This window comes from Elephas maximus, chromosome 22, assembly GCF_024166365.1.
Source record: "Elephas maximus indicus isolate mEleMax1 chromosome 22, mEleMax1 primary haplotype, whole genome shotgun sequence".
Lineage (NCBI taxonomy): Eukaryota > Metazoa > Chordata > Mammalia > Proboscidea > Elephantidae > Elephas > Elephas maximus.
The window spans coordinates 41,108,408-41,180,496 of NC_064840.1; the positions used below are offsets into that span (position 1 = coordinate 41,108,408).

Here is a 72,089-nt window from a genome sequence, read left to right on the forward strand (position 1 = left end):
ATGCACACAAGGCTGCAGGAGCTACCTTCTGCCCTCAGAGCCCCTGCAACACCCACCCCCTTGGTGGCAGCTTGGCTGGTGCTAGGGGGATGAGCCTGGCCAAGCTGGGGGTGCACTGAAGCAGGTAAGTGACTGGCTCCCATGGCAGGGGCCTTTCTGGGGAAATCCCAGGCCCACTGGGAAGGCCAGTGCCATAGCTAAGGTCTGAATGGCCTGAGTTTGAAAGGGTTCAAAGCCTCTGGGCATTCACGGATTTCTCTGGGCACTGGAAGGCAAAGGTGGGACATGGGATAGTGGTGTGGATGGGATGGTCAAAACTCCCTCATCCTGGGAGAAAGGAAAGGAAAAAAGAAGCTATTAATCTCTTTGGACTTAACTGACCGAGCCCAGTATTCACCCGATACTTCCGAACAGGGCCGGATGTGGTTCCCCCTCCTCTGCTTACTCATGCATTCCAGTAAGATGTATGAATTTTATATATACATTTATATATATATTATATAATAAATGTATATATAATAAATGTATATATAATTTCTTACCATACATAGAGTAATATCAAGCACTGTGTCCCATGCAGCAGACAATAAAAAAAAAAAAATGAAATTCACTGGATACATAAAAGAAAATGTTCCATGTTAGATAAATATTAATATTTCTAGAATTTTTGGACATTTGCTATGTTAGCATTATATTAAATTTTTACCTATGTTAGTATTATATTAAATGTATGCTAGATTGTAGCTGCGTGTGTACCAAAGATATTTTAAAGTTAAAGTTATAAATATTATAGTTTATAAAACTTAGGACATAACTATGTAAATGCTATACATTTAAAAAGTAACTAGATTAAATTCATTGCAATGGTCGACTTATTCAAGTTCCCTTGTTTTTGCACATTATCTGGGACTGGAGTTCCCATTGGTTGTTTACTAGGACATGTGCAAGAGCATACTCTTGTGTTTGTATCATGGCAGAGAGCATTGCTGACCCTCCTGGCTGGAGTTGCTGTATCAGCAGACGTGGATGTACAAGACAGTTCTATCAAAATGGATCGGAGAACGGTTATCAATTAATATAATCTGTCCTTGCCCAGTAACTGCACATGTTGGATCCAGTTGCGTATTGGGTGAGCGTAGCAAGAGTTAGACCTGAGAGCCCATCCCTATCTCTTGTTTCTTAGAAAGAAATAGTGTACTCCCAAAAGACCCACTGAGATAAGGAAATTTCAGTCACATGAGAGAGGACCGTAGGACACAGATGTCAACGAAGGTGTTGAAGTTGTAGGGGAACTCATAGCTTAAACAACCTTGTGCGTGGATGCCCTTGTGACCCTGCCTGAACTTTATTTCCATGCAGCACATTCTCATACACTGGAGCTGGTCTCAGGTTCATTTCGTGCCCTGCCAGTTCCCTCCTACTTCTGCACTCGCTTTTCTTTGTGTCCTGTCTGCTTGGCATCTATGGATCTTTCTTTGCACAACCAGTGCTCCTGGCTGTCCGAACCACATGCTTACCTTGATAATTGGGTAATTAGTCCCTGCTTCCACTGCTTTGTGGGCCATGTTCAGGTTGCGGGCCTGGTTCAGGTTATTCCTAGGCTGCCCGGGTTCTCTAATTCTTCCTGCTCTGGCATACTGGGGCTCCAGGATAACCCCGGGCAGAAGCAGTCCCCATTTGCCTTCTCCAACTCCCTGAACACACACACACAGACACCCCTCCACCATCACTACCACCACCTTCTACGCAGGCTGTATGGGTGTTCACGGTGGCTGCGATCCTGGTCAGACCTGGACAGCGTAGGATGGCAGCCCTCACACACCCGGGCCTCAGATGGGGAGAAAGAGTCTGGATTATAGTCCCTGGTAAGGCGTCCTTCCCAGCTGGGAGCTTCTGAGACTTCTCTAAGAGGTCTCCAGAGAGCTGGTGATACCCTTTCCAGAGCTCCCACTCTACCTAAATTCAGCCTTGCATTCAAATGTAGGAGAGTTTGTCTGGAAATGCATGTACCCAGGCATAGCCTACACGGCAAGACCTAGAAAGCCGCTGTGGCAAAGGAGAGATGGGCCTGATAAGATGATGACACGGAATGTTGCACAGTGGCCTACATCATCACGAGCAAGGATCATGAGCAATGGCAGAGGTAGCACAGCAGATTGTTGGCAGAGGCATAGCAATAGAAAATAGCCCCTATGGCGAGCACTGAAATTGTGCCCCCGTGCAGGGGCATAGCAAGGATAGTGAGCCCCCAGGGGCAATCTCTAAGTTGCACCCCCCACCCCCGTTTCTAGATGAATAGACATTGAGAACGGCAGCAGAAACACCTTCCGCCATCTTGTTCAGCTGCCTCAGTCAGTGCCTTTCATATTTGTGGTGCCTTGGAATGTCATTCTGTGCCTCATCTGGCACCCCTTTGGACTTGCACCCAGGGGCAATTGTCCCCCTCTGCCCTCCCTCACTATGCCTCTGTGTCTACCATGGTTGAGGAAGAAGTTGGGCTACACCAGGTTAATAGAAACTGTTTGGTGGTGCCCCCCCTTCAAGTGGCACCCAGGGCACGTGCCACACCTGCCATACCTTAGATATGCCTCTGATGGAGGCATAGAAAGAGGCAACATGTGGTAACATGCATACTGCCTGTATTTCTCTAAGGCCACAGTCACATGTTAATAACATGGGTTGTGATAAACCAACAGCTACAGGACTTGTGTAGCTGTTTGCACAAGAAACACAGTGTTACAGGAGAAAGAGCACAGAAATAAGAGTCTGGAGGCCTGAATTCTAATCCCAGATCTTTCACTGTCTGGCTGTGTGACTTTGCGTGGGTAATGAATTGACTTCTTGAACCTTGAGACCCTCCTCTGGAAAATGGGAATAGTAAACCTTGCCTTGTATCTTTCCTAGGATGTGATTGTGAGACAGGGCCTTAGACACAATCCAGCCAACTCTTCTATTTGATAGAAGGTGAAGCTAGGGCCCAGAAACAGAAGGGACCCAGGCAAAGTCACACAGTAGGTGGGTTATAGAACCAGCCAGGTTTCAAATCCAGGTCTTTCAACTGTAGGACAATGCTTATAGATTCTCACAGAAGGAAATCTTTTCCAGGGAGCATGAGATTCTGTGTCCTCTAGTGGGGCAACCATGCCTGCATAGCAGGCTTTATGCAATTAAATCCTGTTCCAAATATCTCAGGAAGGAAACAGAACCCCAGGACCCATCTAGTAATAGAATCACTGTGTCATCTGGAAATCTTTCCTAATGTCCCCCCTCCCCTCCCTCTTACCTGTTTAAACCCACTTGTGATGGTTCTTTATTCAGTGGAGCTCAGGCTTGGTCAAGTGGTTTTTGAATACCCATCAAACACAAAGCTCTGCACTTAGCAGAGATGGACAGCATTCCTCCAACACTTGGGGAAAAATCCATTTGGGTTGGATTTTCAGGTGGCAGAAGATGGTTTTGAGATAGAGACAAAGTGATGAGTATTGCTTTGTTTCTTTAATTTCTAGAGGTCTCTGATCTACTGGATGCTGAACACACCACATAATACCATCACAATTGTTGATGGCTCTTCTTCAATCAGAGTCCATTTTTTAAAAAGGGACTACAGGGGTCTTCTACTTCTTTGCTTTCACTTTCTTTTCTTTGCTTTCACTTTCTTTTCTTTGCTTTCACTTTCTTTTCTTTGCTTGCCTTGTAGGACTTTACAGATTCAACCTGGCCTGACTGGTCAGTGACTGAGGGAGGGAAAGGAATGGGAGCATTGAGATTTAAAGTCTTCTTCTGAAGTTTTAGGTCCAAAATATCAAACATTATCTGTATCTCATACTGCAACAGCTCCTTCAGGCATTCGATCTGGATGTGAATGGCCTTACTGATGAGGTTTTCTAACTCCTGGAAGAAATGGAACATTGCTGGTGAGCAGGCTTTGGGGAAGGCTGGGATCATCTCAGATAGAGTACTTCAACCTGGATCCTGTTCTCAACTCAGCCACGTTCTTCCTTCAGATCTACTCTCCACCTTCTCCACCCTACTCTCTGCCTTGGGAGGCTGACTTATAAGGGCTGAATTGACAACTACTTTGACCTCTGGCTTCTGGTTGAGTTCAGCCAATGGGACATATTGACAGCAGACCTGAGATTGAGAGAGAGGTTGGGGTATTTATTCCCTCACCCACTCTCTGGAGTAGACTGTGGGTTGGCCATGGTTCCTCTGCCAAAGCCATAGTTCCTGTCAGTGGCCCTTGGCTGTAGTTATCTCTTTCTTTTCAGGTTCTAGTAATTGCTTCCTCCCCCTCCCTCTTCAGGCCTAAAATGGCAATTATCCTGTTAACGTGTGTGATTTGTTCCTGATTGTTCTGGGACCATAAGCCAGCCCTATCTCCCCTATGGGCTCTACTTTCTGGTCAATTGCAAACTACATCTGGATATCACTGCCCCCAAACTACATCTGGATATCACTGCCCCCTCCTCTGTCTCCTTCTCACATCTCAAAGTTCTAGTAGCAGATTCATTGGACAGGACAGAAGAAATTGCTTCTGAGAGTGGGCATGTCCCCCAACCAGCCAGCCATGGAAAGAAACTCAGCCACCATCTACTATTAAACAGGAGACCCTTTCAAACCTCAATTAAGGTCATGGCATCATAGCATCATGGAAACATGGACTACGTAACTGTGTTTCTCAAAGTTCCCTGCCTAGGCATTCAAACAGCAGAGGTGAATTTATATACATCCTGGGGCGTCTGGGAACATAGCTTGGAGTATCCAATTGCCTGTAATACATTTCCTTGAGATTTCTTATTTTAACTTAAAACCTCATGAAAATTTTTATGTTTGCTCCAGATTATCTCTTTGGTTTTTATATAAAAAGAACCTTCTTTCCCAAATCCTTGGAGCCCTGGTGGCAAAAGGTCAGCAGTTCAAATCCACCAGCTACTCCTTAGAAACCCTATGGAGCAGTTCTACTCTATGGGGTCTCTATGAGTTGGAATTGACTCGACTGCAATGGGTTTTTCCCCCTAAATCCTTGGGGAAAATTGTATCCCAACAGGATACCAGTATCAGTTGCCATGCAGTTGGCTCTGACTCATGGCGATACCAGGTGTGTCAGCTTAGAACCATGCTCCATAGGATTTTCAACAGCTGATTTTTCAGAAGTAGATCACCAGACCTTTCTTCTGAGGTGCCTCTGGGTGACCTCAAACCTCCAACCTTTCGGTTAGCAGCTGAGCACATTAGCCTTTTGCACCATTCAGGGACTCCTCCAAGAGAAGTGGCCATGTTTATCCTATGGTGCTGGGCACACATGCCCTAGTTTGAGAAGCATTGACCCCAAGATGTCTTTTGGCTTCTGCTTTTAAACTATTTTATTTCAGAAGACAGAAAGCTATGAATTGTGAATTTGCTATGATTCCCTCCCCACCCTAACACACACACATATATACACACACTGCCTTTGGGATGATGGTAGGGGAAGGGAAGGGAAGCACGCTAAATAAAGGGAAGGGGAGAGCAACTATATTGCATAGGAAAGAGGAGAGTGGGGAGGTGAGGAAAGGAGTAGGAGAGCTGGGGTAGAAGATAGAGCAACAAAAGCCTGAGGGAGAGGAGAGTTAGGTACTTAAAGAGTTGTTGTTGTTAGGTGCCATCGAGTCGGTTCTGACTCATAGCAAGCCTATGTACCACACTACGAAATGCTGCCCGGTCCTGCGCCATGCTCACAATTGTTATGCTTGAGACCATTGTTGCAGCCACTGTGTCAATCCATCTCATTGAAGGTCTTCCTCTTTTTCGCTCACCCTCTATTTCGCTAAGCATGGTGCCCTTCTTCAGGGACTGATCCTTCCTGACAACATGTCCAAAGTATGTACTTAAAGAGTAAAGGGATTTAAAAAAGTCTGGATAAAAGAGTCGGTACCTATGTTCCTTTTGGGGAGAGAATTCTCTTTGGAAAATATATTGATAATAAGCTTTGGATATGGAAGGTGAAGTCTCTTGGCCTGGACTGGAAGGAGTTAGGGGAACACAAAAGGAGCTGAATGATCACACATGTGAGTTGGGGCCGAGAGAGCAGAGGGGGGAAATGATTGGAGAAAAGACTGAAAGGACAGAGTGGTAGGAAGGAAGGCTATGGCCTCAAGTAGAAAGATGGCCACTGGAAAGCCCCAGAAGCAAGAGGACAAACAACTTTTAAGAATGGGGTTGTCTAACATTTGATCAGTGTTGTCTGCTGGGCTAGTAAATAACAAAAAATTTTTTTGTAAGCCCAGCTTACGTGTATACATATATACCTCAAGACTGAAACTTTATGCTAATTTACTTTTTGAACTTTCTAATGCGCTCTGGTCAGAGCTGTCGTTATTACCCAAATACAATGATACTTCGAATCAGGTGGTTTCATCTGCACACAGTACAAGCAGGCACTGTTGTTTTTGTTGCTGCAGGTGCTTTTATAGCCTCTGATTTTGTCAAATTTTCTGGTGTTTTAGCTACAATATTGTGGTAATCAGTATTTGTGACTCTATATCAATAACTTTTTTGAGAATGAAATAGTGATTAAAGGAAAAGAAGGAGTGATGTATGGGAATTACATTTTACAAGTAACATTAGTACAAAAAACATTACTAGGGATTCTGTATGGTCTGGTACAGGAGGAGGTCCATGGGGGTAGGGAGTGGCACCATGAGCTACTGCACTGGTGACACCAATCCTAGTGATACCACTGCCCTGTAGAATGTCTCAAGGCACTAAGATTACATGCAACCTGATGAGCTATTTGTTCAGGAGATCTGACCTTAAGTAAATATCATCCATTCTGTTGTGTTAATTGCTCTTCAGAGATTTTCCAATGTTGAGAAAAAATCTAACACTTCCCAGGGCCAGTTACTCTTAGGCTGACAATTCAGAAACCAAAACCCTTTTGAAATACATAGCCCCTGCAACTCCTCCCCGCCACCCCACCACTCCCATCATCCCCAGCTCCCGTAACACGTACACACATACATACATACACATGCACGTACATGCCCTTGTGTTCAAAGATCATGCGACATTGATATCAGTGCTTATGTATAGATAAAAAAAGAATTTAGAATCTGCCAGGCCCTCAAGAAGTTGGCTGCTCCGGCATCCGGGTAGTCACCATTTACTGAAGAGCTGGTAGCTGGAGACTCTGGTTGTCTAAAGATCAGCCCAATTTCCTGGATCCACACACCAGTCTCCTTTAGGTCCTCCTGGGCCACCAGCTCTACCCTTTCGCCCACCTCTCCACATCACCCCCCTAAGCAGTGCCCCATGTCCTTGCATCCTCCATCATCTTCCCCTGGCCTGATGGATGCTTGCTCTGCAGGCAGATGAAGGGCACGGGGATCATTTCTGGTGGCTCAGGGCCTGGGTTCTTTTTTCCTGCTCCTGCTGCTTCCTCTCTTGGTGGAATCTTTCCCCAGTGATGATGCAATAGAAAGAACAAGGACTTTGGGGCCAACCAGATCACAGTCCAAAGGTAAACTCTACCACACGCTAGCTTTGTGACCTTGGCTGAGTTGATTCAATTCTCTGAGCCTTAGTTGTCTCATCCTTAAAATGGGAACATACTTTTTTACCTCACAGAGTTGTTTTGCATGTACAGCCTGTGGTAGAAGCTAGATACCTTCCACCCCCTCCCATATCAGCAGATGACAAGGTCCAGTCTGTACATCTAACTTTAGCCTAGGAAGTTCTCTTGGTTAAGAAATTCCTGTTAGCAATGTACGTTTGCACTTAGCAGGGTTTAGAACCCTCACCAGGTAGCAGAACCTTACCTCTCTCTTTAGCACCCGTCTCTGCTGCACGGATAAGTCCTGGAAAGTCGTCTGCAGCATGTGCTCCTGTTCCAAGTACAGTGCCTCCTTCAGGAGTAGCACATTGGTGCGCTTTTGCATCTCGGCCATCGTGAGCTCAGCCACCTGCTGCTCATGCTGCCAGGTGTCCTTGTCCATGCCCTTGGTCAATGGGAGGGGCTGGGGTGGTGTGCACACCTCCAGGGGGGTGAGAATCAGGTTGACTTCCTGGTCCTGGCACAGGACAAACTGGTAGAGTTTGTAATGGCAGATGAAGGTGTTGTGGAAGTAGTCGCAGAGGGCCAGTAGGTGGGTAGTGTTGAACTGCTCCTGGTAATCTCTGAGCTTGTTGCCTAGGATCATCACAGCCTCAGTGATGGAGCAACCTGGGAGCACAGAGGGGCCAGGCACAGAGTGTGAACAGGGCAAAGTTGCATCGATAGCTACTCAACAAAGACACTGAGCCTAGGCACTCTGACCCCAGAGCCCACGTTCCTACCTGCTATACTATTAAAGAACAACAACAAAACAGTTGCCATTGAGTCAGTTTTCGACTCATAGTGACCCCCATGTGTGTCAGAGTAAAACTGTGCTCCACAGGGTTTTCAATGGCTGGTGTTCTGGAAGTAGATCTCCAGTCTGTCTTCTAAGGTGCCTCTGGGTGGATTCCAACCACCAATCTTTGGTTAGTAGCTGAGCTTGTTAACTACTTGCACCACCCAGAATATTATACTATACTACCTTTTATTAGCTCTTGAAAGCTATGTAGTGTATTAAATTTCCCTTTTTACTTTGGCTTCCAGGAAGCTCAGAACTGATTTTATGCATTAATTTATGCATTTTTTTCTTATATGCATTTTATGCATTTTTTTCTCATATGATTATTCCACTTTTCACCCATGTCTTGTCTTTTTACTTCTGTTTTAAGAATCTACCTTACCCAAATTTACTATAGTTCTGCTTTATGTTATTTCCACTTCAAACTCTTTGGAAAATGAGATGAGGGTATAAAAAAGGAATTCTAGTGAGAGCAGAGCATGAGGTGATTGGAAAGATGCCCAGGCAACCTTTATACTGGTGACTTGTGTCACAGAATTAGAAAAATATATTTTATACCATGCAAAGGACCAGGGGTCTGAGGGTAGCATCATCCTCTTTGCTTCCATCCTTTCTTGTCCATTTTCCCTGGTTACTGCTCCTTCAGGGGTTTGGGGTAGTGGTATGGTGGGGTTGGGGAGGCAAAATCCACCCCCCCAACATGTGCCCTGGGGCCTGGCCTACAGGATGGGTCAGTAAAGGGTCATGGTGGGATTATGTGCATGTCATGGTGATCAGACATCAGAGCAGAGAGACTGCAGGACTGAGGAGCAGGGAAAGAACACTGCTCCTGAAGTCAGGAGAACAGGGTTCTAATACCCATGTCATCCCTGCAGTGCAGGTACACTTGGACAAGTCTCCCCTGCACCCTGGACTCAGTGTCTGCCTCTGCAGATGAAAGTAGGGCCAGGTGACCTCTGAGTCACATGCTTTTGGGGAGTTCCACAGTTCTATCTACTGAAGATGGAAACCAAGTGTTGACTGCAGGGAGCCTGGCTTTCCTCTGAAGGTGGGGGTCCAACCTGTCTGCAGACCACCTCTCCCTGTTTTCTTGGTTTGAGCCCATCCATGAAGCCCTGGTGAGCCTCCCCACCTCCCTGAGACAGGTGCTCCCTGCTTCTTCAGAAGGCGCCGTCTCAGTCTTGCCCACTGGGTTCTTTTTTAAAATCCACCCCTCTCATTTTCTGTGTTCACTTCTCCTCTCTTCCCTGTGGCTGTTTTAGCCATATGTGGGATAAAAAAAAAAAAAATCTCCCTAGAGCACCAAGAGAGTGGAGGTACCACTGTCTTGAAAAATATTAGTACAAGGGGCATGGTTCCACCACGAGCCTTTTTGGGATGTGTCAGGATTGGGCTCTGATCCAGGAAGCTGGGCCAGAAGTGTCACTTCAGTTCAGGCAGGCTTCAGCCTCCTTAGAGAGAGAAAAAGGGAGGCCTCTCGAACTTATAAAATTAAAGGCTGGTGGGCTGTATTCTTCCCCTTCCTTCAGAGCAAACCAGCAGCCTCATTGGAGGCCTGAGACAGCTCTGTCCCTTCCTAGTTGTGACACCTTGGGCCTTCATTTCCTCAAATGTAAAATGGAGGATGATTATTTTACTTCATGGGATTATTGGGAGGATCAAATAAGGTAACATGTCCACGTGCCTTGTATAGAGCCTGCTACAAGATAGTCATCAAGAAATGCTGCAGGAAGAGTTTGTTTCTACCCTTGTGAGAAAAAGTCTCTCCTGGCACTCTCTTCCCCCTTCCTGCACAACCCCTAAGTTCTTATTGGGGCACTTTGGGGAGGGTGGTGCCACCAACAGAGAGAGAGAATGCAGGAGGGGCAGGCAGGATTTGAGTTGAGATACTAGTGGGATATTTATTTCTAACATGATTCCTGCCCTCAGAGAGCTTTCAGTCTGGAAGAGGAGACAGTTGAATGAATGGTGGTCATTTTCATATTCTCAGCACCCAACACAGAGCTCCGTGTACAGTAAAAAAAAACAGTAGGTCCCCAGTAAAATGTCTAGAGAGCAAATGAACAAACTAATATATTAAGTGCAGTGATAGAGCTGTTTAATATTATTTCAACAAATATTTATTGAGGCCCTTTCATGTGCCAAGAGCTCTTCTAGGTTCCAGGAATTCAGTGGAGGGGTAGGGAGAAAATACACAGATATTATAACTCCACTAAGTGCTACATGGGGCTAGGAGGATATACAGTAGGAAGAATTGGCTTCTTCACGTATATAATTAGATACATTGTAATTTACAATAACTAAAGAAATAACATTAAGAGTTACTCAGCAAATGCAGTTATAAAGTTTAAATATTGATAACTTAAAAAATTTAAACTTAAAAATTTAGTCATTTTGATCCCTGGTAGCACAATGGCTGCTAACTGAAAGGCTGGCAATTCAAATCCACTACCTTAGTCATCTAGTGCTGCTATAACAGAAATACCTCAAGTGGATAGCTTTAACAAACAATTTTTTTCTCTCACAGTCTAGGAGGCTAGAAGTCTGAATTTGGGGTGCCAGCTTCAGGGGAAGCCTTTCTCTTTCTTGCCAGCTCTGGATAAAGATCTTTGTCATTAATCTTCCCCTGGTCTAGGAGCTTCTTAATGAGGGGATCTGGGATCCAAAGAACATACTCCTGTTCTGGCTCTTCTTGCTTGGTGGCATGAAGTCTCCCTTTTATTCTCACGTTTATATCTCAAGAGAGATTGACTCAAGATACAACCTAATCCTTAGATTGTCTCCTGCCTTATTAACATAACTGCCTCTAATCCTGCCTCATTAATATCATAGAGGTTAGGTTTTACAACAAATAGGACAATCACATCAGGTCACAAAATAGAGGACAACCACACAATACTGAGGATCATGGCCTAACCAAGTTGACAGATACTTTAAAAAACACAATTCAATCCATGACACCCACCCATCAGCTCTGGGGAAGAAAGACCTATTGATCTGCTCCCATAAAGATTATAGCCTGGGGAACCTTATGGAGCAGTTCTACTCTATCATTTGGGATTGTTATGAGTCAGAATCAACTCAGTGGTATCCAACAACAACATCACCGTGCAATGAGTATAAAGACTAAGTTTTATATGTATTCCTCTTGTGCATAAAGCAGAAATACATATGGTGCACAATCAGATATACAATATACCCATGGTATTAAAATTTGAGAAACTAATTGCTGTGAGTCAGTTCTGACTCATGGCGACCCCATGTGTGTCAGAGTAGAACTGTGCTTCATAGGGATTTCAATGGCTGATTTTTTCAGGAGTAGATTACCAGGCCTTTCTTCTGGGACAGCTGTGAGTGGACCTGAACCTCCAACCTTTCAGTTAGCAGATGAGCGTGTTAAGTATTTGCACCACTCAGGGACTCCTGAAATATGATGGAGGTGTGCAATTAGGAAAAAAGATCTAAAACAGCTACTCAGGGAGGCAATAATGAAAAAACGGTTGAGAAATGCTGCATTAGCACGTTACAGTGTGCAATAGCTTTTCCCATCCATTTTCTCATCTGATTCTCACAACACCACACCTGCTTCTGGAAGACCCAGCAGCACCAGGACTCTGCTACCCCTCCTCCTTCCACTTCTTGCCTACCTCCTTGCTGTGAAACGGGCAGCCCAGACCCACTGATTACAGGGCTCTTTTGCTGCTGAACCTGTGTTCCAACTCAGCTGTGGGACTTAGAAGCACCAGACCTGTGGTTCTCAGCCCTTGCTGTGTTCTAGAATCACCAGGAGTTTTCTAAATGTACATACCACACCCCGCACCCCCCATACACACACCCAACCATCTCAAAAAGGGAACTTCTGATTCCCAGTTTAGGGTCTATTTTGGGAATTGCTGGCTCATCACTTTGATCAGAGGCAGTAGAATGAACAAAAAGAGCTCAGGCACTGACACAAGGGCCACCGAATAACGAAATGACCAACTGGTAGAAGGACAGAGCAGGGAGCCCTCAAACACTCTGCTCTGTAGACACAACAACCTTGAGTTCATCACACTTGCTCTCAGGACGTTGGTGCCCTCCTCTGCAACATGGCTGCTAGGTGTCCTCCCGCACAGGTGTAAGCTTCATGCTGCTAGAATTTGTGGGCATTTTGTCCTAGCCCTGTTTTCTTTTGGAGAGGAATGATTAAAAATCATGCAGAAAATGTGGCCTCTGCTCATTTTATGAGGCTCATGATCATTATGTGATAACACAAACAGTTGAAAACTTCTACAATGCAATATGCAAACGAGGGTCCAGGCATGGGGGGAAGAATGCCCAGAAGGTCAGGGGATGAAGTGTGAAGCACAATGAGGTTGGGTAAGCACTCACACGGAGTAGGTGCCCCAACCCCAGATGCTGAAGGGGCCCTGAGGCAGGGAAGACTTTCTGCCTGAGAGGACGCTGGAGCCAAATGTCGACGAATGAGGAGAAGTTTGGTAGAAGAGTTTGGAAAGGTCACTCCAGGCAGAGGGAACTGCAGGGAAAAAGGCCCAGAGGCAAGAGAGCATTGTCTGGGTATGCTTATGGAGCCACAGAGAGTTCAGTGTTTCTAGGATGCAAAGGTGGAGTTTGGGGGGCCAAGCTATGGGGAAGAGGAGGGCTTGAGGTCTATGAGTTTAGGAAGGGACAATCATAAAGGGCCTTGTATGCTATGTGGAGTCCCTGGGTGTTGCAATACTAGAGTTTAGCTCTGATTAGCAGAAACACATCGCCTCCCCCTGCTCCCTGACATCTGGGTTTCCTTTATTGGGATGGCTACTAACCTAAAATTTGGTGTTTCAAATACATCCAGAGGCACCTCAGAAGAAAGACCTGGTGATCTACTTCCAAACGATCACAGCTATTGAAAACCCTATGGAGCGAATCTACTCTGAAACACATGGGGTCGCCATGAGTCAGAGTCTTCTTGACAGCAATTGTTTTTGTCTTTCAAAAATTTTATGACATGTGAAAGAGCTGGACTTTATCATAGTAACTGGAGGTTTTTAACTGGAATTCATGGAACCCTAGGGTATCCAAAGATGGGCCTCAGGACTGACAGTTTCCCACCTCCCTCCTCCTGGAACTGTATCCAGGATTTTGTGTGCACATTTTTCTGGGGAGAATGTGCATAGAGAGAATCATCAAATTCCTAAAAGGAATGTTAAGAACCACAGCAGACAACTGTGGAGCTACTTAGAGGTGTTAAGATGAAAAGTGGGAGATCAGATGAGTGTTCCAAAGGGATTCAAACCAAACCCGTTGCCATCCAGTCAATTCCGACTCATAGCAACCCTATAGGATGAAGTACGACTACCCCATAGTGTTTCCAAGGAGCAGCTGGTAGATTCGTACTGTTAACCTTTTGGTTAGCAGACTAAGCTCTTAACCACTGCACCACCAGTGCTCCACCTCCAGAGGCATGGTGGTGGTCAAACGGGGGGCAGCAGGGACATCCAATAAAGGAATTCAGGGGTGGTGGCCCCATGAAGGCCTGCATGGAGGCGACTGTGTGTTCTTCATGACAGGACTCATTGCACCTTCTCTGGCGCTCCACGCAGCTGAACTTGCTGGAAGGTGCCCTGTTCCTTCTCCATCCTGGTTGGCAATGTGACCTTTTGGTGCTTGAGGCAGGGCCATCTACATCCTGCAGAAGTGGTGGCCATATTTGCCACATTTATCAAGGCCACCACCTGGTCTTCTCTAATGGAGCCCCCAAAAGCCATGTATTGAACCCAGCCTTGAATCAAGGTGGTCTGAGGCACAGCCACATCCACTGCCATCAGTAAGCACATTTTCAGCTGCTTTAACATTCTGATGGACACTCTAGTGTGGGCATGGGTTATGGTCTCAGCCACACGTGGTGATAAAATGCAAGTGTAGACCTTGTCCCAGGTTAATAGGGGCAAACACACAAAAACCAAACCAGTTGTCACCAAGTGGATTCTGACTGATGGTGACTCTGTGTGTTTCACAGTAGAACTGAGCATAGAGTTTTCAAGGTTGTGACTTTTTGGAAGCCGATCACTAGGCCCTTTTTCCTAGGCACCTCTGGGTGGGCTCAAACCACCAAGCTTCTGGTTAGTAATCAAGTGCCACCCAGGGACTCCAGGGAAGGAGCACCAGGGCTGAATTATAAATTTCAGCCCCATGATGGTGCCTGTTCTGATTGTCAGCAATGATGGTGCAAAGCTGGCTCATGGGGCACAATTTGTTGGCCCCCAGACTACTCTTCATGAGTCCCAGGTTGAGAAGTTCCTGGATGACTCAGAAAGTATCAATGAGAAGCCTCGGGCAGCTGGGGCAGACAGATCTGTGCCTGCAAGTTGCTGTTCAATAACAGGGAGTTGCCTTCATTTGCATTGGCTGCTGGGAACTTCCTGAAGACAGTCCCCAACTCCCTGGAGGCTGACACCTGCGCGGGAGACCGTGGGCACGGGGAATGGAGGAAGAGAGGAATGAGAAGAGGCGAAGGAGATTGTGATGTCAACATCAGGCAGTTCCAGAATCAGGGCAAAATGGCATTTGACTTGGACCAGAGAGCACTCTTCCACTCTCCCCCATGGGGAGAGAAAAGGAGTTAAGCCATGTCCTGGAGGAGCTGGGGGTGGTGAAGAGGGACTACTCCTTCCAGAGGCGGGCGATGGGGAGGACCCAGATGCCACTGGTGCCCCATAATGAACCGGTTTGCTTGTCCCTGCCTTGGCTCTGAGGGGGAGGAACTAAGTCAAGTTGCAGCCTGGCCGGATTTACCTTTCTGAATACCTGAGCACTTACTGGGGTGGCCAGGCCACGGGAAGCAGATGAAAGCACAGGGCCCAGCCACCCCATCCCTGCTCCTGTGTTCCTGAATGCTGACCCTGGCCTACCTTTCTGCACTGGAGAAGGCTCTGTTAAACTCATTCACCCTGAGGGACCAGTGACTAAAGTGTCTTCTTGAGTGACTGACCTCTCAGAACAACAGGTGCTTCCTCGGGGAAGCAGAGAACTCTCAGAGGGAGACCCCCACTGCACTTGCCATGCCCTGCGTAATCTCAGACTCCGCCCACCACTCTGGATAGTGAGGCAGGTGCAGCCACTATCCCCACTTGACCCGTGAGAGAAACTGAGGCTCAAAGAGATCAAGGCACCAGCTTGTTCGGGTCACAGAGCTGGTATATGGCAGAGCCGGAATTCAAAGCCTGGCCTGACTGTGAGAAGGCATCTTTCAGTCTTCCAGCTCCAAGCAACTTGGAAGCTATTTGTAGATCCTTAGTGGTGGATGCAGGAAGGTGCATCCAACTCTCAGTCAGTTTTTCAAAGGATGCAGTAGATATTACATAGACAAGTGTTCCATGGTCAGAGATGTTTGAAATTAAGCAAAACCCTTAATATGAGAAAATGCTCAGAAAGTCACCAAAAAGGTTTAGCATATGCAATCATTCTCAAATTTGTTCGGGGCAAACAGTCTCTCAGGACCAAGGAACATATTTTGGGGAATACTGATCTAGTCCAATTCTTTTATTCTGTAGTTGTTAGGTGCTGTTGTGTTGGTTCTGACCCATAGTGACCCTATGTACAACAGAATGAAACACTGCCTGGTCCCGTACCATCCTTACAATCATTGCTATGTTTGAGCCCATTGTTGCAGGCACTGTGTCAACCCATCTCTTCGATGGGCTTTCTCTTTTTCACTGACCCTCTGCTTTACTGCCTTCTTCATGGACTGGTCCGACCTGATAACATGTCCAAAGTATGGGAGACAAAGTCTTGCCATCCTCACTTCTAAGGAGCATTCTGGCTGTATTCTTTTAAGACAGATCTGTTCATTCTTCCGGCAGTCCATGATGTATTCAATACTCTTCGCCAACACCATAATTCAAAGACATCAACTCTTCTTTGGTCTTCCTTATTCATTATCCAGCTTTCACATGCATATGAGGCGATTGAAAATATCATGGCTTGAGTCAGGTGCAATTTAGTCCTCAAAGTGACATTTTTGCTTTTTAACACTTTTTTAAAAGAGGTCTTTTGCAGCAGATTTGCCCAAAGCAATGCATCATTTGATTTCTTGACTGCTTCTTCCATGGGTGTGGATTGTGGATCCAAGTAAAACAAAATCCTTGACAACTTCAGTATTTTCTGTTTATCATGGAGTTGCGTATTGCTCCAGTAGTGAGAGTTTTTGTTTTCTTTATGTTGAGGTGTAATCCATACTGAATGCTATAGTCTTGAATCTTCATCAGTAAGTGCTTCAAGTTCTCTTCATTTTCAGCAAGCAAGGTTGTGTCATCTGCATATCACAGGTTGTTAATGAGTCTTTCTCCAATCCTGATGCCACGTTCTTTACATAGTCCTGCTTCTCAGATTATTTGCTCAGCATACAGACTGGATAAGTATGATGAAAGAATACAACCTTGACATACACCTTTTCTGATTTTAAACCATGCAGTATACTCTTCCTCTGTTCAAACGACTGCCTCTTAGTCTATGTACAAGTTTCTCACGAACACAGTTAAGTGTTCTGTAATTCCCATTCTTCCCAATGTTATTCATAATTTGTTATGATCCACACAGTCAAATGCCTTTGCACAGACAATAAAACAGGAAACATCTTTCTGGTATTCTCTGCTTTCAGCCAAGATCCATCTGCCATCAGCAATGATATCCTTCATTCCATGTCCTTTTCTCAATCTGGCTTGAGTTTCTGGCAGTTCCCCTTCGATGTACTGCTACAATTGTTTTTTAATTATCTTCAGCAAACTATTATTTGTGTGTGACATTAACAATATTGTTTGATAATTTCTGCATTCTGTTGGATCACCTTTCTTTGGAATAGCACAAATATGGATCTCTTCCAGTTGGTTGGCCAGGTAGCTGTTTTCCAAATTTCTTTGCATAGATAAGTGAGCACTTCCAGCATTGCATCTGTTTGTTGAAACATTTCAATTGGTATTCTGTCAATTCCTGGAGGCTTGTTTTTTGCCAATGCCTTCAGTGCAGCTTGGACTTCTTCCTTCAATACCTTGGGTTCTTGATCATATGCTACCTCCTGAAATGGTTGAATGTTGACCAATTCTTTTTGGTACAGTGACTCTGAAAATTACTTCCATCTTCTACACATTTTACACATGGGGAAACTGAGGCTCAGGGAAAGGAAGAGACTTGTCTAAGGGGCACGTGTGGCAAAGTCAGGACCTGGACTGTCTTCTGAACTCCAGTGCAGCAGTCCTACTACCATCCTTCTGGATCAAGTCAGGGACCTGGGCATGGAGTTTCCCTCACCTATTTGCAGGTGTGGAGAAGAGACTGGTTTCTGTTTCTTACCATCACCCTCCTGGCCCCCTTACTTCTTGGTGCTAAAATGGTAGGTCTGAAATGTCTTATAAGGAATGGGCTGGGGTGCTGCCTGCCCGAGGAAGGGATGAGCCAGGGCAGGAGACATGGCCCTGGATACCACGGATCTAGTTCTGCTCTTGGGTGTTTGCTTTGGGGCTACCCTGCTGATCATTGGCCTAGGGACAGGCAGGAATCTGAGGTGAGATCCCTGAGAGCTCTCCACCTTTGCTTGAGACCTCTTTCCATGGCTTCCGCCTGGTCCTGCATCTCTGGGAAACTGGCCTCCCCTCTTTTCTACTGCAGGGCAAACACTTCTTTGAAAACACACCTGGAGTGTCCAGTGGTGTAACTGCCTGGTGAGCTGCATGAAGAGAAAAGTGGGTGATCTGGTTCAGCCTGAATGAAGACACCTTCCACCTGGGAAGATAAGGATAGGAGGATGACCAGCAGCATCCTGACATCAGGGCTGCCTGTGCTTGGACAGAGGAGGACCAAACTGGCTGTAGATAAAACCACCTACTGCCCTATGACTGCAGTGCCAAGGACTTCCATGGCAACATCCTTGTCTGCCATATGCTTGGATCTCAGCCCCAGTTCGCAGTAACTTGGGAGGCCACCACTGTCAACACAGAGCCTAGGGCATCTGCTGGACTGACAAGGGCATTGATGCTGGGGACCCTGTTCCTCAGAGTTTGGTTCCTCTACAGGGGGACAGTATGGTGTGTTGGTTAAGAGAACAGACTAGGAATTCAGACAGACTTGGGCTCAAATCTTGCTTCTGCTACTTAATCACTTGTGCGAGTTATCTTGCCTCTCTGGGCATCAATGTTATTATCTGTAAAATGGAGACAATGAAAATACCTAATCCATAGAAGGTAATGTGTATACAGTGCCTGGTACATGGTGAGCCCTTAGTAAGTCATGTGGTTATCATTGTCATGATCATCATTGCCATGCCTCTGTTGGCATTCTAACGCCCACGGGAACTGAGTGGTATCCTGTAATCAACTTGGCTTTCCAGAGGGTGAAGCATGACCCTAAGGTAATGCATCCTAGAGACTGGGTTTCCTCAATCCAGTTCCTTCTTGGTCATTACCTGATAGTGATATTTAACTTTGAAGTCCCTGGGTGGTACGAACAGTTAATGAGATTGGCTGCTAATTGAAAGGCTGGAGGTTCGAGCCCACCCAGAGGTACCTCGGAAGAAAGGCCTGACAATCTACTTCTGAAAAATCAGACATTGAAAACCCTGTGGGGCACAACTGTACCCTGACACACATGGGGTCATCATGAATCAGGGTTCTCTCAAGGGCAGTGGTTAGTTAGTTAGCTGTATTTAATGTAGTGGGAGGATGGAGCATGTGATTCTGAATGAGGAGTGAGTAGAGGCTCTTTCTTCCCCTAACCGTACCAACACTAACTGTGAGCAGGTGGGCCCCTGGTTATCGGGTTGTGGAGGGTAGGGGAAGGGAGTAAGACTTTCAGGGAGACCATTTACTGAGTACCTTAACAATGCATGACTTCCTCTAAGATCTCTGGTGTACCCTTCTTTCCCAGCTATTGTAAGCTCCTCAGTGGTATACACCTCTGACATGCTGTGGGTGCCTCCTTGCTAAGCTCTGCAGCTGACCCAAATTTGGTGAGGGGAGCCCTTGTCATCATCTCCTTGAGATGAAATGACCAACTAACTCCATCATCTCAGGAAAAAGGCATTGTCCATCATCTCAGGAAAAAGGCATTGTCCAGAGCCCGAGAATCAGCTACTTCATACTCACACCTTGAGGCCAACCAGCATGTCCAGCTGACAGAGGAAGGACATAGGAGGTTAGAATGTAGGGATCAGGGATCTGGTCTACCCACACAGAGGTGCCACATCCAGGCCAGAACACACTAGGATGGGCAGAGCTCATGCTCTCAGCTGGGCCTGTGCCATCTACCTCCTTGGAGATGTCCTGCAGGGGCCAGGATGCCAGCCTCTTCCTTGTAACTTCAGGTGACCCAGTAAGGAACACACCGTCCGGGTGTTTTGTATGGTTCTCCCAAGTGTGTGGCTCTTCCTGTACATCAGCAGCCTACTTCCATTCACCTAGTGTGCTCTTCAGGTCTTCATCTACCCCTATGCACAGATCTCCCTGGTCAAGATGGAAGGCTGTGTGGCAGGGCTTGTGCTCTGTCATAAGACAGCTGGGTTCAAATCCTGACTCCAGAGGTGTGACCTTGGGCAAGTTACTCAACCTTTCTGGACCTCAATTCTTCCTTCATCTTTAAAATAATGCCTACGATGCATGGCTACAGTGAGGATTACAGATAAAATATGTGAAAGTGCCAGGCTCATGCAAGCCCTTGCCTGAGCCTCCCTCTGCAGGATGAAAGGCCTCTCAGGGAAGGTGAGGGAAGGCATCTATGGCATAATCTTGATTTCTGGCCTACTTACTGGCACAGTCTTACCTGTTGAGCTATGACCTCACTCAGGGAGGTATCTCTGAAATGATAGTTAACCCTTTGCCCTGAGAAATTCTCTCCCAAGATCTCTGTGGGACTGTTGCCAACAGCTTCTGTGGAAACTCCCATCATCCTCAGCAAAGAAGTTGTACTCAAAGGCGCCTCCTCTGGGTCTACAGGGTGTTGGGTTCAGGCTGAGAATGAGAGTCATTGGAGGCCTCTCCCAGGCTGCTGGAGGCTGGCACCTGCTCTCTGCTCCAGCTGGTTCTAAAATGCTGGAGGATCCCCAAATGGTGTTGGTTGCTTGGGGATCAACAGGGTAGACTCTAGGCATGGCCATGACTGTGTCCTGGGAAGAACAGTTCATGCATGGGAGCTTTGGAGAGTAATTGCCTCTGTCAGCCCCAGACTGTCATGGTGGGTGGGGTGGCTGCCTTTCCATCCTACAGCCTCCTGGGTGACATTTCCTGGAGAATTGGGAGTGGCTGTGGATGGAGCTGCAGATACCAGTGCTGTGACACTGTTCACTCAGGCACTCACCTGGCCTTCTCGTGCCTCCACCTACTGGTCGTCAAGGTCCATTTCCTCCCAGGATCAGGATTTGGGGGCCAGGTCAGCAGGAAGTGGGTTCTACCCCGAATATCTAGGTGAAGCATCAGAGAGAGGCTGGGGGCGCACCAAACGTTGGTGATGAGATGAGGTAGAAGGCAGAAAACGGTTGAAATGATGATGTGGGCATTGAAGGCTCGGCAGGTGAGCAGGTGATCATGGGCCCCAGATGAGCATTTGCTAGTGCTCCCACCCTCTCTCTGGCCCTCAGTACTCTGGTGGGTCATTCTGGTTCAAACCTCTGCTGAGAATTTGCATTTCTCCTGGGATATACTGGAAACCCTGTTGGCGTACTAGTTAAGTGCTACGGCTGCTAACCAAAAAGTCAGCAGTACACATCCACCAGGCACTCCTTGGAAACTCTATGGGGCAGTTCTACTCTGTCCTATAGGGTCGCTATGAGTCAGAATCCACTTGACAGCAGCGGGTTTGGGTTTTTTTTGGTTTTGGGATATACTGAGTCAGAACCTACAGTTTAACAAGATCCCCAGGTGATTCCTATGTATAATAAATTTTGAAACCCACTGCTCTACTAGTGGTTCTCAGAATTGATCCCTTACCAGCAGAATTAGCATCACCTGGGAACTTGCTAGAAATGCAAATTCTCAGCAGGGGTTCAAACCAGTTCAAAGTCCTGAGCCTGACTCAGGGGAGGACACTGATTCCCACAGGTCCCCTGCCCCAATTCCCCAGCTGTGGGTGTTTGTGAGTCAGTGTTAGGAAGTGTGGGGCCTCCTGGGTAACCTAAATCTCTGCAGCTCCCCAAGAAGGGAGAGGAGACATCAGGGTCCCCAAGTTCCCTAACATCCGTCACCTCTCCTGAGTCTCCCAGGGCCTAGGTACCAGTTGCCATTGAGTCGATGCTGACTCATGGCGGCCCCAAGTGAGTCAGAGTAGAACTGTGCTCCATAGAGTTTTCAATGGCTAATTTTTTGGAAGTAGATCTCCAGTCCTTTCTTTTGAGGCCCCTCTGAGTAGATTCGAACCTCCGACCTTTCGGTTGGCAGCCCAACATGTTAACTGCACCACCCAGGAATGCCTAGATAAGGTTTGCAAAATCTGCCTTTTCCTGTGATTTCTCCCACCAAGGTGACCAGAGCTGGAATATTTCTCTCCTCTGTGTCACAGCTCGTGACTCCACCTTGGCCCAAGGAGACAGTGGTGTGATCTTGCCCAGGGCTTTCCCAAGGCTGGCTGATGAGGTACCAACAAAAGCAGTACCTCTCTCTGGACTACAGTGGAGATGAGAGTCCAGGTGAGCCATTTGCCAGAACAGAATCAGCTTATGGTCTTGAATAAAGGCCTATACCCTTTCCCTCACCATCAGAATAGAGCAACAGTAGTGGATTTGTTTTGTTTTTTTCCCCTCCCTCCACTGAGACCTGATTGGGCCAGGAGATAAGCTGAGCTGGCAACTGTCCTGGCTGAACATTGAATCATTGTTGTGCAAACATAACCCTCCTTAATTTCTGTCTGCCAATTTTGTTATCTAGTATACAAAACAGCACTCAAACATTGTCAGCCCCAGATTTAAAAAAAAAGAAAAGAAAAATTCCAGGAGAAAAGCTACCTTCCAAGAAGAGTGACAGGCCAGGATGGATTTTAGCTGAAACAGAAACTCAAACATTGAATATGAATTGGCTGGCCAGTGGGACCCCCACTGTCTGCATCCTGCACTGCACAACCTGTTGATAGGTAGGTCATATGCCCAGAGGAGGAATAGGGCAGGCACGAGACAGGAAGGGCTAGAATTCACCTTCCCCAGCTCTTCATAGCCCTTATACCTGGGTTCTCTAACAAGGGAACTCTTCTTGGAAGGTTTACAGTTGCACTTAGGGGTAGATTTGGAGACATCTGCCAACAGATGGGAGCTTATATCAGACACCCCTTTGCTTAGCTGGACACTGGCTCGACTGGCCCACTCTGGCATTTGGGTCCCAGGTCCTGGGGCCTGATCAGGAGGGGAGTTTATCCAGAGCTGGTGAGAGCAGAAGGGACAGAGGGTAGGTACTAGCCATTCCTTGGGTAGTGCAGTTCAGGGATCACCAGAAGGGAAGAGAAAGAGAAGACCAAGACTAGGGCTGGAGTTGAGCAAACCAGGGGGCCCTACAGAACAAAGCCAGGGAATATCTATGACCAGTGCTGGGTGGCTGCCTCCTGTTGCAGGTATATGCGTTGCTCAGACAGATGACCTGAAGTTCTGATTGGATAGCTGGCCTGGGTGGACAGCTGAACCCACATGAGTGCCTGAAACCCCTGCAGAGTGGGAATAATAATAATGGCCAGCTCCATTGCATGTTTACAGGGCTTACTATATACCAGCACTGTACTAAGTGCTTTAGGTAAATGAACTCATTCAGTCCCTGCAACCACCCAATGAGGTAGGTGCATAAATGTCCTCCTTTTGCAGATGAGTGATCTGAAGCACAGAAAGGTTAAGGGAGTTGCTCAAAGTCACACAGCTAGGACCAGGATTCAAACCTAATCTGGCTCTAGAATGTTGATGCCCAACCTGAGACTGAAGTAGGCTATAGAGAAAGAGTTGGCAGAGTGAAGAGGAGAATCACCTGAGAGGAAGGCAGCATCAGCTGAAATTCTACCCTCTGCCTCTGGGAGTTGCTGAGCTTGTGCTTACTCTTAAGTCTGTCCTGTGCCAGGCTTCTGGGAGGCAGTGTAGAAATGGCTGCTAACAAGGACTGCCACATAGGCTAGGCTTGCAGTCTTCAGAAGCAGCAGCCACCATTCTGAAAGACTCCATGGTGGGGCCCAAGGTGCTCGGGACTCAGCTTCAGGGGCCTGGGCTCACATATGGCCTTGCCACTGCCATGGTTAACTATGTGTCAGCTTGGCTAGGCTGTGGTGCCCAGTTGTTTGGTCAAATACAGATAATGTTAATGGTTGCACAATATGATAAACATAACAAAAGTCGCTGGAGAATGTTGAAAAGGCAAACAATGTGTTACATATATATTTACCACAATAAAAAGATAAACAAAATTATCAGTTTAAAAAAAATCACTAAGAGATGTTGTTGTAAAGGTATTTTGTAGATGTCATTAATATTTATAATCAGCAGATTTTAAGTAAAGGAGATTACTATTGATAATAAGGCCAGCTGAAGGCCTTGAGAGCAAAAAGTTTAAGAAGAAATTCTGCCTCAAGACTATAACATAGGAATCCTGCCTGAGTTTCCAGCCTGCAGCCTGCTGCCTGTTGTATGAATTTTGAACTCAAGACTACAGCATCAACTCTTTCCTGAGTTTCCAGCCTGCTGGTCTGTGCTACGGATTTTGAAAGACTTGTCAGCCTCCCCAATCATATGAGCTAATTCATTAAAATCTGTCAGTCTATCTTATCTATTTATCTATCTGTCATCTGCCTGTCTGTCTATCTATCTATCATCTATTTTCCACACACCCACTGTCTTCAACCCCTGTGGTCTGGGCATTGCTCTCGAAAGTCACCTTTTACAATGGGTCAGTACCCAGGAGCAGAGCCTGGGCAGTTTTGTCTGCCTTCTTTCTCATATCCCCACTACCAGGACAAATATGCAGTTTGCTTTTGCCTTCTTGGCCTGCCTCTGCTTGAAGCACCAGGTCCCTTCTCCTGACCTGTCCTGCTCCTGCAGTGTAGGGGCACTGTTTGCATTTGAGGAGAAAGAACCTAGAGATGGTCTCCACTGCTTGAGTGCCATGTCCTCACAGAAGGGGCTGATGCGGCTTGTTACTTTTAGAGGACTGATCTGAGGAAGGTGCTGCATGAACCGCCCCAGCCACAACTGATTACACCAGTATTCTGACTCACATCAGGCTTTCCCTAGTCTCTATGTCTTTGCTCCTGTGCTCATAAAAGTAATAGCTACCACTTACTGAGCACTTGCTATGTACCAAGTTCTGTGCTTTACATACAGAACCTTATTTAATCCTGATAACAACCCTAGGGAGAACATACTCTTGTTTTTCCCATTTGGTGGTACAAATGGTTAATGCACTCAACTGCTACCTGAAAGGTTGTTGGTTCAAGTCCACCCAGAAATGTCTTGGGAGGAAAGCCTGGCAACCTACTTCAGAAAAATTAGCCTTTGAGAGGTGAGGCCAAGATGGTGGGATAGTTAGGTGTTTTGTACCGTACCTCTTACAACAAAGACCTGAAAAAACAAGTGAACATATGTGACAATCTAGGAACCCTAATCATCAAAGACATAGCTGAAGAATTGGACTCAGCAGCAGGTGGAAGGAGAGACAATTCAAAAACAGGGGAAATTGGGACTTACGGATCACAGAATCACTGGCGTCCTGCTAGCTGAATCAGCACAGTGTACACAGATTCAGGCAAGCAGCAACGTCCCAATATGAAACCCACACCATCTGGTGCAGCCAAGCAGCAGCAAACCTGCATGTACCTCCAGAACCAAACAGGAGTGACACCAGACCTATGAAAGTTAAGTGCAAGGCCCCATCCCACTGTGCTTTGGCACCAAAACCCAAGCTTAGTGGCCATGCCCCTTCACCCAGCCACTGGTGTAGGGGGTCCATAGAGTTGCAGCACCCTTCATTCCTGCCCTAGTGCCTTGAGGGCAGATTCAACAACTCGCAACCTCATTAGCATAAACAGGCAGGGCATCTACCTGAAGCCCATTTTCACCTGCAGTACCCAAGTGGGAGCTACAGATTTGTGACATTTGACACCATCCTACCCCTTAAGAAGGGGTGTCACCCACCCACACCAGGTGCCTGAGGACTTCTGGTACCACCCACTCCATCTAGTGATGCATGACAGGGGCATGAGAGTTAATGGTGCCTCCCACTCCCTCCAGCCAATGGCACTGGGTGCCCAAGAACAAGTTTCACTACCCACCCCCCCCCCACACACACAATGTGCTTTTAGTGAATAGGGATCTGGGCAAGGCAGCCCGATGCCTTCCCCCCCTACCATGCACCACACATCACCTCCAGTGCAGCTAAAGACCTGTGGCTGCTCTGAACACCCCCATGCAGCCCTGCCTGCCTAGGACTGTAGATGAGCCTCTGCATCACACACTTGGTGATCAATCTGAACACCCGTGTGCTGAACAACTGTATCCCCCCGCCCCAAGAACAGTGAACAGACTCCTGGGCTCACACATCTAGAAGTTGCTCTGACCACCTGAAGGCAGGAGGTAAGAGCTTCAGTAACACCAACAACCAAAGTAGCACACAAGCCCAGCCTACCTGGACATATCAAAACAAAACAGAATGCAGAAAAGAAAAATATAATAAATAAATACAATAATTTATTGATGCCTCAGAGACAGCAGTCAATGTCAGATCACATAAGGAAGCAGGATAAGATGGTTCCAGCCACTGATCAAAATAAAGAGGCAGAAAACCTTCTGGAGGAAGATAAGGCAATGAAACTACCTGATAAAGAGTTAAAAAGACCAATATACAGAGCTCTCCCAGAGATCAGGAAGGAGATCAGGCAAAACCCAGACCAAACCAAGGAGCACACAGACAAAGCAATAGAAGATTTCAGGAAAACAGTACAAGAACAAAACAACAGAATAATCACACTGCTAGAAACCATAAAGAGACAGCAACTAGAAATCCAAAAGATTAACAATAAAATTTCAGAATTAGACAACTAGAAAGAAAGTCATAGAAGTAAAATTGAGACAATGGAAGTCATAATTAGTGAGACTGAAAATAAATCTTTTGAGGAAAAATCAGAAAAAAGAATGAAAAAAAGAAAAAAGCTGAAGAATTAGGTGGAATACTATCAAAAGGGAAAACCTTCCAGTGATCAGAGTACCAGAAGAGGGCAGGGACAAGAGAAAACACACAGAGAATTGCTGAAGATTTGCTGGCAGAAAACTTCCCTAGTATTAGAAAAGATGAGAAGATATCTATCCAAGAAGCTCAATGAACCTGATAACAAGTAGGCCCTGAAAGAAAGTCACCAAGACATGTCATAACCAAATTTGCCAAAACCAAAGACAAAGAAACAATCCTGAGAGTGGCTACAGAGAAATGAAAAGTCACCTACAAAGGAGAACCAATAAGACCAAGTTCAGATTACTCAGCAAAAACGATGCAGTGAAGAAGACAATGGAATGATATATACAAAGCCTTGAAGAAAAAAAATTGCCAGCCAAGAATCACATATCCAGCTAGACTGTCTCTCAAATACAAAGGCAAAATTAGGTCATTTCCAGAAAAATAGAAATCAAGGAAATTTGTAAAAACCACACCAAAATTACAAGAAATATTAGAGGGAGTCCTCCAGTTAGAGAACCAACAACATCAGACAACAATCCAAGAGTAGGACACAGAATAGATCAACCAGATATCAACCCAGATAGGGAATTCACAAAAACAAATCAAAGCTAAAATAGGGACTCAGAGATGTCATTATGTAATCGATGACAATGTCAAAACAAAAAAGAGAGAATAAATGGTGTAGTCATAGAACTTCCATATGGAGAGGAAGGAGATATCAAGAAATAAAAGGCTGTTTTAAACTTAGAAAAATAAAGGTAAATTTCAAGGTTGCTAAAGTAAGTTAACAAACCTGTCCATCAAAATAAAAAAGAAGAAAAACATAAAGACTTGGCAAACACAAAATCAATAATAATGAAAGAGATGAAAAGAAAATACATAAACCAAAAGAACATGGCACAGAAAATTAAGTGGGGCAAGGAAACTGTCAACACCACACACACACAAAAAAAGAGAGCAGTAAACTCATACCCATCAAAAATTACACTGAATGTAAATAGCCTAAATGCACCAGTAAAGAGAGAGTGGCAGAATGGATTAGAAAAAAAAAAAAAAATATACATGATCCATCTATATGCTGTCTACAAGAAACACACCTTAGACACAAAGACATAAACTAAAACTCAAAGGGTAGAAAAAAATATATCAAACACATGATAACCAAAAAAGAGCACAGGTGGCGATATTAATATCCAGTAAAATAGACTTTAAAGCAAAATCTATCATAAAGGATAAGGAAGGACACTATATAATGATTAAAGGGTCAGCACACCAGGGGGACATTTTTGTTTTTTTACCCCAGGAGGACATAACCATAATAAATATCTACACATCCAATGACAGGGCTTCAAAATACATAAAACAAACTCTAACAGCACTGGAAAAGAATTAGATGGTTCCATGATAATAGTAGGAGACATCAACTTGCCACTTTTGGTGAAGGACAGAACATCTAGAAAGAAACTTAGTAAAGATACAGAAGATCTAAATGCCACAATCAACCAACTCAAGCTTAAAGACTTATACAGAACACTCCACCCAACAACAACAAAGTATACATTCATTTCCAAAGCACATGGAATATTCTGCAGAATAGACCACATTTTAGTCCACAAAGCAAGCCTTAACAAACACCAAAATAATACAAAGTATCTTCTCTGATCATAATGCCATAAAAGTAGAACTCAATAACAGAAACACAAGGAAAAAAAATCAAATACATGGAAATTGAACAATATCTTGCTTAAAACTACTGGATAATAGAAGAAATCAAGGATGAAATTTAAAAAAATTTCATAGAATCAAATGAGCATGAAAACACATCTTACCAAAACCTTTGGGATACAGCAAAAGCAGTGCTTAGAAGTCAATTTATAGCAATAAATGCACACATCAAAAAAGAAGGGTCAGAATCAAAGCATGAACACTACAACTTGAAGAAATTGAAAGAGAGCAACAAATGAAGCCCTCAGGCACAAGAAGACAGGAAATAATAAAAATTAGAGCGAAATAAATGAGAGAATAGAAAAACCATTGAAAGAATCAACAAGACCAAAAGTTGGTTCTTCGAAAAGATCAACAAAATTGACAGAGGGGAAGCAAATAGCCCAAATAAGAAATAAGATGGGTGATATCACAACAGACCCAACTGGAATAAAAAGGATCATAGCAGAATACTGCGAAAAATTTGAAAACCTAGAGGAAACGGACAAATTTCTAGAAGCCTAAACCAACACAAACTGAGGTAGGAAAACTAAACAGACCATAACAAAAGATTGAAACAGTAAAAAAAAAAGCCCTGGACCAGGCATTTTACTAAAGAATTCTACCAAATTTTCAGAGAAGGGTTAATACCAGTACTAATGATGGTATTTCAGAGCATAGAAAAGGAAAGAATATTCCCAAACTCATTCTATGAACCCAGCATAACCCTGATACCAAAGCCAGGCAAAGACACTACAAAGAAAGAAAACTACAGAACAATATCCCTCATGAACATAGACACAAAAATTATTAACAAAATTTTAACCAATATAATTAATTGAACAACATATAAAAAAAAAAATCTTGACAAAGTGGGATTCATACCAGATATGCCGGGATGGTTCAACATTAAAAAATCAATCAACATAGTCCACCCCATAAATAAAAGAACCACATTATCTAATCAATGCAGAAAAGGCATTTGACAAAGTCCAAAACCCCATTCCTCACAAAAACTCTCAGCAAAATAGGAATAGAAGGAAAATTCCTCAACATAATAAGGGCATTTGTACAAAGCCAACAGCCAACATCATTCTAAACAGAGACTGAAAGTACTCCCCTTGAGAATGTGAACCAGACAAGGATGCCCTTTATCACCACTTTTATTCAACATGGTGCTGGAAGTCCTAGCTACAGCAATAAGGCAAGGAAAAAAAAAAAAGTGCATCCAAATTGGTAAGGAAGAGGCAAAACTATCACTATTTGCAGATGATCTGATCTTATACACAGAAAACACCAAAGAATTCACAGGAAAACTACTGGAACTAACAGAAGATTTCAGTGAAGTGGCAGGATACAAGATTAACATACAAAAATCAGTAGAATTCCTCTACACCAACAAAGAGAACTTCAAAAAGGAAATCTCCAAATCGATACCATTTACAATAGCCCCCAAGAAGATAAAGTACTTAGGAATAAATCTAGCCAGGGACATGAAAGACCTATACAAAGAAAACTACAGAACACTACTGCAAGAAATCAAGAGAGACTTACCTAAGTGGAAAAACATACCATGCTCATGGATAGGAAGACTCAACATTGTGAAAAGGTCAGTTCTATCCAAAGTGATCTACAGATACAATGCAATCCCAATTCAAATTCCAACAGCATCCTTTAACAAGAATGGAGAAACAAATCATCAACTTTAAACGGAAAGGGAACAGGCCTCGGATATGTAAAGCATTACTGAAGAAGAAAAAAGCGGGAGGTCTCACACTACCTGATTTTAGAACCTATTATAGAGCCACAGTAGTAGAAACAGCCTGGAACTGGTATAACAACAGACACCTAGACAAATAGAACAGGATTGAGAACCCTGACGTAAATCCATCCATAAGCAGCTCATATTTGACAAAGGGGCAAGGTCCATTAAATCAGGAAATGACAGTCTCTTTAACAAATAGTTCTGGCATACCTGGATGTCTTCCTGTAAAAAAATGAAATAGGACCCATACCTCACACCATACATAAAAACTAACTCAAAATGGACCAAAGACCTAAATATAAAATCTAAAATGATTAAGATCATGGAAGAAAAAATAGAGACAATTCTAGGAACCCTAATACATGGTATAAATAGGACACAAACCATAGCTAACAATACAGAAACACCAGAAGAAAAACTAGATAAAAGAGTTCCTAAAAATTAAACACTTAATGCTCTTTGAAAGGCTTCACCAGAAGAATAAAAAGAAAACCCACAGACTGGAAAAAAAATTTTGGTTATGATACACCCAGTTAGGGGCTAATCTCGAAAGTATATAAGATACTGCAATACCTCAACAACAAAAAGACAATCCAATTAAAAAATGGGCAAAGGATATGAACAAGCACTTCACCAACGAAGACATTCAGGTGGCTAACAGACACATGAGGAAATGCTCACTATCATTAGCCATCAGAGAAATGCAAACTGAAACCACAATGAGATACCATCTTACTCTGACCATACTGGCACTAATCAAAAAAACAGAAAATAATAAATGTTGGAGAGGCTGTGGGGAGATTGGAACTCTTACGCCCTGCTGGTGGGAATGTAAAATGGTACAATCACTATGGAAGACTATATGGCGCTTCCTTAAAAATCTGGAAATAGAAACACCATAAGATTCAGCAATCCCATTCCTAGGAATATACCATAGAGAAATAAGAGCCGTCACACGAATGGACATATACACACCCATGTTCATTGAAGCACTATTCACTATTCAGAATAACAAAAAGATGGAAACAACTTAAATGCCCATCAAACAGATGACTGGACAAATTACGGTACATACACACAATGGAATACTATGTAACGATAGAGAACAATGATGAATCTTCAAAACATCTCACACCATGAATGAATCTGGAGGGCATTATGCTGAGTGAAATAAGTCAGTCACAAAAGGACAAATATTGTGTGAGACCAATATTATAAGGACTGAAGAAAAGGTTTGCACACAGAAAAAAAGCTTTCTTTCATGGTTAGGAGGGTGGGGAAATCACTAACTGGATAGCAGACCAGTGTCAACTTCGGTGAAGGGAAGGACAACACACAATACAGGGGAAGTCAGCACAACTGGACCAAAGCAAAAGCACAGGAGTTTCCTATACACATCCCAAAACTTAAAGGGGCAGAGTACCTGAGGCTGGGGCCTGGGAACCATAGTCTTGGGGCACATCTAGGTCAATTGGCATAGCATAGCTCATAAAGAAAATGTTCTACATCCCATTTTTGTAACATCTGGAGCCTTAAAAGCTTTCAAGTGGTCGTCTAAAATACATCTATTGGTCCCATCCCACCCAGAGTAAAGGAGAATGAAGAAAACCAAAGACACAAGGAAAATATTAGCCCAAAGGACTAAAGGATCACATGAACCAGAGGCTTCACCAGCTTGAGACCAGAAGAACTGGATGGTGTCCAGCAACCAACAATGACCGCTCTGACAGAGATCACAACAAGGAGTTCCAGGCAGAGCAGGAGAAAAATGTAGAACAGAATTCAAATTCATGAAAAAAGGCCAGACTTTATTGTCTGACAGAAACTGGAGGAGCCCCTGAAAGTATGCCCCCTAGAAACTCTGCTAACCCAGAACTGAAACCACACCCAAAGCCCACTTTTCAAAGATTGGACAGACCTACAAAACAAAAAATAACACACGTGAGGAACATGCTTCATAGTTCAATCAGATATATGAGGCCAAATGGGCGGCTTCTTTCCAAAAGTTGGAGGAGACGGCAAGAAGGCAGAAACCGGACAAATGGACACAGGGAACCTGGGGTGGGAAGTGGGAGTATGCTGTCACATTGTAGGGATTGCAAACAATGTTATAAAACAATACGTGTATAAATATTTGAATGAAAAATTAACTTGAGCAGTAAACTTACACCTAAAGCACAATTAAAAAAAAAAAATCAGCCTTTGAAAACACTGTGGCCCACAGTTCTACTCTGAAACAGATGGGCTTGCCGTGAGTCAGAATTGACTCAATGGAAGCTTGCTTAAATGTGTAATCAGAGGATCAGAGGTTATGTGACTTGCCGAAGACCACACAGGACAGTAAGAGGAAGAATAAGGATTTGAGTCTTCCCTCTCTGCCCTGGCCTCCTGATGGATGCTGTTTCCAGAGAGTCAAATTTCAGGCGTTGGGAACCCATCTAAGAGCTCATTCCTACTCAATTTTTATATCAATTAACTTCACAAATTTTCAGGTACTATAAAGAAAAAAAATTTTGTTTTCTATAAAGGTGAGAGGAAGAACTTGTAAACTGGGTGGCCCAGGATCAAGGTTAAAAGATTTCAGGAGGAAAGGAAGATGGGCCAATATTAACAAGATGGAATTAATGGGGATGATTGTAAAGTCCTGCATGTACATTCAGTATCGCCATTGCGCAAGGGTAGGATTGGAAAAATGGTTAGGGATTTTAGCGGCTTGCCAACTAAGTATAAGTCAATGTGACCTTGATGCCAATAAAGTAAATATACCCATAGCCTATATAAAGAGGAGCATCAGAACCAGGACAAGGGATGTGATAAAGCCACTGATCACTTCACTAATCAAGCTGCAGGTTATATTGTATTTGAGTCTGGATGCCATAGATATTGACAAACGTTAAGAATGCCCAGATGAGGGGGCAGTGGGGGGGGGGAGAGGAGGTGGAAGATTCTATGTAAACTATGCCATATTAAGAATGATAAAAGGCAGAGGAGATGTCTAGCCTAAACATGAAGACATAATAGTCACAGACATTAAATATCTTCAGGGCTAGAGCTCTGTTCCTAGAGGACAAACTTTGGACATATGAGTAGTAGGTGAAGAAGGCAGAGACAAGCTAGGTATAAGGAAGAACTTTCTAATAACTTGTTCTTAATAAACTAGTGAGCTCCCTGACACCTGAAGGGTACAAACAGAGGTTGTATGAACGCTCATTGGCATGTTAAAGGGCTCCCTGAAATAAACAAAACGAAATTAAAAAACCCAGCTCTTTGCCAGGGAGTTGATTCTGACTCAGTGATTCTTCAGGGCAGAGTAAAACTACCGTATAGGGTTTCCAAGGGTGTAATCTTTATGGAAGCAGGCTTCCACATCTTTCTCCAGCGGAGCAGCTGGTGGGTTCAAACCACCATCTTTTCGGGTAAAAACCGAGTGTTTAACCACTTCACCACCAGGGCTCCTTTTCTCCTTGAAACAGGGGGAATTAAAATTTTCTGACCACTAAGTCTCTTTCCAACTCTAAGGTTTTAGAAGTCTACGAGACATAGATGTGTTGGCAAGGTACGCTTATAATCAGCAAGGCTGAAAGCTCAGGTGTGATCTAATTGCCTCTGTTTTAGGTTGGGTTTGCACCATCTTGACTGTTTGTCAAGGGCTTGGCTTGTGGAAGGCTCTGATGGAAACTTAAAAGAGTCTGAGTTCCCACCTGTTTGGCGTCGTCATTCTTATTCCCGCTCATTAGTGTTTGTTCTGGCCACAAGCCACTTTAGAGCTCAAACTACAGGGTTTAACTTTGGTACCCGGATATTGCTGTGAGCAGCGGAAAGGAGTGACACAGAGGGATGCCAGGAAGGCCCCGGGTGGGGCTGAGAGGGTGCCTGAGGTGGAATGAAATTCCCCGAGGATCTCTGAGATCGACTCATGAGAGTCTTCAGGCTGAGACCACTTGGTTAGACATGCTGGCCTGGACGAGAGAAGTTGGAGGGGACAAATGGAGCTCAAGAAATAAAAATAAGTTTGAATCCAAGCACGCATAGAACACGTGTTGGGAGCACTGCATGGTTCTAAGTAGAGGAGTGATGCAATTTTATTTGTGTTTTTGGAAAATCACTCTGCAATTTGGTGGACGGTCTGCGGAAGAACAAGATTTGAAAGCAATGGGCCAGTCAAGAGATGGAGGTGAGTTAGAAAGTGTGGTGGCTGTGGAGGTGGTGAGAATTGTCAAGATTAGGGGAGGACTTTGGAGATTTTGCTGGCAGGACTAGCTGATGAGCTCTTGGCAAATCAGCTCTAGGGGCATCATGTAGCCTGTGGGCTTGGAGATCATGGCAGAGGGCCAGAGGAAGACCTGAAATGTGCCACACATTTTTAAAAATCTTATTATCTTAAAACAATTTTAAAATAAAAGAAATTAAGTACAGAAAAGTTGCAAAAATAGTATAAAGAAATTCATTCCCAATCTACTTACAAAAAAGTTGCCAACATGATGCCCCAATAGCCCTGGGATACTTTAGCGTTTAATTTCCTAAAACAAAGACATTCATAACCGCAAAGACATAGATACTACCATCAAAATAAGGAAATTAACCTTGGTATGTTAAAAACCGAAACTAAATCTGTTACTATCAAGTCAATTCCAACTCATGGTGACCCCATGTGTTACAGAATATAACTGTGCTACAAAGGATTTTCTTGGCTGTCATCTCTACAGAAGCAGATATCCAAGCCTTTCTTCCATGGTGCCTTTAGGTAGGTTTGGACTGTCAAACTTTAGGTTAGTAATTGACTGGAAACTGCCACCCAGGGCTGCCTTGATATGTTACTATTGTCTAATTCTCATATCTTATTCAAGTTTCACTAATTGTTCCAGTAAGGTCCTTCACAACAAAAGGATCCAAGCTGGGGATCACACATCACATTTAATTTTTAGTTGCCATGCTTCTTTAGTCTCTTTCAGTTTGGGACAATTCCTCAGTTTTTCCTTGCTTCCTATAACCTTAATATTTTTGAAGACTACAAGCGAGTGACTTTGCACAAAGTTCCTCAATTTGATGTTTCTTCATGATTAGATTCAGGTCATGTGTCTTTGTTAGAAGCATCCTTGAAGTGATGCTCTGTTCTTCTCATTGTATCCTCCCAGGTGATACATGATCATTACCAGTTTGTCCTATTCTTGATGATGTTCATTTGGATCATTTGATTAAGGTGGTATCTGCAGGCTTCTTCACTGTGAGGTTATTCTTCTCCTTTTTGGAATCAGTAAGTGTGTTGTGGGGAAGCTCTTTGTATTTGAGCATCCTGTCCCTTATCAAGAATTCGCTCACTAGTCTGAGAACCTATTGATGTTTCTTGACTGAGTTAATTATTACTAGGATGGTCACCACAGAAAGGCTGCTCGATGAATGAATCTACATTTCACAGCCCAAGAGGTGACCAACTTCGTGTCATGGGGCTGCAGGGGAGAGGCATTCGTGACCTTTCCCATGAAAGCCCACCACAAGGCAGAGGGCGGTAGAGATGCTCTAAAAACTCCTCTGCCTGCAACTCCCTCATTTATGTGTCAGCAAACTGGTACATGTCCAGCTTCCCCTGAGACATTTGGCAGAGCAAAACCTGAAGGAAAATATACAATCTTTCAGGAGTGTAACTGGAAGTCAATTAAAGGTTTTAAGCAGGAGAATGACGTGTTTGACTTAAGCCAAGCAAAAAACAAAACACAAACACCCTGGCTGCTGTGTGAACAGCTTGGAGTGGTGTGAGATTTGCAGCCAGGGAGACTAGTAAGGAGCGAGCAAGGTTTGCTCCACTCTTCAGAAAACCTTGACGGGGACATGGTTTACAAGCTTATAAGGAGACTAAATGTCAGGGAAAGGAAGGGCCCCAGCTGCTCAGAGGCCTCGTGGGGTTGTGGATACTCCTTACCTTTGGCTTCCTGGAGCAGTTCCTCTGTGAACTTGGCCACCTGGGCCACCTTGACCCATGGGAAGCCTTTGCCCACTGCAAAGACAATGCTTTCATAAAGAGTGTCCAGCAGGATGCTTCTGCGGAAGTCTCTCACTTCATCAAACTCTTCCCAGTTCAGCAATGCCCACAGATGTTTACGACCCTCTGGTTTCTGCAGGGCATGAGATAAGGAGGTGGTGGGTTTGGGGAGTCAAGATGCCATCCTTACTGGGAAAACACTGTTGAGGACTCCACAGCAGCTTCCCAGAGCCCTGAAGAGTGAGCAGAAATGTGGATACACCAAGCAGAATTGTGATTTGGCTTCTGGGCAGTTTTCCCTCCCCTTTGTAGGGATGATGTGCTCTTCTTTCTAGCACTGCCTTTTCTACTGACAGTTATCATACTAGGAACTGCAGCCCCACGTTTATATACTTGAGGCATCAAGCTCTAAATTATAGCCCCTCTTCCCTCTTCCCCAGTGCAATTTAGTTTCCCTCAGAGCCTACTCTCAGCTAGCTGCCCCAGAAAGTAGTGATCTGATAATGAAATTCATGTTAAAGTGTAAATGACTGACTGAGAAGAGACTTGGTGAGGCAATACTTTGGCAGAAGAAATGTGTTTTGCTCGGTGAAAATTCAGGCACTCTGGCAGGCCAGGAGGAAAAGACTGATTGAGGTATCTTTTATCCTATGTAAAAACCTATTTTACTTGAGGGTTTGACTGGTCCTTCCAGAAGTGTTCTTATAGGTCACTACCAGATAGAGGAGAATCAAGACCCACTTAAAGGAGAGGTAATAAAAGGTAGCAGAGACTCAGCACACACAAGAATGTTTTCTTGTGTAGCAGAGACTCACCACACACAAGAATGTTTTCTCCTTAGAGCAAGGATTGCTCTGGCTGAGAGGACCCTGAGGGGACTTATGGCAGGCTTGGCGATAGGGGGAGGTCCACAGTCCTGTCCTCAGCCCCCAGGGATTCCCCTTCCACCACTACTTGTGCCCAGCTCAGGTAACCCTTCCTTCCTGTCCTCATAGATCCCCACTTGGGGCCTCAGGTTGGAGGGGATGGGACAGATGATTGCAAGGTCTAGAGAAGATTCATGAAAGCACATATATGTCCCAGGATGGGGAGGAAGAACCCAGCCAAGGGGGCAGCATGTGACTGTGGATCAGATGATGCCCAACTGTACACACAGTTCACACATGGTCCTCTTACTTGAAGTTGGGAGCTGTGCCCTGAAACCCTTCTTGGACAGACCTATCTTTGGAAGGAGCTTGCAGAGAAGCCTTAGGGGCCCCACAGGTTAGGTCCTCGTGTGCCTTCCTGGCCTCCATGACTCCACATGCCCTCCTTGCTCACCCTTTTGGGTTGAGAATTGGTTCTGAGAAACTGATGAAATTTGCCCTCCTCTCTACCCTTGTGGTGGCTTGCATGTTGCTATGATGCTGGAAGCTATGCTACCGGTATTTCAAATACCAGCAGAGTCACCCATGGTGGACAAGTTGCAGCAAAGCTTCCAGGTTAAGTTGCAGTAGGAAGAACCAAAAAAAAAAAAAAAAAAAAAAAGAAGAAGAAGAAAGAAAAGCCAAACCCAGGGCTGTTGAGTCAATTCCAACTCATAGCAACCCTATAAGACAGAGTAGAACTGCCCCATAGAGTTTCCAAGGAGCGCCTGGCGGATTTGAACTGCCAACCCTTTGGTTAGCAGCCGTAGCACTTAACCACTACGCCACCAGGGTTTCCAGTAGGAATAAAGGTCTATGTATTTCTGAAAATCAGCCAATAGAAACCCTATGGATCACAACAGAACACTGTCTGATATAGTGCTGGAAGATGACCCGCCTAGGTTGGAAGGCACTCAAAATTCACTGTGGCTGCAAAAATGCATAGGAGCATACCAACAGTCTTGAGGATGGTTTGGGATTGGGCAACATTTCTTTCTGCTGTACTTGGGGTTGCCAAAACTGGACTACAACTAACAACTAACAATAAACCTACCCCAAAGCAACAGAAGCCCTCCTCTCCCTCAACACACACACACACCCTCTATACTTATTAGCATACAATTCCAGAGGATTCATAGGGCCTGGAGGCTCCCTGGTGAAAATCCTGTCTTTAGAAAGAAGATTATAAAATTGTCCCAGGGATTTTCTCTAGCCCTTCCTCAGGCAGGCAGAATGCCTCCAGTAAGGCTGCTCCTTCCCAGACAGGCTCTGCCACCTTGGGGCTGTCATTGTAGGCCCCCAAAGTAACTGTAAGCTGTCGGGGCTGGTGAGCCATGGGCCTCCAGTCCTAGCTAGTAAACACATGGTTATGAACTGGGTGGGTATCCAAGGTGTCCTCTAAAGAGGCACTGTCATGGAGCTGCTTCTATCACACACACATATCACTATTAGACCAATCTGAACAAAGTTTCTTTTAGAAGCTTCTTTTTCTCTTCACCTGAAGTTGGAAGACTTCTTTCACTCCCTGGGGTGTTAAGAGTGCCATGGCCCCACCATCTGGTTGCTAGGAGACCTGGTCGGGACAGATTCAGGGTTTCTGGAATCCTTGGGCAGGCTTTATTAGGTCACGAAAGCCTGCTTCTTGATGGCATGGCACTTTCTGAGCTCTGTTCCTCAGCTCGCTCCTTCCTGTCTCACAGAAGGAAAGAGCCCCCTCTTCTAAGGGTGGGCTCTGGATTTCCTTCTCTTGCATCTCTTCAGGGGCTTTAATTCTTTTCCTCTTATCTCCAACCTCTCCTCACAACCTGTTTTCCTTCAGGAAATGACTGTTCTCAGAGTTTTTCTTCCTACACATTCTTCTAACTCAAGCCCCATTTCTCTCCTTCCACAGGCAAGGTTTTATCTCCATTGAAAGATTTCCTACATTTACTGTCTCAACTTCCTCACTGCATCCGTACCTCATTAGGATGGTTTCCACCCCATTTCTTCACTGAAATGACACTGGTCAATGGCATCCATGGACACCCTGTTTCCAGCATCATGGCTTTGTTTTGGGGTGCAGAAAATAGTGTGCAGAGGTGCCTAAGTTCAGTGCCCGGTCAGCCATATGCCGAGATTTATAGGAGTCTCGTAGCTCCCTCCTGGTCCCTTTTCCTCATGAGTCCTGGAAGCCACTGGTGCCCATTGATTATCTGAGGGCAAGTCCTGCTTGCTCCTGCCTGAGCACTTGTAAATTCCAACTCAGATGCTCAGAGACACTGACTGGGGTTGGTAGGCTGAGCCTTGTGGTCCTGGTGCTGCCTAAGGCCACCTCGGTTCCTTCAATTTAGGTTTGGCCAGGGAAGTTTCACACCAAAACCGGCCGGGAGTGGGAGAGCACAGGTTATTTACAACTCTTCCCCAAGCAGGGTTGGGTTGGGAAAGTCCCAGTGTCTGCCTTCTCAACAACCCAGTACCACCATTCCTCCTCAACCACCGCTGACTCTGTCACAGGCTAGTCCATGGTCTACTTTCTTATGCTCATGGTGATATTATTTCAGGGCCCTTGCTGACCTTTCCTGCCTCTAGGGAAGGCTTTTGTTAGGGCCACTTTATTCACCTCAGCAGATTACTGGGGAGAAGGGGATAGAGAGGGGGTATCTGAGTCCCTTCCCTCCCATGAGGCCTTTGGGCTTCTCATGCAAACTTCCCTATTACCCCTTCAGTACCCTTCAAACTCTTATGTATTTCCTTGGGGGAACATACGGTGTTGCCTCTTTGCAACATTCAATTTCTAAGTCATGGATTCCTTTCAATCCTTGTGATACTTAACTGATGGCACAGTTGAGCATTTGTTTAATTCTTGGCTTCTCATAAGCCACACTCTCCTGAATGTTTTTCTGTCTTCCTAACCATTCCTTCTCTGCCTGTCCCTTAAATGTTAGTGGGCTCCAGGTTTCTGTCCTTACCCTATTCTCTTCATAAGCAACATATTCTTGAATGACTTCATCCACTCACATGACTTCAATGTCTACTGAGAGCAAATGACTCTCAAATTCATGTAATGGAGGTTGCCACTCTCTGCTGTCCCTAGGTTGGGGTGTACTGATATGGCCAGCCTCCCCCACTCAAAGAAAGGATGGTTGAGGAACTATCCTACCTGGCAAGTTTCCAGGGATCCCTGGAGCTTATGAGTTTTGGGGGTGTGTTGCTGTCAGGAGTCCTCAAGCCTTGGTCAGGAGAGTGTCTTAATGTATAGGCTCACACAGCAGGGAGAGGTCCCTGACTGCACTATGGGAGCAGGTTCTGCAGTCCAGCCACTGTGCCTGGACGCTCAAATGATACCCCTTACTCAATCACTTTCCCAACTCTGCTGTACCAAGCACTTCCAGTAAGATAGGGAACCCCCAAATCTGCAAAGTAATGAGAAATTGAGACAGGGAAGTGATCGGGCTGGCTGAATTAAATAAGGGCTACATTTCAAGGCCCTGTGTGTTCAACCAGCTACAATTAAACCTAAACCTAAGTGCAGACCCCCATAACTTTTACTGCTGGCACCTAAAAACTACTTGTGGTTAACAAACTAGGTGCTTAGACAAGATAAGGGGCTACATTTCAAAGCTCTGTGTGCTTGACCAGCTATAAATTACTGATAATCCTCCTGAGTTGTTTTTCAAGGTCTCACCAGGCGCAGAGCATGCGCAGTAAAGATCAACGTGCACTATGAATGATCTTCCACATGAGACAAACATGAACTGGGACCCCTCGCCGGGGCTCGAACCAAGATCCAGATGCATCACGCATGTACAACATTCCAGAATAAGTCCCGTTTGACATCCTGGCAGCATTTGTGACAGACTCCATCTTGGTTCCAGCAACCTCTGCGAGGACGTCCATCCTGAATTCCAACTGCACGTGCATTTGATTTTCATAATCCCTCCCCCTCTCCTGGATATCTCCACCCATCTAACGAATAAAGATAATGCCTTTCCCCCCCGCCACCTAAAACTTTCATAAGGCCTAGGGAATCCTTTGTTCAGTGAGAGACTGGAGGCTAGTGTAGGAGGAAACCCTTCTCCCTCTTTCCCTCGGAAGCCTTTTACTTTTTTTCTGTCCCTAATAAACCTGTGTTCGTGTGGAGCCTCTGACCTCCTGGTCATTCTTGGTCAGAAGAAGGTAAGAACCTAGGCAGGGCTTAGTCCCAAGCTGGGAAGCCTTGTCCTGTAACAAAATGGGCCAGGGCACAGAAACAAAGACATTCCCCAGAACAATGGGGCAGGGTATCAGAATACAGCTCGCAAACTTCTTTAAAGTTGTCCTTCAGAAGCAGCTGGAGAAAACCAGCCCCAAGGACATGCGCAGAACATCCACCTGTGACTGCTATGTGACCTTCCACCAGGGTAAGTGAGGGGCTGCAGCAGCCAGGGAATCAAAACCTGGGGAGCGAGACACTGCACAGGCATGACACCCCATAATAAGCCCTGCGACGGATCTCAGAGGCCGCTGGGACAGGAGCCATCTTAGAAAGCTGCTGCGTGTGCACCTTAGTTAACGTATCCTCGTCTGTGCCTATGAATAAACATGGATCTTTTCCCTCTCAAGAACTTTTAAAAGTCCAGTCCCGTCTTTTGTTCTGTGAGACAGGGGTAAGCGTTGCTTTAGGCCCTACTCGTGTGGAAAACTCTACATGCCTTACCTGCTCATTCTTGACCAGTGAGAGGCAAGAACCTTATTCTAGTAACACCAGGACACAAATGGATTCTAGAACCAGAATTGTGATGGGGCTCAATAACCCAGACCTAGATCCCCTTTTCATCTCCTTTCCCATTCCTTTGAATTTTCTCCCAGGGTCAGTATTAGTAACAACTCTTTTTGTTGCAAGTGTCTGAAACTGGCTTAAGACAAATGAGAATTTGCTTTCTCACATATCTAAAATGTCTAAGGATACGCTGAAGGAGAGGCTAGGTTCAGATGCTCAAACTGTTGTCAGGACTTCTTTTACATCTCTCAGCTCTGCTCCCATGGTCTGTATTCATCCTCAGGCTCTTCCCTTGGGGTGGCAAGTTGGCTATCATATTTCTGTTTCCCAGTAGTTCTATCATAGATCGTGGATTGAGTCTCACCGAGCCACCTGAATCACATATTATTCCTAAATCAGGCACATGTCCAGGGGAATGGATAAGTACTTTGCAAGGTCAAGGTTACATGTTCATCTCCAGAGCCAGGAGAGAGGTAGTGGCAGCCCCACCAAAAACATGTGGACTGAGAGGGGATACGCGGTGGTTCGCTAAAGGGAAGTCAATATGCTGTTGCCAGAAAAAGGGGGAATGACACTAGGCAGTCCAAGGCAACAGATGTCCGTGTTGCCCCAGGGACTCCACAGCCCCATATTGCACTCCCAAACTCAAGAGAGTTCACTGTGCTATTTTCTCCCACAAAAGAGCTTAACAATCCGTGAGGAAGTTCTCAATGGTTCATTAAGAAAGATCTAGACCCTGGAAACCGTAAAAGAGCCTATTTACTTTTCCTAGGAAAGATGATGCCTTCTATTCTTTCTTGAAGAGTAATTCCCCTCCCTTTTCATACTCTCAAAGGACTGACAAGGTAATTTCTTGTCAGAGGAAAACACACATGTAAAGTTACCAGTAGGTCATTCTGCTGCTTAAGTCTTTGGTGTGATGGTTTGCTTTGTATACATTTCTAGTCCATTTGTCTTTTCAGAGGTCTAAGACCATGTATGCAATTTCTGCTGCTTATCTTCATCCAATTTCCTACTCCTCATCAACAACAAATATGCTGGAACTCACCAGACAGAATACACAGGAATCAAATCAACTACTGTGTGGAAAGAGACGATGGAAAAGCTCAATATCATCAGTCAGAACAAAGCCAGGGGCCAACTGTGGAACAGACCATCAATTGCTCATACGCAAGTTCAAGTTGAAGTTGAAGAAAATTAGAACAGTTCCAGGAGAGCCAAAGTACTAACTTGAGTATAACCCACCTGAATTTAGAGACCATCTGAAGAGTAGATTTGATGCATTGAACACTGAGGGCCGACAACCAGATGAGATGTGGAACTACATCAGGGATATTACACGTGAAGAAAGCAAGATGTCATTAAAGACAGGAAAGAAGGAAAAAGGCCAAAAATGATGTCAGAAGAGACTCTGAAAGTTGTTCTTGAACGTAGAGTAGCTAAAGTGAAGGGAAGAAATGACGAAGTAAAAGAGCTAAATAGATTTCAAAGGGCAGCTTGGTAACACAAGGTAAAATATTATAATGAAATGTCCAAAGACCTGAAGATAGAAAACCAAAATGGAAGAACACGCTTAGCATTTCTCAAGCTGAAAGAACTGAAAAAAAATTTCAAGCCTCGAGTTGCAATATTGAAGGATTCTACAGGGAAAATATTAAACAATACAGGAAGCATCAAAAGAAGATTGAAGGAATATACAGAGTCACTGCACCAAAAGGAATTGGCTAATGTTCAACCATTTCAGGAGGCAGCATATGATTAAGAACCGGTGGCACTGAAGGCACTGGTGAAAAACAAGACTCCAGGAATTGACAGAATACCAACTGAGATGTTTTCACAAATGGATGCAGCGCTGGAAGCGCTACTTGTCTATACCAATAAATTTGGAAGACAGCTACCTGGCCAACTGACAGGAAGAGATACATATTTGCACCCATTCTGAAGAAAGGAGATTCAACAGAATGCAGAAATTATTGAACAATATCACTAATATCATACACAAGGAAAATTTTTACTGAATGTCATTCAAAAGTGGTTATAGCAGTACATTGGTAGGGAACTACCAGAAATTCAAGCCAGATTCAGAAGAGGACATGGAACAAGGGATATCATTGCTGATGTCAGATGGATCATGGCTGAAAAAAAAGAATACCAGAAAGATGTATACCTGTGTTTTATTGACTGTGCAAAGGTGTTCAACTGTGAGGGTCATAATCAATTATGGATAGCATTGTGAAAAATGGAAATTCCAAAACACTTAATTGTGCTCATGAGGAACCTGTACTTAGACCAAGAGGCAATCATTTGAAAAGAACAAGAGGATACTATGTGGTTTAAAATAAGGAAAGCTGTGTGTCAGGGTTGTATCCTTTTACCATACTTATTCAATTTGTATGGTGAGCAAATAAGCTGAGAAGCTGGACTATATGAAGAAGAATGGGGCATCAGGATTGGAGGAAGACTCATTAACAACCTGCATTATGCAGATGGCACAACCTTGTTTGCTGAAAGTGAAGAGGACATCAAGCACTTATTGAGGAAAATAAAAAAACACAAACTTCAGTATGGATTAGACCTCAACATAAAGAGAACAAAAATCCTCACAACTGGACCAATAAGCAACATCACAAAAAATGGAGAAAAGATTAAAGTTGTCAAGGATTTCATTTTACTTGGATCCAGAATCCACACCCATGGAAGCAGCAGTCAAGAAATCAAAAGACACATCACATTGGGCAAATCTGCTGCAAAAGATTTCTTTAAAGTGTTAAAAAGCAGAGATGTCACTTTAAGGATTAAGGTGTGCTTGACCCAAGCCATGGTGTTTTCAAATCTCCTCATACACCGGTGAAAGCTGGTCAATGAATAAGGAAGACTGAGGAAGATCTGATACCTTTGAATTATGGTATTGGTGAAGAATACTTAATATACCATGGACTGCCAGAAGAAAGAACAAATCTGTCTTGGAAGAAGTACAACCAGAATGCTTAAAAGAAGCAAGGATGGCAAGACTTCCTCTTACATACGTTGGACATGTTATCAAGAGGGACCAGTCCCTGAAAAAAGGACATCATGGTTAGTAAAGCAGAGGGCCAGCAAAAAAGAGGAAGTCCCTCAATGAGATGAATTGACACAGTGGCTACAACAATGGGCTCACACATACCAAAGTATTGTGAGGATGGTGCAGGACTTGGCAGTGTTTCCTTCTGTTGTACATAGGGTTGCTGTGAGTCGGAACTGACTTGAGGGCACCTAACAACAACATCTTCATCTTGGGCACTGAAACTCAAGTCACTAAAAATGGAGATTATTACCTCCTCTTTCTTCTATAGCCCCTGTTGAATCCATTCCAACTCACGGCAACCTCATGTGTGTTAGAGTAGAACTGTGCTCCATATGGTTTTTAATGACTCTTTTTTTTTCCTGGAAGTAGATTGCCAGGCATTTCTTCCAAGGAGCCTGTAGGTTGACTCAAACCTCTAACTGTTCAGTTAGCAGCTGAGTGTGCTAACCATTTATACCACTTAAGGACTCTATCTAGTAAATGGTACCGCATTAGTTCTCTGGGCCAGAAACTCAGGACTAATTCTTGATTTTTCCTTTTTCTTACTTCATTATTCACTCAATTCTACTGAGTAAGCCTCATAAATAGCTCTCAAACAACTATTTTCTTTTTTTCCCCATAACCATGCTTTTAGCTCAAGCCCTTATCATTTCTCACCTAAACTACTTTAACAGCATTTCAGTTTATTTCTCCGCCTCTTTTCCATTCTTACTGCTCCCACCAGACAGATCTTCCTAAAATGCAAATCTGATCACGCACTCTCCTGTCCATATCTTTAAGGGTTTCCATTACCTGCAGGAAAAAGCTAAAAACCTCTTAGTGACTTACCCAGCTCTCTGTGATTGGACTCTTGCCTCAAGCCCTGTCTCTTTTTTTCCCCTTCTCGTGGCTGTCTGTGCTCCAGGCATGATGAATGACTTGTGGTTTCCTGAAAGAACCTCTTTTTAGACCTTGCATTTCCTTTTACCACACTCCTTCCTAAAATGTTCTTCTAACTCCTCTCACTATGAGTCTGAATAGACTCCACGGCACTGGGTTTAACTCCTCTCATCTGGGTGACTCTTATTTTTTCTACAAAACTCAGCATCCATGTTATCTGTTCTGGAAAGCCTTCCAGGTTCCTTTTCTCCCTCAAGCTGATTAGCTATCTCTCCATTTCCTCAGGTCAGAAACCTTGAAGTCATTCTCAACTACTCCTCTCCCTCACTGCTTCTTCCTAGCCATCTCCAAGTTCTACAAATTTACCTTCTAAATATTTCTTGAGTTCATCCTCCTCTCTCCATCCCCATTGCTACTATCCATGTATAGTCCACCATCATTTTGCCTAGATGTTGCTGTACCTCCATCCCAATTACCCATTCTCCATACTGCAGCCAGAGTAAACTAAACAAAAAATGTAATCGGATTACGGACTGGAAAGTGGCAAGGGGAATTTTTAGAGTGATAATGTTCTGCATCTTGTTTTGGGTGGTGGTTACACTGGTTTATATACTTGTCACTTAAGATCTCTGAATTTTAGGCTGAGCCAAAGTGGCACTATAGATAGATGCACCATGCTGTCCCTGCATAGCAAAGAACCTAAAAACCAAGTAAAGCAGAGACAAATGTCAGTCCTGGAACCCTAAGTGTCAGAGGAAGAGATAAAGAACTTGCCAAATGGAATAAGAAACTGACAGAGAACAGAGGGTGAGGAGAGAGATGAGCGGAGGTCCCCTATCAGCTAACACAGCATGAATTCCGCATTTTGTACTCCTGTTGGAGATCAGCTGGCAGGCAGTACGGGAAAATAGCTTCACAGAGCCCCCAGCAGGAGACATAGCACCCAGTAGCCAGGAATATATGCTTTCCCACCCCTCACCCTTCTTCCCTCTGCTTGGCTACCGCCTCTTCCCAGTGGGCAGAGGTTGCTCAGCTGGCTGGGAGGTGCCAGTCCCATGTAGTTTGGATTTGCCCCACGCACACTGGTCAGCTCCTTCAGTGTTATTTCGTTGTCCCTGGTGTTGCTTTTCTTGGCTTCTTCCTTGCCTCTCACCTCCTCTGCTTCCTTTCTTTCAAACCTTGGCTCCATGTGCCGTCTTTGCTTCTTCTTGACAGGTTGTGAAGTTCCGCTTGACTGGGGAACTGCTGCCCCATTACTTGCCACCAGGTTGGTGGAATCCCCAGTGCCTTTTTTGTTTTGTTTGTTTGTTTTCTTTTTCTTTTCATGGCTTGGGAGCCCCTTCTAGCTGGGATGTACTGCACGGCTTGGGAGCCACTTCCCCAGCAGCATCGGTGGTATCCCTGGGGGCATTTATTTCTATTTTCATTTTTGTGTTTCTTTATTTCTCAGTTTCTCATCTCTCTACTTACCTTCTTTTCTGTCTCCTGAATATGTGCTTTTGTGTGCCACCTTTGTCCTTCTAGCCAGGCTATGCTGCACGGCTTGGGAGCCACTTCCCTGGAATGCGCAGCTTTGTCAGTGGGATTCCTGAGAGCCTCTTTTTTTTTTTTATTTCTTTTCTCTTTTTCTTCATTTCTCAGTTTCTCATCTCTCTCTGCTTTCCTTCTTTCCCTGTGTCCTGAATACTTGGCACTGTGTGCCATTGCTGTCCCTTCCAGAAGGGCTGTGCCCTGAGACCTGGGAGCCACTTCCCCAGTCACCAGTAGGATCCCTGGGGGCATTTCTTTTTTTTATTTTTAAGTTTTTATTTACTTATTTTTTTATTTTTGTTTTTCTTCATTTCTCAGTTTCTCTCCTCTCCACTCCAATGGCAAGCTCCCTCAAAGCTTTTTTTGTTTGGTGTTTATTTAGCTTCTGTTTGTCTCTCCTCTCTCTCTTCTTTCACATATCCATCTTAGCTCCATACATCACAACCTCCCTCATTCCTTGGTCCTACCTGCACCATGAGCTGAAAATCACAACACCCCTCCCCCCACCAGCAGCACAGGCACAGCCTACTGGAACCTGCCCTGCACTGACCCCTGGCCTGCCCTGTTGGTGCCAGTAAGTACCACAAACAACCCATCCCAGCTCTCCCCTTCAGCTGGACCTGCCCTGCTGCACCACAGCTGAGCTAGTGGCCCTGCCCATTGGATAAGGTGATAAGTATCATGCTCACAGATGACCAAACAACAAAGAATGCACAGCTCATCTGCTTAGACATAACCAAATAAAACAAAACAGCAGGATTAAACAAACAAATCTACAATCAATAAATGAAGAAAATAACAGCTGAATGTTCCGAAGACAGCAGACAATATCAAAACATATATATATATATATATATATATATATATATATATATATATATATATATATATAGGACAGGATGGTTCCTGTTGGTATTCATAATAAAACACCAGATGACATTCCAGTAGAAGAAAAGGCACTAGAGTTATCTGATAGGGATTTCAAATCTCTAATATTCAGAGTTCTCCAAGAGTTGAAGCAAAAAGCAGTCAAAAATGAGGAAAAATAGACAAATTTATGGAAAAGGCAGGCAAATTCATGGAAAATACAGACCAAAAAATGGAAGAATTCAGGAAAGTGATACAGGAACAAAATGTCAAAGTAAATTCACAAATGGAAATCACGAAAAACAACAATTAGAAATCCAAAAGAAAACAACAAGATTTCAGAAATGGACAGTGTCATACAAAGTCTGAGGAGCAGACTTGAAACAATCGAAGAGAGGATCAGGAAAATTGAAGACAAATACTTGGATACCACACTGTTTGAGGAAAAATCAGAAATAAAGAACAAAGAAAAATGAAGAAACTCTGAGAATTGTGTAGGATACAATCAAAAGCAAAAATTTGCATGTGATCAGAGTTCCAGAACACGGGGAGAAAATAGAAAACATAGAGAGGATCATCAAAGAATTGCTGACAGAAAACTTCCCTAATATCATCAATGACAAAAAACTGACCATCCAAGAAACTCAATGAACCCCATAGAGGATAGACCCCAAAAGAAAATCACCAAAGCATGTCATAATCATACTCACTAAAACCAAAGACAAAGAAAGAGCCTTGAGAGTAGCTTGAGAAAAACCAAAAGTCAAATATAGAGAAGAAACAACAAGACTAAGGTCTGATTACTTGGCAGAAACCATGCAGGCAAGAAGGCAATGAGATGACATATATAAAACCTTGAAAGAAAAAAAAATCACCAACTGAGAATAATATATCCTGCACCCATTCCTGTCTTGGGCTAACAGAAGGTCTGGGGACCATGACCTCTGGGATCCCTCTGGTCTCATTCAGACCATTAAGTCTGGCCTTCTTCTAGAATTTGGGGTCTGCATCCCATTGCTCTCCTACTCCTTCAGGGATTCTCTGTTGTGCTCCCTGTCAGGGCAGTCATCGGTTGTAGCTGGACACAATCTAGTTCTCCTGGTCTCAGGCTGATGTAGTCTTTGATTTATGTGGCCCATTCTGACTCTTGGGCTCATACTTACCTTGTGTCTTTGGTGTTTTTCATTTGCCTTTACTCCAGGTGGGTTGAGACCAATTGTTACATCTTAGATGGGTGCTTGCTAGTGTTTAAGACCCCAGACAGCACTCTCCAAAATGGGATGCAGTTAATAGCTTTTATTTTGCCAGTTGACCTAGATATCCCCGAAACCATGGTCCCCCTGCTACCCTGGCCTTCGAAGCGCTCAGTTTATTCAGGAAACTTCTTTGCTTTTTGTATAGTCCAGTATTGACCTCTCCTGTATTGTGTGTTGTCTTTCCCTTCACCTAAATTTGTTCTTGTCTACTATCTGATTAGTGAGTCTCCTTTTCCATTCCTCTCTCCCTCCCCTCCTTTCGTAACCATCAAAGACTATTTTCTTACCTGTTTAAAATATTTCTTGAGTTCTTATAATAGTGGTCTCATACAATATTTGTCGTTTTGCAACTGACTAATTTCACTCAGCATAATGCCTTCCAGGTTCCTCCATGTCATGAAATGTTTCATGGATTCGTCATTGTTCTTTATCAATGCATAGTATTCCATCGTGTGAATATATCATAATTTATTTATCCATTCATCCATTGATGGGCACCTCAGTTGACTCCATCTTTTTGCTATTGTAAACAGTGCTGCAATAAACATGGGTGTGCATATATCTGTTCATGTAAAGGCTCTTATTTCTCTAGCATATGGTCCAAGGAATGGGATTGCTGGATCGTATGGTAGTTCTATTTCTAGTTTTTTAAGGAAGCGCCAAATCATTTTCCACAGTGATTGTGCCATTTTACATTCCTACCAGCAGTGTATAAGTGTTCCAATCTCTCCACAGCCTCTCCAACATTTATTATTCTCTGTTTTTTGGATTAATGCCAGCCTTGTTGGAGTGAGATGGAATCTCATTGTAGTTTTGATTTGCATTTCTCTAATGGCTAATGATCGTGAGCATTTCCTCATGTATCTGTTAGCTACCTGAATGTCTTCTTTAGTGAAGTGTCTGTTTGTATCCTTTGCCCATTTTTAATTGGGTTGTCTTTTTGTAGATGAGTATTTACAGTAAAATGTAGATTTTAGAGATCACTTGCTGATCGGAGATGTCATAGCTAAAAACTTTTTCCCAATCTGTAGGTAATCTTTTTACTCTTTTGGTGAAGCCTTTGGATGAGTGTAGGTGTTTGACTTTTAGGAGCTCCTGGTTATCTAATTTCTTTTTTGCTGTTTTGCAGTTCTAGTAATGTTTTTTATGTTGTTTATGCCATGTATTAGGGCTCCTAGCATTGTTTCTATTTTTCCTTCCATGAATTTTATCTCTTTAGATTTAGGTCTTTGATCCATTTTGAGTTAGTTTTTGTGCATGGTATGAAGTATGGGTCTTGTTTCATTTTTTTGCAAATGGATATCCGGTTATGCCACCACCATTTGTTAAAGAGACTGTCTTTTCCCCATTTAACAGACTTTGGGCCTTTGTCAAATATCAGTTGCTCATATGTGGATGGATTTAAGTCTGGATTCTCAGTTCTGTTCCACTGGTCTATATATCTGTTGTTGTACCAGTACCAGGCTGTTTTAACTACCATGGTGGTATAATACCAAGAGCATTCTTAGTGGAGAGGGGCTGAAAACATTCCCCTTGAGAACAGGGAAAAGACAAGGATGCCCTTTATCACCATCACTATTTACCATTGTGTTAGAATTCCTAACTAGAGCAATAAGGCAAGAAAAAGAAATAAAGTGCTGCCACATTAGCTGGGTTTACATTAATGAGGAAGAAGTAAAAGTGTCCCTATTTGTAGATGACTCCAAGACTCCAAAAGACTCCAGGAGAAAACTACTGGAACTAATAGAAAGATTCAGCAGAGTAGCAGGATACATGATAAACATACAAAAATCAGTTGGATTCCTATATACCAATAAAGAGAATAATGAAAAGAAAATCTGGAAAACAATACCATTTATAAAAAAAATAATAGCCCCTAAAAAAATAAAATACTTAGGAATAAGTCTAACCAGGCGTGTGAAAGACCTATACAAAGAAAACTACAAAACACTACTGTAAGAAACCAAAAGAGACCTACATAAATGGAAAAACATACCATTCTTATGGATAGGTAGACTCAATGTTGTGAAAATGGCAATACTACCCAAAGCGATTTACAAATACAATGCAGTCCTAATCCAAATACCAACAACATTCTTAAAAGAGGTGGAAAAACTAATCATTAACTTTATATGGAAAGAGGAGAAGCTCTTGATAACTAAAGCACTAGTGAAGAAGAAGAGTAAAGTAGGAGGATTCACATTACCTGACCTCAGAACCTACTATCTAGCTATGGTAGTCAAAACACCCTGGAACTTATACAAAGACAGATATAATGACCAATGAAACAGAATTGAGAACCCAGCTGTAAATCCAACCACCTATGGTCACCTGGGAAACACTGGTGGCATAGTGGTTAAGTGCTACAGCTACTAACCAAAAGGTTGACAGCTCGAATCCGCAAGGTGCTCCCTGGAAACTCTACAGGGCAGTTCTACTCTGTCGTATGGTGTCGCTGTGAGTCAGAATTGACTCGACAGCAGTGGGTTTTTGGGTGTGGTCACCTGATCTTCAACAAGGGCCCAATGTCCATCGAATGGGGAAAAGACAGTCTTTTTAGCAAATGGTGCTGGCGAAACAGGACCCCTACCTCACACCATAAAGAAAAACTAATTTGAAATAGATCAAAGACCTAAATATAAAGCCAAAACAATAAAGGTCATAGGAGAAAAAATAGGATCAAAGTTAGAGGTTCTAATGCATGGCATTACCAGGATACAAACCACAGCTAACAACACACAAACTCCAGAAGATAAGCTAGGTAACTGAGATCTTCTAAAAATTAAACACTTATGCTCATCAAAAGACTTCACCAAAAGACTAAAAAGAGAAGCTCCAGACTGGGGGAAAAAAATTGGCAATGGCAAATCCGACAAAGATCTAATCTTTAAAATCTAAAGGAAAGTCCAATGAAAACACAAATAATCCAATTCGAAAACGAGCAAAGAAAATGAACTGACACTTCGCCAAAGAAGACATTCAAGTGGCTAACAGACACATGACGAAATGCTCGAGATCACTAGTTGTTAGAGAAGTGCAAATGAAAACCACAATGAGATACCACCTCATCCTGGCATTACTGGCACAAATCAAAAAAACAGGAAATAACAAATGTTGGAAAGGCTGCAGGGAGATCAGAACTCTTATACTCTTCTAGTGGGAATGCAAAATGATACCATAATGGAAAATGATATGAGGCTTTCTTAGAAAGCTAGAAATAGAAATACCATAAGATTCAGCAATTCCACACCTAGGACTATATCCTAGAGAAATAAGAGTTGTCACACGAATAGACATAGACACACCCATGTTCATTGCAGCATTGTTCACGATAGCAAAAAGATGGAAACAAATGCCCTTCATCAGATGAATGGATAAACAAACTACGGTATAGACACTTGATGGAGTACTACGCAAAGATAAAGAATGACGAAGGATCTGCAAAGCATCTCACAATATGGACGAATTTGGAGGGTATTATGCTGAATGAAATAAGTTGTCTTAGTCATCTAGTGCTGCTCTAACAGAAATACCATAAGCAGATGCTTTAACAAAGAAAATTTATTTCCTCACAGTAAAGTAGGCTAAAAGTCCAAACTCAGGGCATCAGTTCCAGGGGAAGACATGCTCTCTCTGTCAACCTTCCCTTCAATGTCCCCCCAGACTAGGAGCTTCTTCACACAGGGACCCCAGGTCCAAAGGACGCGCTCTGCTCCTGGCACTGCTTTCTCAGTAGTATGAGGCCCCCAACTCTCTGCTTGCTTCCCTTTCCTTTTTATCTCTTGAGAGATAAAAGGTGGTACAGGCCACACCTCGGGGAAACTCCCTTTACATTGGATCTGGGATGAGACCTGGGTAAGGGTGATGTTACAATCCCACCCTAATCCTCTTTATCATAAAGTTACAATGGAGGACTACCACAGAATACTGGGAATCATTGCCTAACCAAGTTGATACACACATTCTTTGGGGGATGTAATTCAATCCATGCCATAAGTCAGTCACAAAAGGACAAATATTGTATGAGACCACTACTATAAAAATTCATGAAAAGGTTTACACACACACAAAAAATAATCTTTGATGGTGTTGAGGGAGGGGAGGGGTGGGAATGGAAAAACAATACATAGACGATTAGATAAGTGGTAACTTTGGTGAAGGGTAAGACAGTACACAAAACTGGGGAAGCCAGCGCAACTTGTACAAGGGAAGGTCATGGAAGCTCCATAAATACATCCAAATTCCCTGAGGGACTGAATTGCTGTTCTGAATTGTGGGGACCATGTTCTCAGGGAACATCTAACTCAAGTTGGCATGGCATAGTTTATAAAGAAAATGTTCTACATTCTACTTTGGTAAGTAGCGTCTGGAGCCTTAAAAGCCTGTGAGTAGCCACCTAGAATACTCTGCTGGTCTCACCCCTTCTTGAGCAAGGGAGAAAACTAAAGATACAAGGGGAAAATTAGTCCAAAAGACTAATGGACCACAACTATCATGGTCTCCACCAGACCTAGTGCAGTACAACTAGATGATGCCCGGCCACCACCACTGACTTCTCTGACAGGGATCACAATAGAAGGTTCCAGACAGACCTGGAGAAAAAGACCTGGACAAAGTTCCAACTCACAAAAAAAGACCAGATTTACTGACCTGACAGATACTGAAGAAACCCTGAGAGTATGGCTTCCAGACACCCTTTTAGCTCAGTAATGAAGTCACTCCTGAGGTTCACCCTTTAGCCAAAGATTAGACAGGTCCATAGAGCAATACAAGACTAAAGAGGCACACCAGCCCAGGGGCAAGAACCAGAAGGCAGGAAGGGATGGGAAAGCTGGTAATAGTGAATTCAAGGTTGAGAAGGATTGTTAACCAATGTCATAAAACAACATGTGTACTGTTTAATGACAAGCTGGTTTGTTCTGTAAACCTTCATTTAAAGTAGAATTAAAAAAAAGTTCTCTGAATTTTATTTTATGTAAATAATTCTCTTAGTTACCTAAACCCAAACCCACTGCCTTTGAGTGGGTTCTGACTCATAGAGACCCCACAGGGTTTCTGAGGCTGTAAACCTCCACGGAAGCAGATTACCACATCTTTCTCCCACGGAACTGCTGGTGGTTTTGAATCACTGGCCTTTTGGTTAGCAGTCACTAGCTTTAACCACTTCGGTACCAGAGCTCCTTAGTTACCTAATGCTGCTGTAATAGAAATTCCATGAGTAGGTGGCTTTAGGCATTAAAGAACATAAATTTGTTTTCTTCACAGTTCTGGGTGTTAAAAGCCCAAATCTGCATTTTGGCTGTGTTAATTCCTTCAGGTGCATTTCTTGGTTCCTTGGAGATCCTCACATGACGCCTGTCTTCCCTAGTATGTACTTACTTCTGTGTGTCATGCTGCTTTTTGTATTTATGTTTAGGATCCACACTATACTGGTATGACCTCAACTGATTAATTGATTGCATAACATTAGATTGCATTATGGAAAGTGATTACATAACATTAAATTAGATTATATCTACAGGTATTGGGATTAGAATTCCAACACATGTTATGGGGGGACACAATTCAATCCATATATCTACCTTCATCGCTCTGTATACACACAAAAACATACATGTAAAATCTTACTATGTCAATTTCTTGCTTCAAAACCTTCCATGACTGCTCATAGAGCAAGATCTAAAGACTTGTCTTGACCTTCAGGGCCCCATGAAATCTGGATCCTGCTTACTTAGTCAGCCCCATCTCCTGCAGTTCTGCCCCTTGCTCTCCTGGCTCCATCCATGCCGTACTTCTTTGGTTCTTCCTCTCTGCTGCCTCCGGGGCTTTGTGCACATCGTCTTCACTCCCGGAATGCTCTTTCCTCCCTCTCTCTGCATAAGTAACTCTTCCTGGTGCTTCATGTCTCAGCTTAATCATTTCTGTCTCAGGGAAACCTTTCCAGAGTCCCTGTTACATGTTATTGTACCACTAAATGTATCACCAGTAGCTCTTTGCATTTTATAACTTTATCACTTAATTTTCATTATTTATTTTATACCTATTTTCCCAGATTGTAACGCCATAAGGTCAGGGATAGTATCTTTTATTTACCATTGTACACGCCTGGCACATAGTAGGCACAACTATTTGTTGGCTGCCTGTGATTGTCTTTATTATAGCTCTTACAATGTTGCATTTACTTATCTGTTTAATGACTGCCTCTCCTCTAGCCTGACTGTCCTCTGAGAACATGGACAATGTCTTATTCATCTCTGTAGGCCTGGTGCCCAATGCAGGACCTGGCAGGTGTCTGGGACTCCATAACTGTGTTAGCTGAATAATCTGAAGCATTCATGAAGTGATTTTGATAGGAGGAAAGCAGATTATGGACAGGCCCTGCATATGCGCTTGACTTATTTCTGGCTACACCCAATGTTCTTTTGCTAAACATGAACATTGTCAAGTTTCCCTTGAAATTTATAAAAAGCAATATGGTCAGGCAGTCTTGAATTTCTGGGTGTCTTTTCTCTATTTACTGTTTGTAGAGTAAATATGCATATCTCATCTCAGTTTATCTATTCTAAAGTTCTGTTTGGTAGAAAAAAACCCACAAAACCTCAAAGAACTATCAAACAGCACTAAAGAGTGTTTTAGTAAATAATGGTAGTTACATTCCAGGAGCTTTAAGTGCATTCTCTTTTTTAATCCTTGCAACAATTCTGTAAGACGGGTATAATTGTTATCATTTCCATTTGACATTTGAGGAAATTGAGGCTTAGAGAGACTAGATGTCTTATACAAGATCACAACACTATTATGGAGCCTTGATCTTAATGACTAGCCATACTACTATTTCAAGATTCAGGAGTTTTCAAAATGGGGCCTGGACATTCAGATTTACAGACTGTAGTTAGCACCCAAATTATTGTTGTTGTCAGCTGTGCTCAAGTAGCCCCAACTCATGGCATCCCCGTGCACAGTGAAACGAAATGCTGCAGGGTCCTGCACTATTTCCACGATTGGTTGCAGATTGGACTCCTGTGATTCACAGCCTTTTTGTTACCAGAATAAGGTTCTTGCCTCTCACTGGTCAAGAATGAGCAGGTAAGGCACGTAGTTTTCCACAGGAGCAAAGCTTTATTGAAGAGGCTTGCAAGCGGAGACAGAAGGGCATAGAGCAATGCTTACCCTCATCTCACAGGACAAAAGACAGGCCCGAGTTTTTAAAAGTTTTTGGGTGGGAAAAGATTCGTGTTTATTCATAGGGACAACAGGAGGGGGATATGTTAACTAAGGTGTGTGCATAGCAGCTTTCCAGTATGGCTCCTGTCCTGGAGGCCTCTTGGATTTGTAGCAGGACTTATTATGGGGTGTCATGCCTGCACAGTCTCCCGTTCTCTGGGTTCGATTCCCTGGCTGGGGCTGTAGCCCCTCACTGCCCCTGGTGGGAGGTCACACAACGGTCACAGGTGCATGTTCTGTGCATGTCCCTGGGCCTGGTTTTCTCCAGCTGCTTCTGAAAGGCAACTTTAAAGAAGATGTGGGCTATTTTTAGATACCCTGCCCCATTGTTCTGGGGAATGGCTTTGTTTCTGTGCCCTGGCCCATTTCTTGTTACTTTGTTTGCAGATTTGGGGGCCCCTCTGTTCCTTGTCTTACTAAGTCTCTAGGTTCCACACTCAACCCCCTGTTACCTCCCTTATAGTAGAGTCTGTTTCTCTTTTACTTGCTTCTTCCCTAACCACACCAGTCTCCACTGTTTTTCAAACAGGCACCCTCCGATCTCAGGGCCTTTGCTCCCTGTCTTATTTTCATTGGCTGATTTTTGGAAGCAGATCGCTGGCCTTTTCTTCCTACTCCATCTTAGCCTGGAAGCTCCACTGAAACCTGTTCAGCATCATAGCACCATGCAAGCCCCTACCGATGGACAAGTGGTGGCTACACATGAGGTTCATTGGCCTGAACTGAACGTGGCTCTCCCACACTGAAGGTGAGAATTCTACCACTGAACCACTACTGCCTCCATAGCACCCAGCAAGGGTTTACTTAGCTGTTTACTTCAGGCTACAATACATACTGTAGCCTAGAGATCTTGACTATCCTAGAATGGTTGAAGGCAGTTTTGACCATTACTTTTTTCTCTTTATTCATCATTATCATCAACAACTTTGTTTTTATCAGCTTCATTATTGTCATCATCATTGAGCTAAGACTAAGACATGAGCATGGATGATAGAGATACACAAATGTATAAGTAAAGTCACATTATATAAAAATATTTCATCTGCAAGGGATTATAGAGATTCTCTACTCTAAGTGCTTAATTTCCCAGATAATGACATGAGGCTTAGAGAAGCAAAAAGGACATTGCCAGTCAAATATTAGAGTCAGGATTAGAACTCCAGCCCTCTGACTCCCATGTTGTTGTTAGGTGCTGTTGAGTTGGTTCCAACTCATAGCGACCCTATGTACAACAGAATGAAACACTGCCTAGTCCTGCACCATCCTTACAATTGTTGCTATGCTTGAGCCCGTTGCAGCCACTGTGTCAATTCATCTCGCTGAGGGTTTTCCTCTTTTTCGCTGACCCTCTACTTTACCAGTCATAACGTCCTTTGCCAGGGTCTGATCCCTCCTGATAACATGTCCAAAGCATGTGAGATGTAGTCTCCCCATCCTTGCTTCTAAGGAATATTCTGGTTGTACTTCTTCCAAGACCGATTTGTTTGTTCTTTTGGCAGTCCATGGTATATTCAATATTCTTCTACAATGCCACAATTCAAAGGCATCAATTCTTCTTTGGTCTTCCTTATTCATTGTCTGGCTTTTGCATACATATGAGGCAACTGAAAACACCATGGCTTGGGTGAAGCGCACTTTAGTCCTCAAGGTGACCTCCTTGCTTTTCAACACTTTAAAGGGGTCTTTTGCAGCAGATTTGCCCAATGCAATGCATCTTTTGATTTCTTGACTGTTCCCATAATAGTACTATTTCATCTACATCGTGTTACCTGCCCTAAAGAAACTTTCATGGCAAATACAACGTTTTGCTCACATATGTACAACATATGTAAATTTAAAGAAAATACATAAAATTATGAAGTTAATTACTGTTTCTACCTATTAAGAACGTCCAAGGAGACAGTAACAAGTTGGCTGGGAAATACTGGCTTATGTTATCAAGAGAACTTGAGTCTCTTCAGTGGAGACACAGAGAATGATGATTGCTATCCAATATTTATTCTCCCCTTTTTGCCTTATTAACAGAATCCTGATGTTTGGAGGGTAGCAATGTGCTCAGCTAAAAAGCTACATTTCTCAGGCTGTCTTTCAGATGGGGTGACCTTTCTTACCCCAATAAGATATAAGCAGAAGTTTTTAGGTGTAGGATCAGGGAAGGGTTTTAGGAGGAGCATATCCAGCTGGAACACACATTTTTTTTACTTTTTTTTTCCTTCACTCTTCCTTCCCAGAACAATGGATACCATGGCTGAAACCTCAGCAAGCATCTTGGAACATAAGGAACCCAGTACCCAGTGCCGTCGAGTCGATTCCAACTCATAGGAACATAAGGAAATGGCCACTCAAATCTGAGTCGTTTTGACCTTGACACCCTGAGCCACTGAACTAGTACCAGCTGTTACCTACTTTTGGACTTTTCATTACATTACAAAAACAAACCCTTTTGGGTATAAGGCACCATAATGGAGTCTCAGGTATTCAGTTTTAACAATTTCTAACTGATGTAGACTATGGCACCAGAGTAAAGCTACCCCCACAGGGTTTTCAAGGCTGTAATATTTATGGGAGCAGACTGCTGTATCTTTCTCCTGTGGAGCAGCTGATGGGTTTGAACTGCCGACCTTTAGGTTAGCAGCCTAGTACTTTAACCACTGCACCTCCAGGGCTCCCCGTAAGTAATAGAACCTAATATTTGAAAGTGACTGAATAAAGAAGGTAGGCAGATAGTAATATGTCAGATATTATAGACTTAAAATTAGTTACCTTGCAATGCATTTAAAAAACATTTGTTAGAACTGTTATTTGCTATATCTTTGAATGTACATACCACATGCCAAGCAAGGCTGTGGCATAAGAGAACATGTACAAAGAATCCATACTGTTGTCAGTCAAGTTCTAGGAGAGAGATGAATTCAGACTAGAGGGAGAGAGTCTGCAAACGGAGATGGATAAAAATATTGCTTTCTTAAGACAAGTACCCTCTCCCTGTGATCTGCAATCTATGTTGGTAGACTTCACAATTTGGAGCCTTTACGGATCAAAAGTATCCCAACTACTTCTATACCCAAAGCTGAATAATTTATAAGTGGTGGCTTCAAAATGGCAACCATACTGGGTTAAGACCGCTATCCCATTAGACAAAGGCAGTGAACTCTTGGCAAAGATTGTATTAAAGGTATTATTTTCCAGTTGGAGTCTATTGTTAGAAAGTATCTCAAGTCAGTAGCCACAACTTAAGTGCTGGACCTTGGTGTTGCACAATGGCCAAAAAAAGACAAGCAGTTTTGGCCCTAAAAATCACCTCTACATATGCTCTTTGGTTGTGGTTACTTGGGCATGGAATTGACTGGAAGCCGTAAGAGCCAAAGTCAACTAAGTTTTGAGAGATGCATGTTGTCGTAGAAAGCCCAACCCGGCCTGCGACATCCTGTGTCTCTTAAATTACTAAAAATATTCCTGACCCTTCAAACCCAAATTAACAAGAGATGGTCTTCCAAAGCTGAAAATTTCTAAGGAAGATTATTCACCCAAATATTCTTTTGAGATGAAACCTGGGAAGATGATGGACAAGGGAAGAGCAATGGAGGACAATGGTAAGAGAAATTTTTCCAGAAGGTGAAGCAAAATTGACCACATTGGTTACTCAAAGAATTTAACTTAATTTAATTCATGGTCAAGACCAAGAGTTCTCACAATGTCTGTTCAGGAGTATTTGATCATTGCTATGGGCCAATGGGAAACCCTGGTGGCCTAATGGTTAAGAGCAATGGCTGCTAACCCACCAGGCGCTCCTTGGAAACTCTATGGGACAGTTCTACTCTGTCCTGTAGGGTGGCTATGAGTCCAAATAGACTCGACGGTAATGCGTTGGGTTATGGGCCAATGACTTCTGTGTGTTTTTCATTATTCTCTTTCCTCAGTGGGAGTTTTTATTACAATTACCTTCCTCTTCTGCCATTGTATATGGACTGCCCTCTTAACTTTTGGTTTTTAGAATTCTGGACCACAAGGACCATTTCTAGACTTGAGAGAGAAGAGTGCATCACCCAGAAGCCCTTTGCATTCCTTAGTGAAAGGGTGAGTGTATGTGAACATGAACATGAAGAAAGGTATTTATGAGGGATGAATAGCTCAAATGGGTGGATGGTAGCAGATTTTGTTTGTGATCTGGCCAATATTTATTCTCCCTTAGTCCTTACCAGTAGAACCTCAGTTTTGTGGTGGCGGTAATGTACACAGCTATAAAACTATATTTCCCAACATACCTTGCAGATTGAAGCGGTCATGTAACATAGTCCCTAGATAAGTTTTCTGGGCTTTGGAAAGCCTATTTTTCCCTTTATCTCTTTCTTTCTTCCAATCAGAAATACGAACACAATTGCTGCAGCACCATCAGTATATTGCAAGCATATTACTGAGAATCCCACCCTAGAGTCACTGATGATAGCCAAGGCTTGCCGCATCAGTCACAGACTACATACCTCAGGGCTTCTTGTGATGTGAGAGAAAAAAAATACCCATATTTTGTTGAAGCCACTGTTATTTGTATTACAGCTACAAGTAGCTATACTCAAGGCTTTAATTTACAAGGTCAAATCAGGTCATGAGGTAGGACAGGCCATGGGCCAGGTCTGAGGGGCTCTTGTTCACAAAAGTAAAGCGATTTTCCAGAACCAGGAAGTGGGGGCGTTTAGGCGTCAGGATATCTCCCCTGGTCACAAATGTAAGCAGCACGTCCTACTTCCTGTCAAGGCCCTGAGAAAAGGACAGTCAGCCAGTCATCTTGGAAGACATTTCCAGGGCTAAGGGGTGGAAGAGAGAATGAGGCCTGGAAGTCTGCTTGATAACATAAAAGAAGCCCAATCAAGGACAGGAGTCTGCACTATTTTGGACAATTTTCAGAACTTACATTTCGGCTTTCTGAGCTTGTAGCCTATTAAACAGGTTGGAAACCTAGTTTCCCTAAGGGAGAACCAGCCATAACACATGCCTTGCTTCAAGGTTATGATAATGGTGTCACAGCCCCTGGAGATGGGAGGGGAAAAATAAACAGTCCAGAAAAGTCATTTGTTGTTGTGTACCGTAGAGTCTATTCTGACACAGTAACGACCCTGTAGGACAGAGTAGAACTGCTCCATAGGGTTTCCTAGGCTGTAATCTTTGCTGGAGCAGATCATCAAGTCTTTCCTACCTCAGAGAGGCTGGTAGGTTTGAACCACTGACCTTTTGGTTAGCAGCAAGCTCTTAACTGTTGCACCACCAGGGCTCCTTAGAAATGTCATTTAGGACACAGTAAACCTAAGCAAAAAAAAAAAAAAAAAAATTTTTTTTTGTTTTTTTAAACCTAAGCATGTTTCTAAGTATACATTCATTTACTCATTTATTCAAAAATGTTTATTGAGCACATAAGTGTAGCCATTATGCTAAGAGTGTGAGCTACAGAGATGGACTATAAGGTAACTACCACTCTCACCTGATTTCGTCACTCATTCTGCTTTGCTTTTTCTGCACAGCTGGATTTTCTATCACTCAAAGCAAGTTCCTTCTCAGGATTTTTATACCTTTTGTTGCTTCTGTATAGAAAATTCTTCTCACAGTTACTTGACTGGCTAGCTCACTTTAATCAGGTCTTCGACTAAATGTCATGTCCTCAGAAATGCTTCTCCAGACCACCCCTCAAAGTTAACAACCCCTTCCTATCTCTCTCTATCCCCTTAAAAGCAAATCAAACCCATTGATGTCGAGTCAATTCCAATTCATGGCAACTCCATATGTTGCAGAGCAGACCTAGTTCGTATGGCTTTCTTGGCTGTAATCTTTACGGAAGCAGGTTACCAGTCATTTCTTCTGAGGAGCTGCTAAGTGGGTTTGAAACACCAACCTTTAAGTTAGTAGTTGAGTGCAAACTGTTTGCACCACTCAGGGACCTTCTATACCCTTAGCCTGTTTTATTTTTCTTCATAGCACTTATTACCAGCTAACATATGTTTATTTACTATCGTTTGTCTAAGGAGCCCTGGTGGTGTGCAGTGATTAAGTGCTCAGCTGCTAACCAAAAGGTCAGAGGTTCAATCTCACCAGCCACTCTGTGGAAGAAAGGTATGGCAGTCTGCTTCAGTAAAAATTATAACCTTGGAAGCCCCATGAGGGCAGTTCTACTCTGTCCTATATGGTTGCCATGAGTTGGAATTGGGTATATAATGGGTATTTTTTGTCTGCCTCCACTAGAACATAATATCCATGAGAGTAGGGTCTTTGCTTTGCTCACAGTTGTGACCCGGTGCCTAGAACAGTGTCTGGCATGGAGTAGACACTTCATACATATTTGTTGAATGGACGATATGCTTACAGGTTAGGAAAGGAGCAAACCAATTCACAAACAGTGCAGTTTAACTGTAATTATGGAGCACTCTGGGTGCTATGAAGGAGAAAAGATGGGGCCCTTGATCCAGACTGGGACTGCTTCCTGGACAAGATGATGACACTACGCTGGAGACAGGGCAGACTACCTGAGGGACTGAAGGTCTGGGGGAGTGAGAGATGATGGGATCTGGTAGATTAGCTACATAGAACAGGTTGAGGACCACTTCTTTCCTTAAGTCAGGATAAAGGAAAAGTAGGTTGATGAATAAGGGGCCAAGAAACAGAAGATGGTGGTGAAAAGTTGAGAAAGGCCTTCATCCATGACTTTGACTTCAGTGTAGAAAAGAGAAAATGTAGAAATCACCTTCAGATCCAGGGATAGAATTCCCTCAGGAGAAAAATTTTACTTTTTAATTAGCGTAATAGGCCTCTTTGGTTGTAGAAAGATGGCTCTGGGGGTATACTGGAGCAGGCTGGGCAATGTTCCTGCATAAGAGAGGGGCTGGACATTTGGGGCAGGAGAGGGTAAGGGATCTGGGAAGCTCTGGAGAAGAGAGCAAAATTGGGGGAGCTTGGGTGTGTAGTGGAGAGATGTCACCATGAAAATTTCTCACCGGCAGGGAGGGTAAGGGCTTTGGTATACAGGTGCGTATAATATTCACTTTAAAATTTTCTGCTGTGCTGGACTGTAGGTAATCCCAGTTGCCTTTCTTTACCCCCAAAGTCACAGAAATTTGTTATACACAATGGTCTTGTGTGAGGAGTGGCTTTAAGGAAAAATCAAGGTAAGGGAGAGCTATGCTCCATATTTGGGTCACCTCGGGGTAAAGAAAAGGTAGCACTACACAAAAACCAATATCTGATACATTGGAAATTTGGCAGAAGCAGGTATTTAGACTCAGGGGTAACTATATGAAAGCTTTAGAGCTCCCCCCTGCCAGCCAAATATATCCAGAGAGAGCCTGAGCGGTAAAAGGAGAGGCCAGAGACCCCAGGAGAGCAGACATTTGGTTTTGTTGATTTGGTATCTCCGGTGCCTAGAACTATACCAGCACAGTCTCTGGGCTCCCTGGGAAGGGAGTGGAGGGTGATGCAGCCTTCACTCAAGGGTTGCAAGAGAAACTATATTATAGAACCAGGTTTCAGTTGTGACAAGGAAGTAGAGGGTATATTCTATGAAAAGGCTGATGACATAGAGAAGTTTATTAATTCATTCATTTTTTTTCTATTGACATGAAATGCACATAAGATAAAAATAAAGCATTTTAAAATTAGAGGAGTTTATTTATAATCAGGTAGGATTTCAGAGGATGCAGAGGAAAGGATCCGGGCAGGTGTTAGCAGGGAAAGAAAGAATGAGTGCAAAGGAAACAAAGTAACACAAGCAATGTCAATAAGTGAAGGAATGGTTGTCCAGAGAGTCTGGTAGCTGGTAATGACAGAGACAAGGCACATGGTAGGTAGGCACATGACAAGTCTGTGGTCCCAGGTGATGCAGAAACTTGCTGAGGTAAACAGATGGAAGTTTTACTGAGTGTGTAGATAAATGGTCTGTTGCTGAATTTACATGCTGGTTCCCAGTAACTAGCTGTTGCCTCTCCTCTTACCTCCTTAGGGCTTTGACCTCTCATCATCCCCTCTCTCCAGCATCCTCGGGCTTTTTCCTTCACTGGCCTGTCCCTTAGGGCTTCCCTCTCTGGTTATCATCTTATTTCTTTGCTACCTTACACTGGCAAACTTCCCAAACAAATGTGTTGTACCTGCTGCCTCTATTTTCTTGCCATTCTATCACCCACAGTCTGTCTTTTGCCCTCACCTCCTTACTGAAATAGCTTTCTTGAAAGTCACCAAGGCTCTCCTCACTGACAACAACCATCTTTATTCTCCTTGATGACTCCACAGCCTTTGATTGGTCTATCGTTCCCTCACACTTGAAACATTCTCTTCTAGATTTTCACCATGCTGTTTCTTGACTCTTCTCTCTCCATTCTTTTTGTTGTCTTATTTTGCTTATTTTTATTGTGATAAAAAAGTATATAACAAAACATTTGCCCATTCAATAGTTTTTGTATGTACAAGTCAGTGACATTGATTACATTCATCATGTTGTGCAGCCACCACCAATATCTTTTTCTAAATTATTCTACCACTGTCATGGATTGGATTGTTTTCCTCAAAATATCTGTCAACTTGCCTAGGTCATGATTACCAGTATTGTATGACTGTCTACCATTTTACCTTCTGATGTGATTTTCCTATGCGTTGTAAATCCTATCACTACGATGTAATAAGATGAATTAGCAGCAGTTATATTGAAAAGGTCTACAAGATTAGAGAGTGTCTTAAGCCAATCTCTTTTGAGATATAAAAGAGAGAAATGAGCAGAGAGACAGGGGAATCTCATACCACCAAGAAAGCAGCGCCAAGAGCAGAGCACCTCCATTGGACCTGAGGTTCCTGCCCTGAGATTCTCCCAGACTAAGGGAAGACTGATGACAAAGACATTCCTCAAAGCCGACTGAGAGAGAAAGCCTTCCCCTGGAGCTGGTGCCCTGAATTTGGACTTCTAGCCTACTGGACTGTAAGAGAATAAGCTTCCCTTTGTTAATGCCATCCACTTGTGGTATTTCTGTTATACCAGCACTAGATGACTGAGACAACCACCATTAACAGAGTTAATTCTTTTTCTTCATTCTCTTTCTTACTCCATTAATAAGATCATCCTCAAGCTTCCCTTCTTGGGTCTATGCCATTCTATCTTCAAAAAGCAGAGTGTGTACTAGTTGTACACATGGAGGCTGATGTCAAATTGCCTGTACTCAAATCTTGACTCTACCACATACCAGCTGAATGACCTTGGAAAATTAGTTAATTTCTCTGTGACTCAGTTCCCCACTTGTAAAGTGGTATGATAATACTTAACTCATGAGGTTTTTGCAAATTTAATGAGTTAATATGTGTGAAACTCTAGAACAGTGCCTGCTACATAATAACTATAAGTCCTCTCTCCTTTGGTGATCTCTCTTCTACTGCTTTAGCTCCCAAGCCCTGGTGGTGCAGAGGTTAAGTGCTCAGCTGCTAATCAAAAGATCAGTGGTTAGAATCCACCAAATGCTCAATGGAAGAAAGATGTGATAGTCTGCTTCCATAAAGATTAACAGACTTGGAAACCCTACGGGGCAGTCATACTCTGTCCTATAGTTTCACTACGTGTTGGAATCTAATTGACGGCAATGAGGTTTTTTCTTTTTTTAAGTGCTTATGTCGAAGTCTTTGTCAAGCTGTTCCATGAAATTAGTTTCATCTGGAGTGAATTAATGTTCTAATTGCTGATTTTACTGGCTGTCTTAGCACTATATATGTCAGGTGCTCTTTCTTTTTATTGTGGTAAAATGCACATAACACAAAATTCATCATTTCAAAGTGTACAACTCAGTGGCATTTATTAAGTTCACACTTCATGCAACCATCACCACTATCTAGTTCTAGAATATTTTCATCACACCAAAATGTAACGTCCTTTTAAATTTTGGTGTATAGGCTCATGTTGAGTGGGAGGTTTATTTTTGTTTTGTTTCTCTTTTTTTCTCCGTTACTCTTCCCTGTGTAGTAATTTTGTAGTTGCTCACATCTGGTTCTCTAGATATCCAGTCAAAACTAGGCCTCAAAATGGCATTTTTAGAGTTCTTCTTCTACAATGATATTGGGGATACCACAGACCCAGTGTGGTGGTTGAGACTGAGTGTTAACTTGGCTGCCATGATTCTCAGTGTTTTGGCAGTTCTGTGCTATTGTGATCACTTCTCTGTTGAGATTGATACGTGATCGCCCCCATGATGGGATCTACTGTGAGTAGCCAATTGGTTGAAAGGGAGTTTCCTTGGACGTGTGGCCTACATCAAGTGTGGGCAGACGTTTAGGCAGGGCATGGGGGCTTTTCATCATTCTGGATCCTGCAGCTGGCTCCTGTTTGTCTGACCTCTGGTTCTTGGGACTTGAACTAGCAGCTTACCTGTGGTCTTGCCTGCTGATCTTGGGTTCGTCGATTTTCATGCCCTGTGAGCAATGACCCTGCTCATTAACCTGCTGATCTTGGGTTTACCAACTTCTGCGGCTACATGAATCCAGAGAAGCCTCTTTTCTGACCCACAGACTTGGGGCATTACAGCCTTTACAACTACATGAGCCATTTCCTTGATATGAATCTCTCTATATATGTATGTGCTTTACTGGCTTTGCTTGTCTAGAGAATCCAATCTAAGACTTTTGGAGCCGAGAGTGGTTGTAGGGAAACAAATTGTGAGGATGAATTTTCTAAATTAGTTCTTAAGCCTGGTTAGTCTTAAAGATGTTGATGACTCTGCTTCCATTAGTAAAGAGGGCACTACAAATCCATATGCATGAGGTGGCAATTCAAATACTCAAAATATCACTGCCAATAGATCAGGTATTGGGGAAAGATGAGGCTCTGAGTCACTGCATGTATGATATCTTTCTATAACTTGTTCATAATGAAAAGTATGAGGAAGCTTTTTGGTTGGTCCTACTTTTGCTAGACCCTCATGTGTCTCTCAGTTTGTCACACTGTGGGGGCTTGAGTGTTGTTGTGATGCTGGAAGCTATGCCACCGTTATTCAGATACCAGCAGGGACACCCATGGAGGGCAGGTTTCAGCTGAGCTTCCAGACTAAGACAGACTAGGAAGAAGGACCTGGCAGTATACTTCAGGAAAGAATTAGACAGCGAAAACCTTATGAATAGCAGCAGAACATAGTCTGATATAATGCTGGAAGATGAGCCCCTTAGGTTGGAAGGCACCCAAAAGACAACTGGGGAAGAGCTGCCTCCTCAAACTAAAGTCGACCTTAATGACGTGGATGGAGTAAAGCTTTCGGGACCTTCATTTGCTGATGTGGCACGACTCAAAATGAGAATAAACAGCTGCAAACATTTATTGATAATTAGAACCTGGAATGTATAAAATATGAATCTACGAAAATTGGAAATCATCAAAAATGAAATGGAATGCATAAACATTGATATCCTAGGCATTAGAGAGCTGAAATGGACTGGTATTGGCCATTTTGAACTGGACAATCATATAGTCTACTATGCTGGGAATGACAACTTGAAGAGGAATGGTGTTGCATTCATAGTCAAAAAGAACATTTCAAGATCTATCCTGAAGTACAAAGCTGTCCGTGATAGGATAATATCGATACACCTACAAGCGAGACCAGTTATGTATGCTGAGCAAATAATCCAAGAAGCTGGACTACATGAAGAAGAACGGGGCATCAGGATTGGAGGAAGACTCATTAACAAACTGCATTATGCAGATGACACAACCTTCCTTGCTGAAAGTGAAGAAGACTTGAAGCACTTACTGATGGGGATCAAACACCACAGCCTTCAATATGGATTACACCTCAACATCAAGAAAACAAAAATCCTCATAACTGGACCAATAAGCCACATCATGATAAATGGAGAAAAGATTGAAGTTGTGGAGGATTTCATTTTACTTGGATCCACAATCAACACCCACAGAAGCAGCAGTCAAGAAATCAAAAGATGCATTGCATTGGGCAAATCTGCTGCAAAGGACCTCTTCAAAGTGTTGAAAAGCAAAGAAGTCACCTTGAAGACTAAGGTGCACCTGACCCAAGCCATGATATTTTCAGTTGCATGATATGCATGTGAAAGCTGGACAATGAATAAAGAAGACCAAAGAAGAATTAATGCCTTTGAATTGTGGTGTTGGTGAAGAATATTGAGTATACCATGGATTGCCAAACAACGAACAAATCTGTCTTGGAAGAAGTACAACCAGAATGCTCCTTAGAAGCAAGAATGGTGAGACTGCGTCTGACATACTTTGGACATGTTATTAGGAGGGATCAGTCCCTGGAGAAGGACATCGTGTTTGGCAAAGTACAGGGTCAGCAGAAAAGAGGAAGACCCTCAACAAGATGGATTGACACAGTGGCTAGAACAATGAGCTCAAGCATAACAATGATTGTAAGGATGGCACAGGACCAGGCAGTGTTTCGTTCTGTAGTACATAGGGTCACTATGAGTCAGAACCAACTTGATGGCACTTAACAACAACAACTTTCACTAGACACACTGGGAAAGAAAGAGATGCACTCGAGGCTTCAGAGTCAAAGCTCAAGTGCCATATAAACGACCTCAAAACTTTCACTTGAGCCTTGAAAGAAGCCTTATTTATTGTAGTAACAGAGCTGATATTGCCAAAAACCAAACTCAGTCTTATTGTAAGAGTGGTGGAATTATAACAACAACTCAGCTGCCAAACTTGAGAGGTGTCTGAATTAAAGTGAGTGTATTCATTGGGAAGAAATGGGATCCTGAGACCTGGAATGGGGACATATGGACAGATAATCAGGAAGCTGGAGACATTCAGCCCCTAAATTCTGTCGAATCACTCCTGCCAACAGAACCATTAGCCCCTCCACTTCCAGCTAATGAGATCAACCCAGCAACGTTTAAAAAGTCTTTGAGTGTTTGCCTGGGACATTGCCTGAGGCAGATGCCTTACAAGACAACACTGAATGTTCTCAAAACATTTCCCCACTGATTTTGGCTTCTAGGCCTATAACTAGACTTATGTCCCAGCAAGCCCCCAAAGGTAAAGTACAAAGTATAACCCAGAAGGAGGTGTGTTACACTCCAAAAGAACTGCTTGATTTTTCTAATATGAACAAACAGAAACCTGGGGAATATGTGTGCGAATGGCTATTAAGGGTGTGGAATAATGGTGCAAGGAATGTAAAGATGGATCAATCTGAGTTTACTGGTATGGGCTCACTAAGCACAGATTCTTCATTCAATGTTTCAGCTCCAGAAGTTAGGAAAGAATCTAATAGTTTATTTGGTTGAGTTGCTGAAGCATGGATTATGTGGTGGCCTACACACTAAATCAAGTTGAAGTGCCAGATCTGCCTTGGTATTCTGTAGAAGAAGGAATCCAAAGGCTTAGGGAAATTGGCATGCTACAGTGGATTTATCAGGTTAGACCCACAGACCCACACATGGAGTGCCCAGAGGACACACTGTTTACCACAACAGTGAGGAACTAATTTGTGAAGGGAGCCTCAGCGTCTTTGAAGACTGCTGTGATTGTTATTTTATGTAAGTCAGATTTGACAGTGGGAATTGCCCTAGCTGAATTAAGACACCTAACTACAATGGGGCTGGTCAGAGCCCATGGTGGTAGGGGCCAAGTGGCAGCACTCAAATGAAAAAGACAAGGTGGGCATGGTTACTGTAATGAACAGCAGAGTCAAAGCAGTAATCAGAATAGTCTGACTCGTATGGATTTCGTCATGGTGTCCCTAGAGGTGAAATAGATTGGAAATCTACTAAATATTTACTTGATCTGTACAAACGGATGAATTCTAGGTTAAGTGAACAACAGTCTAACTCTAATCGTCAGAACATAGTCATGGCCCCTTAAGCAATTTTCAGACTTGAGTGAGTTTAAAAACTCACAACCTCTTGATTGAAGGGGAGGCTGGATCGCCTTAAGGAAGGACTTCAAAACACTGCCCAAAACTTATTCTGTTACTCTTTCTCCCAGCCTTCCCCAAAGAGATCTAAGGCCTTTTACAAGAGTGACCGTTCACTGGGGAAAGGAAATTATCAGGCTTTTTGGGAATTACTGGATCCTGGCTCTAAAATGACACTAATTCCATGGGACCCAAAATGTCACTGTGGTCTACTAGTCAGAGCAGGGGCATATGGAGGTCACACTATTAATGGAGTCAGCTCATGTCAGTCTCACAGTAGGTCCAGTGGGTCCCCAAACCTATCTATCCCTTAGTGATTTCCCCAGTTGCAGAATGCATAATTGGGATGGATACACTCAGCAACTGACAGATGGAATAAGGTCTATTATGGTAGGAAAAGCCAAATGGAAGCCATTAGAACTGCCTCTATCTAGGAAAATAGTAAACCAAAAGCAATACCTCGATTCTGGAGGGATTGCAGAGATTACTGCCACCATCAAGGACTTGAAGGATACCTGGGTGGTGATTCCCAACACATCCCCATTCAACTCACTTATTTGGCCTGCACAAAAACCAGATGCATCTTGGAGAATGAGAGTGGATCATCGAAAACTTAACCAGGTGGTGACTCCAATTGCAGCTGCTGTTCCAGATGTAGTCTCATTGCTCGAGAAAATTAAAACATCTCCTGGTACCTGGAGTAGCTATTGATCTGGCTGCCTTTTTCTCCATACCTGTCTCAAAGGACTGTCAGAAGCAGTTTGCCTTTAGCTGACAAGGCCAGAAATACACCTTCAGTTGCCTACTCCACAGCTACATCAACTCTCTAGCCATATGTCATAATTTAGTCCACAGGGACCTTGATCACCTTTCTCTTCCTCAAGACGTCACACTGGTCCATTTCATTGATGACATTATGCTGATTGGACCTAGTAAGGAAGAAGTGTCAATGACTTGGGACTTATTGGTAAAAAATTTGTGTGCTAGAGGGTGAGAAATTAATCCCACAAAAATTTGGGCACCTTCCACCTCAGTGAAATTTCTAGGGCTCCAGTGGTGCGGGGGCATGTTGAGATATTCCTTCTAAAGTGAAGAAAAAGTTATTGCATCTGGCTTCTTCCACAACTAAAAAGGAGGCCCAACACCTAGGGGTGTGTTTGGATTTTAGAGGCAGCATATTCCTCAATTGGGTGTGCTACTCCAGCCTATTTGTCAAGTGATTTGAAAAGCCGCTAGGTTTGAGTGGTGTCCAGAACAAGAGAAGGCTCTGCAACATGTTCAGGCTGCTGTGCAAGCATCTTTGCCACTTGGGCCATATAATGTTGCTGATCCAATGGTGCTTGAAGCATCCATGGCAGATAGAGATGCTGTTTGGAATCTTTGGCAGGCCTTTATTTGTGAATCACAGTGCAGACCCTTAGCACTTTGGAGAAAAGCCCTGCCATCCTGCAGATAACTACTCTCCTTTAGAGAAACAGCTTTTCGTTTGTTACTGGGCCTTAGTAGAGACTGAACGCCTAACCATAGGACACCAATTCACCATGTGGCCTGAGCTGCCCATCATGAACTGGGTGTTGTCTGACCCATAGAGTCATAAGGTTGGATGTGCACAGCAGCACTCCATCATTAAATGGAAGCGGTATATATGAGACTGGGCCTGAGAAGGACTTGAGGCACAAATAAGTTGCATGAGGAAGTAGCCTAAATGCCCATGGTTTCCACTTCTGTCACATTACCTTCCATCTCCTAGCCTGCACCTATGTCCTC

General features: G+C 43.5%; 1 protein-coding gene across 1 annotated transcript; it reads right to left on the reverse strand.

Moving 5' to 3' along the window:
• Positions 1 to 246: 246 nt before the first annotated feature.
• C22H8orf74 (chromosome 22 C8orf74 homolog) lies at positions 247 to 38,415 on the reverse strand. Its single transcript, XM_049865490.1, has 6 exons — positions 38,368 to 38,415; positions 35,905 to 36,097; positions 7,797 to 8,200; positions 3,664 to 3,891; positions 1,518 to 1,694; positions 247 to 327 (listed from the first exon to the last, which is right to left on the reverse strand). The coding sequence occupies exons 1-6, from the start codon at positions 38,413 to 38,415 to the stop codon at positions 247 to 249; spliced, it is 1,131 nt and encodes a 376-aa protein (XP_049721447.1).
• Positions 38,416 to 72,089: the final 33,674 nt, after the last annotated feature.

Bases quoted from the DNA above. Each gene is read 5' to 3' on its own strand.
- C22H8orf74 (XM_049865490.1), bottom strand. From the start codon at position 38,415: ATGGCACTCTTAACACCCCAGGGAGTGAAAGAAGTCTTCCAACTTCAG. The intron at 36,098-38,367 runs GTGAAGAGAAAA...CATGCCCTGCAG, and splicing joins AAGAAGTCTTCCAACTTCAG to AAACCAGAGGGTCGTAAACA. The intron at 3,892-7,796 runs GTAAGGTTCTGC...CATTTCTTCCAG, and splicing joins GACGGGTGCTAAAGAGAGAG to GAGTTAGAAAACCTCATCAG.